Source organism: Tachysurus fulvidraco, chromosome 4 (assembly GCF_022655615.1).
Source record: "Tachysurus fulvidraco isolate hzauxx_2018 chromosome 4, HZAU_PFXX_2.0, whole genome shotgun sequence".
Taxonomy (NCBI): domain Eukaryota; kingdom Metazoa; phylum Chordata; class Actinopteri; order Siluriformes; family Bagridae; genus Tachysurus; species Tachysurus fulvidraco.
In genome coordinates, this window is record NC_062521.1 from 26,071,476 (window position 1) to 26,143,564 (window position 72,089).

The window sequence follows — 72,089 nt, forward strand, 5'->3', positions numbered from 1 at the left end:
TTCTCTGTGATCATTCTCATTGAAGGACTCTACACCTTTTCTGGACATTTCCTCTCGAGAGCCCAACAAGAATGTTGCAAGCATATGAATTGTTTTTTATTATTATTTTCTTCACTAGCACGTGTTAACTATGGGAATAAATAGTAGATGTAAATAAATACCTGGTATTTATGGGGATTTCACACGCATACAGCATATGACACGTAGTGTGTAACTGAAAATTCATGAATACACACGTATTTCCAGAGCGCACAGGAGGGTGTTCCAGTTGTCTCAGTAACATTACAAGTTCTTTTGTGTTACTACAAGAAAGAGTAATTAGACAGAATGTGAGAAAACAACTGATTATAGCTGTGATAGCATAAATGATGGCAGGAACTACGGTGAATCTTAAATGTTTCCTCTAATAAAATGTAACTAGACAGATTAAAAAGTATGTCATTCTGAGGAGAAGGTTATAACACCAGGTTCCCACCTCCACCAAGTGCACACCAAACCTGTGTGTTTTCTTTTCAAGGAAATGTTTGAAGGCATGTTGTAGGCTGATTGGCATCTCTAAATCATCCATAATGTCTGGAAAAAAAATGTCTGAGATTGTCAGTAAAGAAGATGGATGGATGGGTATGTCATTCTTTAAAACAGTCAACATTGGGATGATAAGTTCTTCTTACTATTATTATTCACATATGAACTTGCACATTACTCAAATTAAAATTTCATTACATTGTTATTGTATTTAATATAACATCTGATTTTTATCATGGATAACCACTTACGTCAGGAAAAAGGTCAAACAGAGTTTTGATATATATTTATTTATTTATTTATTGTTACTTTTCAAATATATTTATTGCACTTTTATTTTTGGTTGTAATTCACATCATATCTGCCAACATTGCAAACCAACAAAATAGAATTAAGTTAAACAGTGCGAATAAATAAGATAAGACAAACTTTTCCCACATGACAGGCTGTTTGGAGCTCGGAAGCATTTCCATAACTGTCCACCATTTCACAATCGTAGATTCCTACCGCTTGTGATCTATAATGATAAGCAAGCAGAGCTCTGGTCAGGGTTAGACCCCCAAGGAAGTGCAGGTGTGGCAAGGGAGCTGATTTGAGGTCTGTTCTCGTTTCTTCATTCTCTTCTCTTTTTTTTTTACTGCCGTGGACATTCCCTCATGGATTGGCAATCTGGAGATCTCTCTGAAGACGAGAAGAAAAGAGAACTTGTCCTGCATTTGGCTCTGTCTTATCAGGAGCCTTCTGAAGAACAGAAATACCAGGCATTCTAACATCCCCACTTGTGTAATAGCGTAGCATGTTTTAATCAACGGAGACCATCCCGCTGTGGCCTCCTGATTAGCCCTGGAAAGAGTTTGTTTGCATTTAATGACCAACAAAAGTTAAAGGGGAGATTCCATTATCTCATTCCCTTGGGTATGCTAGATATAGGCCTGGTTCCAACATCTAAATCAGCAAGAAAATGTTTCACTGAGTTTGCAATAAGCACAACTGTCCATGACGCCATAAAACTTGCATCAACTTTTTTTTTCTTTTTTTTCCCCAAGGGGTTTTCGGATTTAATTAAAACATTATTTGTCAATAAAATGTGCAGTATTAGAAAAGCAATTTCAGAAACTGCCTGCCTTTTTCATTATGGATGTATTCAGTGATGCACTTTATCCACAAAACTTAGCTTGGTTGATTCTAGTTTCTTTGTTCATTTATTTATTTATTTGTTTCTCCTGATGATTAATACACAGGACTTTCGTAATGGCACTTTAATTGACCTTATATGCCTTAAATACACTCGGATGTGTGTGTATGTGTGTGTGTGTGTATATATATATATATATATATATATATATATATATATATATATATATATATATATATATATATAATTGGTTCTGTCGTAATTTAACTCATAATCTCATTAAGAAGTTATTTTAAAATTTCGACATTTACATCATTTAACATTTCGACTACAGAACACGACTTAAACCATGCTTAGTTATTTCATACTAAACTCTCTCTGATTATTTTAACACAAAAAAAAAAACTTAAAATGTGCAGAACTTAAGGACCTGGGTGAAGAAACACTGCTCTAACACACCGCGACGTACAATTCTACACCAGCACCCGTTCATTTTACCCTAAGCCCTTTCATGGAGGGGTGTAAATGGGTCTGCTAGAGAAGGGGATAACAGTAACAGCGTGCACGATTGCGACACGAGCTATCAGACCGACCCGTCCCAACAGGTAGCACACTGCGCGTTCGCCTATTGCGCGTTCTCGTCGACGCACGTCATCCGGCTCGCTTCTCGCGCGCTGGTTAAAAAGAAGACGGAGACGGATCGGGACAAGCACGTGAGCGCGCGGAAAGCTTCGCGGGAGAGTGAGAGAGAGAGAGAGAGAGAGAGTGAAAGAGAGAGAGAGAGAGAGACAGACACGCGACTAAACTTGGTGCTACTTTTTACGCACCGCTTTAACGGGATTTAACTTTAACGTGCGTGGAAACCAGCTGAGATTATTTGTCCGGATGCATAAACGTATCTTTAATCGCTTTACATTATGAAAGAAAACGTTGTTGGGTGTTTTGGTATCTCCTTGATATACACTTGATAGAATATTTGATGCGAAGTTACTTTACACATTCAGCAAATATAAAGCAGTAGAGGACAAAATAAATTTTTGAATTGGGGGAAACTTTACTTAGAAATCCGAGGCTGCAGAGCAACTCTTGTTAGATCGGTGATATATTTATTTCTCTGCAATGAGGCATCTGAAGTTCGTGCTCGTGTTGGTGATCGCTGCCGCCGACCTGTGGGAGTGCGCGGACGCCAAGTGGGGCGACAAGAGCGAGCTGAGTCCGCGGAGGCGGAGATGCTACGATGGAAGTCTACCGAGACGCATGAAGAAGAAGGAGCGCAAAGTAGCTGGCGGCGGTGGAGACGTTTGTTCCGCGCTCTACCCGCGCGCCTCGTGCTGCCCGAGCCGCAAAGTCCCGTACCGGACAGACCCCACGGTAACCCACTTACATGCACACGCCACATGCATGCTTGTTTTTACGCTCCTGTCATCCTCGTGCTGTTCAAAGCGAACTCAGGCTCTCACACACCTACCTGGTCATGAATCAGGTTGTGTGTTAAAGCACTGAGATCAACTGACTGCGCGTAATTCTTCTTGATTCAACTAGAAAATATCATATAAGCATAAAATAAGCTTTTGTTGTGTTGCTTCTGGGTGCATTTTAAACTTTGTGTAGACATCTCAATGAGTCATAAGAATAGATATGGATTCATCTCTACACTTTGGAACGTTTCAATCCAATGAAGTTATGAATGCAGTCTGTTTTTGGTAGAGTCTGAATGGTGAATCTTACGGAAAGCATCCTGTAAAGTTTTGGAATTTTTAAATTTATGCATCTGAATTTAAAAACTGAGTGATTCATAAGAAAGTCATGTGAAGGGGGGGGGGTGTCTAAAAATCCCACCTTTTTACTGTCTCAACAAAAAAACTCCTGTAAAGCATTTCTCAGTCATAATTTCGTAATTCTCTTATGGCTCATGGTAGTATAAATTTTATTGCATGTTCCTATCTATCATTTTTGAAATGTTTTTGTGTCATCTGTGGCTTTACACACGTGTCCAGTATCCACGTCCTTGTCCTGTCCGTTTTTTTCAAATGTTCTTCATCATTCTTTATTGTCCTGTGTTAACTGATATTCACCAACTATCACCTGAACAAATCCTGTTTAAACACCTGATGTTTCCAGCACACAGGTTTCTATTTGAATGCAGATTAACTTGTCTAATTGCCAGGTCTTTTGCACCTGCAAACTGGGTCCCATTGGTGCCATAGTTAAATTCAATCATGGAACAAATAAAAACCAACTTTTGTGATTCTAAATCGAATTCACAAAAAAGGTGCCCCTTTTCTCATGTAAAAGGCCTTGGTCGAGCAGCCCATGTGGCTGGGTGGCATTACACTTTAGTAGAATAAAAAGCCATATTGCATCATTTCATTTGCTCAAGTCATGCAAATAAGAGTGGTTCTGAATGGAACAAAAACAGGGAGTGGACATCTCCTCCTCCCCGCTACACTGCCCACACACGGAGCCTTTTGAGCCGATGGCAAAAGAATAACAACAACACCATTGTGTTTGTTAGTTTCACTAATGGCTGGAGCTGGAGAACATCACTCTCCCGAGTGCTCAGCTCTGGCCAAGTGTTAATGCCGTGGGGAGAGCGTTTGCCCTGCTCCCCCACCCCCCTCGCAAACTTACACCTATTCCCCCTGAGGGACCAAAAGTGTTTGGCTTGAGCACTTAAACACCCATCAGAGCTGAGAAGGTTCCTATAGAGAACTTGTGAGTCCTAAAACATGGTCAGGTTAATGTGATTTCCAACCAACAGACTCCAATCAGATCTTGTCTGGTTTTGTTTATAAATAAATGAATAAATGAATAAATAAATAAATAAATAAATAAATAAATAAATAAATAAATAAATAAAAACTCAGCTTAAACACATCCAGCTATCCATGACGTAATGTGACTCCTTGGCCTCCTGGTTGCCTCTTACCGTGTGGCCTTGTGGGACTCCAGCAGCCTCTATTGTGTAAGGGTGAATGACAAGCAATTGTTTTCAAGTGTGTCTTTGTGTGTTTATATGTTTGTTCTGGTAATCTCACTGACAAAGGGAATTGTACAGATCTTAATAAGTAACCCCAGCAGCTGCAATATCACGCTGGAAAATTTTCAATCTTGGTTATTACAAAAAAAAAATAAAAAAAATATGATGTCATTGTTAAAATAAGGCATGAGCAACATGTATTTAGGAAATTGGGTCATAGGATATGCACTGAAAAGAACTTTTCAAAGTGCAAAGGATCAAAGGAAGTTTTGAAACAAGGTTATTCCAGGGATAATGTTTGTTCAGTGGGTCGTTTTTAACTTTGCTATTAGTGTTCACCTTCTTGTATGACTTGGCCTTTATTCATGTTAAGTAATGGAAGCAATTTATTCATGAAGCAACATGACAGAATGATGCCTGACTTAAAAAGGTTGAAATCTGTATTACTTTCACCGATGGTTTTCCACCCCAGTATAGGAAATGCTTCCAAAGTTTAGATCACATATATGTTTTTTTCCCCTCTATCCCAACAAATAAAGGTGCTCTTGTTTGTGGTATGGGTGATGGCATCACTGGAGCATATCCCAACAGCATATGGGCACTGGGCATGCTTGAGAGCGCACAAATGCTCCTCTCCCTGGACCATGTGCCAGTCCATGGCTCACTAAATCAATGGGCAGTTTAGAGCAGGCGAACGGGTATGCACTGCACCGGGGAATTAACCAGTAGAACCAAACTGAGACAGCCTGAGATGCTTGGGGTTATGTAACTAGCATACTGTTTTGGAGAATCTGAATGGGTTTAGCTTCATTTCCTGGCATGTCATCTTCACAGAATGGCTTCGATACACCCCTGGAATTGTACCCTCAGTAGAAATTGAAGCCAGTTTCATCATAGGATCTACTTACTTGAGTAACCACTAACCACTCAAACGTCTTTCAGTGCTCATTTGGCTTAATTATAGACTTAATTATAAAGTTAAAACTCCAACTTTTGTGGCTGAATGTTCCTGTTTAAGAGGCTGGGGGCAGGCCACAGCTTTAATTGACTTGGACAGACTGCTAATTTGTTGATCCCAGCGGTGGAATGATGTGCCTGTCTATCTCTAAATTGGTGTTTACATACAGACCTCACACAGAGCAGGCGAGTGGTACCAGGCGGCCGCTGCTGGGCCACAGGCGCACGCCTGTGGAGGGGAGGCCCATTACACTGTTGTTTTATTACAGCTAATTTGTTACGTAAATAAGCCCGCTAATTTTCTCGGCCCCAATCTATTTGTTTGCATTTGTTTGCTGACTTAAAAGAACGTTTAGAATGCGCTACGATTTTTTTTCTCCATTTCACATCGCCGTGTTTGTTTTGTTTTTAGCATGGCATGCAGCCAAAATGTGATGGGCAATTTTAGATTAACTGATTTAAATTTAACTGTTTGTCAGCCTTTAGAAACTGGATCAGGATTATCAAGTGGCCCAGAATCATTGTGAATATAACACCAAGTACTTCAAAGATTTGTTTAATTCTGCTTGTACTGAGCACAGACAATCAAAAAAACAAAACAAAACAAAACAATGAAATCTCATCTGAATCTCCAAAGCTAACAAGAAAAGCCACTGTGACTCAACACAATGTCAATCATAATCGAATCAGGCTCTTCCCAATGTCAAGAGATTTAAAAAGGCAATAAGATTTATTCCAGTGCCAATCAGACTCACCCTAAAGCCAGTATGACTCAAAAGCCAAAGCCTCATCCCAATGCCAACCAGATACTAATGAGACTCAAATGCAAAGTTTTCCAGAATCACTCAAAACCCAGTGAGACTCATTCAGTGCCAATGAGGCTCAAAAGCTGATGAGATGCCTACCCATGCTAACAAGACTTAAATCTCTATCAAGACACAGACCAGTGGCAGTCAGACACATTTAAAGGCAAATTGGAATCATCCAAAATCTGTAAGACTCCAAAGTCAATCAGACTCCCCACAAATCCAATTATTTAAAAGCCTCAAAGCCAATCAGACTTCCCTCATATTAAGTCATACACAAGTGTTCTGCTTCTATAGCAAATTTAAAATGTTGTGGCTGTAATACCGGTTGCCTGATCTCCTCAGATCTTTTCCACCAATAACACGGAGTGTTCCAGACTTCTGGAGGAGATAAAGTGTGCCCGCTGCTCACCAAATGCCCAGATGCTCTTCCACTTATCCGACCAAGAGCCGGGACGACACCGTGAACCAGACCTGCCACGTCTTTGCCTAGACTACTGCCAAGAGTTCTACTACACCTGTAGAGGACATGTACCAGGTAACGCAAAATAGCACAAAACACTTAACAGTAAACCACATTTGATGTTTCTGCATTGTGGAATTGTTCTTGTTTTACTTTGTTATCAAACAAAAGTGATCCAAATGTTCTAAAAGAAACAGCTTAGCTGATATAATCAACAACATTTCAGCAAACGTTCAGTTTCATGTTTATTCTGAAGGTCTTTTTACTGTATATAAAACAGCTCAGAAGCTCCGATGCTCAGTGAGCACATGCACGTTTACAGCATGCATGCATACTAAGCCTACAGCCAAAGGAAAAGACGTCAGTGCCAAACCCTTTCCAAATGTTTGAATAAAATCCCAGTAAAGGTTAGAATACAAGGATTATCATTCCACAGATGCTACGCAAAGACACTGCGCAAAAGGTATTGCCTTATCCCACAGCAGCGGCCACTGTTTATGGGTCATGCACATACACACAAATACGGTGCTGGAGGCTTCTGCCAAACCCTAACAAAAGCTGACTGATTAGTCCTGGCTTTCGGGATGTACTGCTTGTCTTATTTTCCTCACAATGCCATCCCACATGGTGCATTGGAAAAGGTTCTCTAAGCTCCTCAAGCACTACCATCATGTGCTTTCGTTGTAAGGATTACGCGAATGTCTAAATATTTCTGCTTTTTTGGTACAATCTGAAATACAGCAGAATCCTCTCTGATCCACATCACTCGCATTTCATGGTACTGTTTTATTTTGTTGTTGTTTTTTTGTTTGTGCTACATCATTTTTTTAAATATGCATGAGCTCACATGCAAATCTCATGCCTACTACAAACCAGGAAAAAATATATATATATATATATATATATATATATATATATATATATATATATATATATATATATATATATATATATATATATATATATATATTTAAGTTACACAACATCTACAATGTGACAGTTTACAGAGTTAGCTCAGTAGACTTTTGGGCAAAGTTATATCTCATCAGTGCAGACAGTCATGGACCAAGTGGTGTTCTCACATGCTGTCATGTCGCAGCTGTCTGACACACCTCAGCACCCATGAGTGGACGAAGACACACACACCAAACAAAGCCCAACAATCTAGAATGAATACACATGAATGAACGATTTAGGGATGAGTTTATTTTTTGTTTTCCTGCCAAACCGCTTCATTTACATCAGCGGAGCCCGGGTGCACGTATATGACTAAGGTCTAGACACGACCGACCCTGACACCTTGCCCTACTTCACAACGGGACTAAAATACCAGCTGTTTTATGACAGTCGTTTATGACAGTCGTCCTCTCTGTCGGTTTGTTTATCTTAGTGCTGCGTTCAGGAAAGTCTAAACAGTGCAGGTTTTCTGCGAAGTTTAATTGTATAAGCAGCTATCGCTATCGGATTTATGTTTTCTCCATAGCATGAATGGCATTAGCAACAAACTTCCTGTGTTTCCTGGGTGTGTCACCATGCAGGGCCACAACTGTCACTGCTTGGCGCATTCCATCAGATGGGATGGTATGTAGATTAGGCAGGGGCAGATATGCAACCAGGCCACACACATACACTAACACTAACACTTACATGTACACACACACACACACACACACACACACACACACACACACACACACACACACACATATATATATATATATATATATATATATATATATATATATATATATATATATATATATATATATATACAAACAAATCAATACAAACAAATCAGTCATCCTAAACACACCGTCAGTCAAACATACTGAAAATGATGGAAGCAAAACTGTTGTGGTAAAAGGCAGAAGGACACAGTCCGAGAACAGAAGTCCACAAACCTCAGCTCTCCTCCTCCTTTCCTCCTCCTTCCCTCAGCCTCTCTTTCAAAATCAGCATATGTGGTGACGAATGACACATTTATTTTTCTACAAAGGTTGTGTATATGTAAAACTGCTGAAGTGCATCAAGATGTCAAGTACTTTGGGTGGCCACCCAAGTTGCTCTGGAAGATAACCAGATGTAAGTATAACCATAGAAGCGGCGATGTGGACAGAGTCTCGCTCTCAGAGCAGTACAATAAAAAAACGGGCTGTACTGCGTGGACGCACAGACAGTGTGTGGCCACATAGTAATTTTACCATATGTTTAGGGAAGTTGTTAACCATAAATGGCCCAAATTAGAACAGTTGTTTTTCATGTACATATAATTTATCATCGAGCGAACACTTCTTTAGTCTCTGCCTCTTTTTTTTTTTCTTTCCCAGAACGGATTCTTATACTTATATGACTAAATAAAAACTCTCCTTCTCTGATCTATTTAAAAAGTGCTTCACAACGAACAGCTTACATTAATTAGTTAAGAAATACATTACAGGGTGTGATGTTATAGAAAAACAATGAATGATGGGAAGTTGTGATGTCACTCAACAGGAAGTTGATTAATTTCCAATAACAGCGAGTGTTTCATTCGTATTCTTCGTATTAAAGTAAAGCAATTTTCCTTCTAACCAAATTAAGTTCCAATTGGCCTAAATTAAGTTGTTGTCACTGGTTAAATTACCTCGATGGATTTTGTCGAGGTTGCTAAAAACTCAACTCACCATGACACCAATCCTCAATCCATCACACAAAACACACACAAACACAAACAAATCGTTCTTAGTGTGCACTATTTTATTAATCAGGAGAAAAGCTGACTTAGCACCTTCACGCTTAGCTAGCTACACTTCACTTGATGGATATTATCGCTAGCAAGCTTTTTGTAGCTTATATTTTAAATCCCATCATTACTCATACTCTATATACTGTGTTACAAGAATCCAAAAGCATTAACATGCATCTTTCGAAAGTCCTAAAGATTCTTGCTCGTATGGTTGTCCTTGTTCATGAATGACCTCAAACACTTCAAGGAAAGGTCATGAATTAGCACTTATCTACCTTCCAAGCATAGATTTTACAAGCTACTTATCCATCCTTCAGCACCAGAGACACCCCTGTCCACTTCCAGACTATGTAGTAACCCCATAAAAGCATTTACTGCTTTGCCTCACTCCCTTACGCCGCTATGACTCAGCACTTGCATTCGCAGGCCTGAGATAGCCACATGTGCGTGGGTGGCATGGCTGAGTGGGTATGTGCGTGTGTCTTTGATCTCCTTGTTGTGTTTAGATGTTTAGGGATATCCTATCACCTCAGTTGTTGGTGTGGTCACCCCCAGCACCAGCACACACACAAACACACACTCTTCAGGCGTTGCAAAGGGGCTTGGCGAAGATGAAAGTAAGGAGGGGAGTGTGTTTGTGTTTCAATCGCTGGTGTGTTTTTTCTGCCCTCCCCAGCAGACGCTCCTCTCCGTGAAGGTTTAGTTTAGAGGAAATCACCAGGCTGGTTGTTTTTAGGTCACCGTGGAGTTGTCAACAACCTACATTCTTACAAACATTGCTTTACCGTGTAGGCCACGTACTGTATAGGTTTTATCATTTCCACTTCATAAGCTCTGCCTCATGGGCTTTTCACATCTTTAAGAGATTTATATTGACTGTTAATAGAGAAATAACTGTTTCAGTGTTTCAGCTTATAGCAAGTGACAGAAATCTAATCTGCTAGGCACAATAAATCACATTTGAGTGTTCATTCATCATTTACTTGAATTTGACTGACATGTTCCAGATGAGCCAAGAACTGAATGTTTGACAAGTTGGAGTTTGACATATTCACTTTTGATGTGTTTAACATTCTTCAAATTTTGCACATATGTCTAATTGAGGTTAGTATTTTTCTGCTGTGTGCGCTAATTGTTGGAAGATTCCAAGATTCTGGTTTTGTTGTGGTTGTTTTTTTTATCAGTTTTAAACACTGGATCTACAGAAAGAAGCAATTAAAAGCAGTTAAGATAACATTTTTGTATGGTTTCTTTCCTAAAGCCATCTGCCTCTTGTCACGTAAATGAGTAACAGCGTTGTAAATACTTTAGTGTCTGATTGGCAAATACACATATTGGGGTTAATTAGCATTCATGCTTACGGCAAACAAACATGTTTAATGAAGGATAATTTACTTTTGATTTATCATTTTGGAATTAAAAAACATTTGTACTTTCAAAATGAAGATGAGAGAACATACTATTTAGAATATTTTAGAAAATTTAGAAGACTTCACCTCCTGTTGAAAATGGGATATTTTGTGGAATACTTCACATATGTCATGTACTGAATGTGTTCAGGTGGAGGGTTTGATTAAAAATTAACATTTAATTTTAGAACTAAAATGTTCATTTTATAGAAGATAATCTTGTTTTCTGAGGTATTATATGTAATAAAATTCAAGATAATACTGTAGTAACATTGGAGCCAAAAGTACTGCATAAATGGTTTCTTTTGTTAAATTTATTGATCTAAATTGATTAAATTTATTTAACATTTTTCCTGTTTATAAAATGTCTTTTACATTTATGTTCTATAAATATTTGTAAACATTATATCAGAGGAACACAAAGAACATACCTATTGTAGAGTCCCCAGTGTTTTGCATTACAGGTTTCTGAAAGAAATCGAACAAAGATTTTTAAATGTTAGCATCTGACAAATCTAGCATCCTACAGTGTCCAACCAGTGCACCATAACCACAGATGGGATTTTGCTTCAGCCTGTGGTGAGACGTCTCGATCTGTGTGAGCTTGCCTGGGGAACAGCTTTAACTACAGGGGATTCTGCTGGTCTAAGAGGCAATGACATCATCCTCTAAGACTCGCGTGGTGTCTGTTAAGGGCTGAGCTCAGTTGTCTGTCTGTGTTTGGCAGAGCTCTTCCAAGCCGATGTAGATGAGTTCTGCCAATACTACGGGAGGAGAAATGGGGGCCTGTGCTTTCCTGATTTCCACCGAAAGCTACTGCGTGGGCAGGACTCCAACTACTTGGGAGATGAGCAAATAGAAGCGATCAACAGGTATGTAAACGAAGTACAGTCAGATTTCAGTGATTTTTTTTTAAATGATAGCAATCCCCATTTAAACATTCATAGATTAGGCTGTTTTCTTAACATTTCCGATGCACCGTTCCAGATAATTCCGCACTAATGACTTTGAAAATTGGATTCATCTCATCATTTTTTTTTCCACAGAGGTCATTGCTGTCCCGATATGCATGAATGAGCCTACATGTAAAAATATTCCCGCTTGTGCTTTGAGCCTGGCTCGATTCCCCCTCCTGCCCATGGCTGAGCCATGTCTGTTTGTCCAGTGCTGGTTTAGCCAGCTTTAAAGGCACAAAGAAAGTGCTTATACTGCTCCTGCTCTGATCTGGACCAGTGGGCTTTGAAGCTTATGTGAAAAGACATGATGAGGGACGGTCTCCAATAGCAGCTATCACAGCTGAAAGAATCAGAGGATCAACAAAAACAGGATTTAGCCTAAAGACCTCAAGGGTTCACTCTCATGTTGAGTTTGCACCTCGGGATTCTGAGCTTGGATACTTCAGCTTTGTTTACATTTGCTTCAGAACATTTTAATCCGTCCCTGATTTTTTTGCCAAAATATCTTTCATTTGTTCACTTCTCGGAGCCAGAGCAATGAGGAAACCTTTATGGCATGTGCAGGAATGTAAATATGAATAGATAGCTGTTAAAACATTAATATTGCTCTGATATTTATCAGTGTTATAAAGTATTTGCAAAATCATATTGCGCATTCCTAGATGTATGCCAAATACCTCACAATCTGTGAAACCCATTGCTGCGTGCCTCCCAAGTTTCTGACGCTCTTGGGGGTGTGCTGATATAGGAAAATGGTTGATGCTGTCATGCCATAGTTGATTATTTCCTGTACAATAGCACACCCTATAGTGTTGTATTCTCATACTCAAACTCCAATTGCGTTTCCGCATCTATAATCAGTCATTTCTTCACCAGGATCTGACAAAAATGTGAAAACACAAAATGTGCTGTCCTGACTTTGGAGACTTTACATGTAAAACAAAAACTTCACCATATTAATCTGTTTATTATTAGTCATAGATTATGTGGTGCATCCTCCATAAATGTCATTATAGAAACGCTAACATATTAGAATGAGTAGGTTAGTCAACAAAACAACTGTCAGAGAAGCTTTCATTGAAAATGAATCAACTTCTCACGACCGATCGATCCAAGCATGCTATAGTACTCTGGTGCAAGTCTTATGTATTAGCTGACGTGACCTGTTATTTGATCACATGACTGACCTGACCAATCGGCTCTCTTTAGCAGGAAGCATAAGCACAACTGCTACTGTGCTCAAGAGATCTTGAGTGGACTACGACAGCCCGTGGCTGTGGTGCATTGTGGGGATGGCTCGCAGCGCCTTTTCATTGTGGAGAAGGAAGGCTTTGTCCGCATCCTTACTCATGACATGGAGCTATTGAAGGAGCCATACCTGGACATCCACAAACTAGTGCAAACTGGGATCAAGGTAAGAGGCATCAAATGCATTTCCTCTACAATATTGCAAATGCAGAAATGTATGCAAAATCAAGCAAACTTTTGAAAAGCTTGCAATTTTCTGATACGCTCTTAGGAAAACTTATTGGCAAAGAATGTCCTGTTGTATAAGCATATACAGTAATTAGAGCTTACATGACTCAGCACTGCAAGATACATTTATTTCATTCAGATTTTATTCATAGGTCATTGTTAACTGCTTTAGCTTGTTCAGGGCAATGGGATGTTTAATTTGTTTGTATTCTGACCAAATAAGTCATCAGAAAATGTATAATAAGAGCTGCAAAAGAGCTGTATTTCATTTGGGAGCTGGTGGAAACAAAAAAAAAAAAAAGTGGACACATAATATACAGCGATGGTTGCCACAAGCTGGACCACCAGGGTTATCTTTACCTCAAACAAGATTTACTATCTATGTGGCATCTAGTTTGGTAAAACCAAGAAGCATCACAAGCAAGTTCCTTTGGTCAATCTGGACAGGTGACAATGCCAGCATGCTCAGTATTCAGTATCAGGTACAGTACTGAGTAGTTTTGGGAGGAGAATGGGGATTGTAAGGTGCTTCTTCAAAAACAGGTCACACTTTTCCATGAGTTGCTCCAGACAGGAAGATGTGGAAGGTTGTTTTACAGAAGAACAATTTGTATCTACTAGAGATCCATCCAGCCTGGCCTTTTAGTATCAAACGTATCTGATCTCCAGAATGCAGAAGGCAAAAGCAGTAAGGTTTTTTTCAGTAAACCTTCAATATAGGGAGAGGTTTGTACTATCATTATAAGACATTGTACCTATTACATCACTCTTTTCCTGTTTCCTGCATCTTGAATTTCAAGCTTTTTTTTTGTAGTGTTTAATGAGTAATAAATTGCACAGAGCACAATGTAAGTGATGCAATGTGTATCATGTGTACTTACAATTTATTGTTTAATATTAATATGTTCCTGGCAATATGTTTAATTTCTGAGAATGTTGCTGCATGATTATAGGATATCCTCCCATACGTCTGTAGCAGCTTTGCCGTGTGCCACTACGGATGTTTATCTGTCCCCATCACATATGCAGGCATTTATTTGCAAATGTGTCCCAAGATGGAGGAAGCGGTCAACGTTTTTTCAGGAAGTTTACGTGTCGCATGCTTCTTTTGCTTCCCCAGAGAGAGCGATTATGGGCTTCCGTGGACTTGACATGCGAATGCTTCGCTAGGAAGTCTTTGTGCACCTTATCGTAATTAAACATAATTGGCTGTGGATCCAACACTCATTATGTCAAAAATGAGGGGAGTCTCAAGCCCTGCTAGACCCCAAGAGTCCTATTCTGTGAAGTTTGGCTGCTGTCGTATAGAGCTACACAGAACGGATGGTGTTTACGAAAAGCAACAACAGGATGTTGCTCTCTTTGTGTACGCTGTAGGTCCCCTGATTCCTTCAGAAAAGTAGATAGTGGTTTTTATCACACAACTTTGATTCTAATGTTCTATGTTTCCTTAAACCGTCAATCCTCCGGCTGCCAATTACAGCAGTTCAGACACAATACACTGTCCACTATAGGGAGGTCCCTCAAGCGCTGTGGGTGTTCTCCGATTGCATTTTATCTGCTGTGTCTCAAGCCCCAAGGGCCCAGAACCACATGTATTTGAAATTTCTGTCATCATTACTCTGAATGTCTGAAACTGTTTTTAGACCAAAATAGTTTGCATGGTTGTCGTTTTGTCAAGAGACTTCTTGAATTCTCAGTGAGGACTCAATAGCCTGTATTCGTCTTTCAATTATGAAACTATCCTGTAATGTTGTTTAGCTTTAGCTCAGTGCTTAAATGGGACAATTAAACCCTGTCAGCTGACAACCAAGCCAACTGGCTAATCTGAATTGTTTGCAGTTTCTCAGTTTTTTTATTCCTTTTCAGCTGTGCATTGTGGGATAATGATCTTGCTTGGAATAATCCTCCACACCATCACAGCTGTGCGGTGTTTACCAGGTTAACCAGCTGCTAACGTTGTCTGGATTTGACTGAGCAAGTCTGCGTTTAAGCACCAGTGCTTCGCCAATTAACTTGTTTTGGGTTTGCATTGAGTCAAGCTTTCCCAGATGCCGAAATGAACTCCAGTCCTCATGGTGACACGTAAAGACCCGGAGCATGTGTTGATCTTTTAAAATGTTTGTGTGAGGGAGATGGTGATTAAGAGTTTAGCCTTGATTTGCTGCACGTTGAATTGTTAGCAGCAAAGCCATTGGACTGCGCCGCTGTTGTGTCTGCTAGATCGGGGTGCATGGCGGTGGAGATGAAGACATCTGTATGCAACGTGAGCATGGCTCTATTGCCAGAGCAAGGGCAGCCAGCTGCAATAAAGTATTTCTTGCTGAAGCAAATAGTTCACGGCATGTCATGCTCTCTGTCACACTACACACACAGCTGTTGGTTTTTTCAGTCAGATGAGCAAGAAGGGCTCTCAGACCTGTCTGAGATAAGTACCCCAGCTTTGACAAATGGCCTTTTTCCTCTCCCCTTACCCCCTCCTTTTTAACAGATCACTTCAGGAAATGACCACTGCTGTCATCTTACTTGAGTTAACTTCCCCCAGCACTGTCCTGATCTCCAGAAGAACATTTAGCTCTTGACGATCAACCAGTGTGGCTGAAAACATTGTGATTTGCAGTCTTCCATACAATTTTCCATTGTATTCCATTTCAGGCTCCAGTAATGTATACTAGCAGGTGTAGGAGTGTGTGTTTTGGAGGAAGTGGAACACTAGATTCGTGGAATCCCTAAGTTGGGGTTCTAGATTTAAAGTAGCTTTTGTGGTATGCATGTTTTTTTTTTTTTTTTTAAAGATAAAGATATTTTATGTAGGATTTACCCAAGCACACTGCAACCAAAAGGTGCACTACAGTAATCTGCGAGCTAAGCTATGGCTGTGTATCAAGCCTTGAAAGCTGCAGGCCAGGAAACTGCCAATGGCTACGTGAAAATGTAAGGGGAGTGTTGTGTAGTTTGTGGCTGTAGCACATCTCGTTCTCAATTCCTGGCACCGGTTCCCCTACTGGCAGAGCACTTGTAAAGACAGGCTCTTATGGCCATCTCTTTCTCGCTTTGCTGAATCTGGATATTGTAAAACAGACACATATTGTTAGGAAGTTATTTCTAAGAAGCTGGTGTTTAATGCACTTTAAGACTTAAAAAAGAAAGAACCCCAGAAAGATATCATAGCCTGCCCAACTCCCACTAACTTGAGTAATCTATTATGGTTGGTGTTCCATAAGAAAGATATCTTACAATATGTCCAACTTGTAAATTCTTGAAGAGCTTGCAAATACGTGTTTAGAGTGTCTTGGCTTAAGATGGGGATGCTTGTGCCAGTGATGCAATTAAGAAGACCTGTTCACTCGGTGCAAGTCTGCCAACAACTTGCCCCCGCTGGTATTCTCTTGTAATATACTCTTGTAATGATAAATGGACCACAATGGATTGATTTCAGCTTCATTTTAGTGCACTTCAGCTGTTAATTTTAGACCCAGAGGAGTGGGTCCTTCTTGCCACACAGTATGATCTTTGGGGTCTGCCTTCTTGTGTACACAGTGGTCCCTGGCTGGATATCATACAGTCCCATGGAATTCGTGTTTTGACCTTGCATGTGTTTGTTTTGGTATTTGGGTCATGACATTAGTCCTACATCTGAATCAGGTGGTTCAGCAAAGTAATAGGAAACACACTTACATTTATTCTTTTAGTTGCATTGTACCTGCCAACTCAGGAAAAAGTGTTTAATAAAAACCACAAAAAAATGTCTTGTCAAGCATAGTGAGCCCATAAGTCATTATTTATCTGTCAGATTTCACGGCTTTCCCACTCTTGCGGTCAGATTGAAAAGACTCTGGAGTGTGATTACTCAAGCCTCTGAAGATCTTTTACACTCCCCGCTTGAGCATTCCAGAGATGGTGCAGACTCGCGTCCGCATTTGTGCCACTGGCCTATCCAACTTGGATTAGTTCAGCGCAGCCTAACAGAGCTTCTCTGACCAATTTATGGTCTGTGTGTTTTGGCTCGTTCTGCGGGCTGAACCACAGAGTTAACTCAAGCAGTTCACAGAAGACCTCTCTTTACTCAATTCCTGTGAAATATCGGAAAGGAATGCCACATAACTGACATGACGGCATGCTGTATTTGTTTATTGGACACGCTACATTGGCTCATTGTGGGGCAAAAACACTCCTCCCATGTTACGTCTGATCCCAAAGCGCTAAATCTCGGCAATCCTTGTTCTAAAAACAAGCTTTCTTGAAAATGCTGTTATTCACACATTCGGAATACATACGCCTGGCTTTCTGTTCGTTCTTTTTATTTTCATAACAATGCAAGAAAGGAAAAGCCCAACCTGATCGTTTGGCCAGGGATTGAAATGATACAGCTGCTTATTATAACTGACGATGATGAGTAGACCACCAGAGTTGTGACAACTGATGTAGCTGCCCCCGGGGTGAAACAAAGGTTTACCTATTACACAAGCAATTTCATTGCTTTTCTAAACAAGTTGCCAAGACAGTGGGAGTTGGCAGTTTGCTCCTTGTTTATTTTTATTTTTTTTTCTATCCCCTTTTCCTCCCCTCTCAGTTTTTGCACGGATTAAAAAAGGGGGGGGGCAGGAGGGGAATAGGGCGGGGGTCGGGATGGAATAAGGAGGTGGAGGCCCACAGCTTGGGCTGAAGGACTCCTGGGCTTTTTGTGCTCTCTATGAACTGCCAGTGAGCTAATAAATTCTTTCAGCCTCTCGCCGCTGCATTCGTGGATATCCCCCCAAAGATTACACACACAAATCACTAGTGTGGTGGAGGCTGCAGGGAGGGCCCAAGCATCATGGAGGGGCCTTGCCCTAAAAATGAGCCACACATAACCAAAAGGAGGACCAGAAAGAAGGGGGTTGCTGGGAGTCAAATGTTTTATAATTGTTTGTAATGCAGTAGTCAAGGAGGGAGAAAGGGGTGTGAGAATAAAAGAGAGTTGGAGCAAGAGGGCATGGGGGTAACTGGCTCCCATATGGAGAAAGCGAGATAGAAAAGGAGAGAATAAGAAAGAGAGGGACAGAAAGGGACACAGGGGGCCTGGCTTTAGGCCTGGCCCTACGCTGGCTTTTAAAAAAGGAACATAATTAACTTCTAGATTCTTTGTGCTCCCCATCTGACTTGCAGGGAGGAGATGAAAGGGGCTTGCTAAGCCTGGCATTCCACCCCAATTATAAGAAAAACGGCAAGCTGTACGTCTCCTACACGACGAACCAGGAGCGCTGGGCAATCGGCCCTCATGACCACATTCTTCGTGTGGTCGAGTATACAGTGTCCAGGTAACAGTCAGCCACTTACACACTGCTCACATCTCAGACTGACCAATGTTGTTGGGTAGGAGGGAAATAAAATTGGTTTAATTGTTGCTATTAAATGTTTCAGGATATGTGTGGTTTTGAAACCAGGTTTTTGGCTGCCAAGGGTGTAGTAAAATATTTTATGACAGTGATGGATATTTTTATAGAGATTTAATAGCAGTGCATAATTAAACAATTTCATTGACTGGAATTATTTTCTGCTGCATTGCAAAACACGCAGCAGTTAAGAAAGGAAACTCACTTTCAACGTTCTTTGAGGTTCTGCATGTGTAATATTATTTTATTACAGATCCTGCAAATAAGCATGCAACAGATTTTCAATCATGTATTAAACTTAGGAAATAATGCAAGCTGATCATTAGGCACAAACTGGTACTCGATGATAAAGAGTATATTGAGTGTTCTCGATGTTTTTCTCAGAAAAAACCCCAACAAGGTGGACACTAGGACCTTTCATGTCTTAATGGAGGTGGCCGAGCTCCACAGGAAGCACTTGGGTGGGCAGCTGCTCTTCGGACCAGATGGGCTTTTGCATATATTCCTGGGTGACGGAATGATCACTCTGGATGATATGGAAGAGATGGACGGATTGAGGTGATTGTGCCAACAGTGTCTAGCAGGGGCATCATCTTCTAGTACTGAAGGGTCACAGCAAAACATAGCAAACCATTACATATAATAGAGCATATGAAAATCATTAATCCACACACTTTCTAAAACTCTATAACCTTATAACCATATAATAATTAGCAGTGCACTTGCAGTGTAGGATGTCTTTGACCTTGATATTAGCTATGTTCCTCTGATTTTGTCAACCAACTAAGAGAGCGATTTGCTGCTGCAGTGACTTCACTGGATCAGTTCTGAGGGTAGATGTCGATACGGACCAGTGTTCCACACCCTACATTATTCCAGGGGACAACCCATACTTCAACAGCACCAATCAACCTCCAGAAATCTTCGCCCATGGACTGCATGATCCTGGCAGGTGGGTGACAATATGAGGATGCTTCAGACTACAGAGCAAGTCTTTAATATAATGTGAAGAACTTGTGAGGTTCTCTAGAGCCATCTGAATAAAAGCCATAGTTGTTTTTTGATGTTTGCTTTGCCTACTGTAGCCACCTTTCTTTACATGCATCTGAAAGCATGTAAAGTCTATAGTCTGTAACAATAAATGGCTGACAAATTAAAGGATAATCCAGTGGCTTTATTATGCTTTGGGGGAAAGGGAGGGCATTGTGGTACTGTCTCTCCTTCGTGTAAAATATCACGGTAAATCAATACAAATATCTACTATCTTCCAACCAGTTACCTTCTACGTTAAACACTCGTCTTCTACGTTGACACTCACCAGATCTCAACCCAAATGAAAACCTACAGTATGGGAGATTTTTGAGTGATGTTTTGAGTGACAGTTTTCTCTACCACCATCATCAAAGCACTAATTGCAAGGACTTTTGAAAGAAAATGATTCATATCTCAGAAAAAAATTTCCAGATATGATGACACACTGAAGCTGTTATAGTGGCTTAATCTTTTGTCACTATCAATGAAAAAACAAACAGTTATACATTGGACACCAGCCATGTTTTGGTTACTTGAATGAAATTCAGTGGCTTTATCCAAACACTGCTACAAGCTGCATATTTCACACATGTATTATAAGTAATATACTTTGTCTTCCTGCTATTGTCTAATATCCTGTCTTAGGTGTGCAGTGGATAAACTTCGCATGGACACCAATGGGAGCCTCCTGATCTTGTGCACTGATGCAACAGGAAGAAACACAACAACAGGAAGGATCCTGCAGATCAGCAAAGGGAAAGATTATGGTATGTCTGTCTACACTATGTAGTAATCATTAACGAGTTTTGGCACCAGATTTCATATAAACTCTCTATATTCTCTATAAACACATTAGCCTTATTCAGGAGTCTCTCAAAAACGATCAGTACAAAGTTTGAACTTCTATCTTCTAGGATACATTACTACATTCTTTTAGGATGCAACAACACATCATTTGAGGCATTTCCAACTGTGAAGGAGAAATAAAGAACATAAATACTTTGAATTGAAATCGGTTATACAGTGTTTGCCAGGGGAAGGCAAGTATGTGTTCATGAATATGATACATCATTGTCAGATACAATTATCATTTAAATTATGCTTTGGGATCACAACCCATATTGTGGACAGCCTAATCAATACCAGAAGATCTCAGGATTGTTATTTCCATTCGAAACTAAGAATTAGTTATTTAGATTACATTTCTGGCTCTATGAGCAATATTTATTCTAGCATATGGCCCCATCTTAGTATATACGCCACCATCACATGCCCCATAGAAGCTCTACTAAGTTGGCAATTACAGGTCCTAATACACTATTAAAAAATCACCATGCTGAAAGTGTAGGTTCATTAAACCGCACTGAAGAGTTTTACAACACGCTGACTGCAACATTATAATACTGGCCATTCCCAGAGCTGTCATAACTTATGTTGCTATACACACTGTCTCAAACACACAGTACACAAACTCTTGTTAGAAACTGGTCCCTCTCTCACACAAGCAAGATGTTAACGATCCCATTTTGTGAAAAGGAGCACAGTCAGCTACCCATAAAATAAAGTTGTCTTTAATGTTCCCAAGCCATTAGTCATTAAAACCCTCCTCTATTAGCATTCTAAAAGATTGTTGGAAATATTGGGTATACGTTCCTATTAGGCAAAAAAAGTGCATTTGTTAAAGCTATGCTCTGACATAGTGTGATATAAGAGCAGGATGCAAACGATTTATGATATTTTCATAACATCCGAATCATATCTCATACATTTTATTGGCCATGTTCTTTCTATTGCAATGCAGACGTATTTGTAATCGTGACCAATTATAGACATTTGCAGAGAATTTTCTTAATAATTAACATGAGATTCTTGTGTTTCTTTTGTATAGAAAATGAAGCATCGATTTTTGACGTAGAGACTGCTGGTGGTGCCCTCCCTGTTGGTGGGTTCATCTACAGAGGCTGTCAGTCAAGAAGACTTTATGGAAGTTATGTATTTGGTGACAAAAATGGGTAAGATAATTAAGTTCATTATTAATTGCTATATGTTTGCATGTAGTTACAACAAATTATATCCTTACCCTTTTTCAGAGGTTTACAGAGTTAGATCTAATCTGTATGATTGCAGATGTCAGACATCTTTCCGGTGGTTTTGCATATCCAAGTACACACATTTCCACCCACCCCTTATAGGAAAAGGGCTTATTGTTTCATTGAAATTGAGATTGTCATTGATCATTTGTTCACAACCTCATATCATTAACACTTAATACTAACACAACTGTTCTGTACATTTGGTAAAACTGTGGAGGATAAATTATGGGATTTTGGGGGATTTTGCAACTGTTAAATCAGTTCACAGAGACTTGATGATGTAATTTGCACCGTGTTGGTATTTCAGTAACCTCAGAATACTCCAGAGGCCTGCTGAGGACCGGCTGTGGCAGGAGAAGCCATTCTGCCTTGGAAGTAGCAGTTCATGTGGTTCTACATTGGTAGGCCACATCCTGGGGTTTGGAGAGGATGAAGTAGGTCAGTATAAATCTCTATTTTTTCTTAGCTAATCATTCTGATCACTGTTGAGCATGGGATTTATATACTATTATTATTATTATTATTATTATTATTATTATTATTATTAATTAGGGCAAGTCGTGGCCTAATGGTTAGAGAGTCTGACTCGTAATCCTAAGGTTGTGGGTTCGAGTCTCGGGCCACGACTGAGGTGCCCTAGAGCAAGGCACCAAACCCCGCAACTGTTCCCCGGGCGCCGCAGCATAAATGGCTGCCCACTGCTCCGGGTGTGTGTTCACAGTGTGTGTGTGTTCACTGCTGTGTGTGTGCACTTTGGATGGGTCAAATGCAGAGAACAAATTCTGAGTATGGGTCACCAAACTTAACCGTATGTCACATTCACTTCACTTTCATTAAGTTATTTGTTCATCAGTCCAGATTAGTCCTTTTAAAATAATATTAATAAGACTTTGATACAGGATACAGATGACTTTGAGGCAAAATTGAGTCAAATTTGAAAAAGACATCTCGACGATACAGAACAGGGATAGACGGGGACATTGAGGAAAGCCAACTCCTACTCCAAAATACCTTTCCTCCATGGCACATTCCATTATGACAGAGTACTTTAACTTCCTGACACATAATTTCCTCTCTCTCTTGTTGCTGACAGAAGATATGACCAAGATTCAAAGGTCAGAATGATTTGTCAGTGACTGGGGTTTCCAATTGCAATTAACTTCCCCAACCAAGCCTCAAATTTAACCTCACGCCCAATGATAACAGCCTTTCTACTATGTAGAATGGCCATTTATCAGGACCATGTGCCAAGTTCAGTGATGAAGTTTCTACATGCTAGAACATAGGGATTGGATTGCAGGCCTTGCTGGAAATCCAAGTGACTCACAGCAAGCCTGTGTTCTATCATGCTGTACAATCCCGCTTGACCTCTTATCACAGGAGAACATAAAATATTTGTTCCAAATGCCTAGAACAAGCAGAAGCGATGCAATCAACGCGATGTATACTTGAGAGCGATTCATTCAGAGAGCTGCGTCTCGGGACTCAGGAGTCAATTCTATGTCACCAGATCACATGTGGATCAGGTGTGTTGGGGACAAGAAAATCACTCAAATATGCAGGGCAAGAGGTACTCCAAGAACAGGACTGGGGAGCCTGACATAATAAATGAAGCAAGCCTTGTACTCATCACATCCTCATCACATTTTCCCAAACTTCTTTCTCACCAGGTGAGGTCTACATCTTGGCATCCAGCAAAAGCTTAGCCATGCAGTCACACAGTGGGAGGCTCTACAAGCTGGTGGACCCTAAAAGGTACAGAAAGTTTTCATATTACAAATACTACTTTCCACTTTTGTGTCTAGATTGTAGCTATCCTCTAAGAAGCACTAACCTGCAGAACTTATTTTAAAACTTCTGGGCACACTTCAAGCAGCTTAACAAGGTCTTTATTATTGGTAATAACAGTAATAAAGCAGACGACACAGCTACAAATTCAGCTAGCAATCCTAAGAGAGGTTACTGTTTCTATGTATGGTTCCTCCAGGTTCTTTGGTTTCCTCCTATTTTCCAAAAAAGACCAAACACTGAAATGCTTATTGTTGTCTATTTAGTCAAGTCTATTCTTATATGTGTATATGTGTGGGTATGGTGTATCATAATAGACCGCCATTTTATCTAAAGTGTATGTTCACATATCGTGAGCAGTATTACTGAAAGAGGCACTGTGATCCATTTAAGTAACTGAAACCTGCATAGAATTTGAACAGGAAGTAAGGGACCATCGACAAAAAAAAAAAAAAAAAAAAAAAAAAAACTGCTTTAAAGCCACGTAGTCAGCGATGCTGAGCACTAATTCCTCTGCCTTCATTCCACTAATGTGAGTCTGGAACATTTCAGCATCCCCATGATGTAATGTCAAATTACTGTCTTGTGAAATAAGACTCCTGTTTCACAATGTTTCTGTCCATCACTCACCACTGATCACCTGCATATTAAGCTTACAACAAGAAGAGTAAAACAAGAGCTTGGGGTTATCATAGCTTTTTACATTCTTTAGCTCAGAAGTACATCATTTTCTGTCTCTCTCTCTCTCTCTCTCTCCCTCTCTCTCTCTCGCTCTTGCATACACACACAAGGACTGTGCCCCTTTAAACAAATCATCACACAACTGCCGGCCTCAGCCAACACAAACCTCAGCCATAATTGGAGAGTAAGCATACCATTTCCAAATGTTAGTGTAATGTGTTTCTAACACCAACACTGTCAGGGCAGTTCAGGCGTCACTGGTTAACTGGGGAGCATGTGTGGTCTGCTGGGATATTTTCTGAGCTTTGACAAGACTTGCACACCTGTCATCAACAGGAGGGATGTTTTCCTTATAACGGCAGAGAACCTTCATGTCAGGGAGTGCTGGGAGATGAATCCGCCCAAAATGTGACCATGTATTATTAAGAGAATTCTGTTCTTATTTTGGCATGACCAAGAGAGCAGGCTGCTTTGCTACTGAACGTATCTTTGTTACTGAAAATATACCTTAATTGTCCATGGCGTTTGTATCAAATCTTGCTATAAGGAACATGGCAGTGATAAAATCCTTTCTTTTACAGTTCTTTTTTCAGTTTCTACAATGTATTTTATTCATCGGGAATTTCTCTCAGCATGTATAGTCTAGAATATTCTAGAATGGTTCTAGATAAACATCAAAACTTCTTGAATCCTTGAACCATTTTCTTTTCTTGTCGAGAATGCAGTCAAAACCACGGCTTTTGTAAATATTCCTTTACAATGACAGTGCCACCCAAGTCAAACTTAATTAATTATTCAACAGATGTTTCCTCCTTGCCCAGGCCTCTTGCACTCTCTCTTTCTTTTTTTATTTATGCTTTCTGGCAATGCTACATTTTTTCCAAGGAACATTTCTTTCCATGATTAATTGGGGTTGTTTAGTCTGTAGGAACTACGGTGTTGGGTGTGCTTATTTACACACCCTGTCAGTTTGAGAGAGCTCGTTACCAAACGACGGAGAATGGATCACGCAACTAACCTCGCTTGACAGGTGGTCTTGCTTCGATGTACTGTACCTGCAACTTCGCAACATTGCAGACGTTCCATGTTTTAGTCTGGTGTCTGTCAGAATCCAAGGGCTTCAAAACGAACATGTTTTGATGTTTTGATTTTGATTCACTGTATTGTTTTTATCGAGCAGTGAGAATTCAGGCACATGAGCAGAGAATTCATCTCATCGGATCAAATGATAAACATGTTACTGCAGACGTACTACATCCATCCATGTTATTTTCAGCATGCTCTAATGCCGAATAATAAATAGGCAGTGTTCTGGGGATAGGCTCGGGATGACACTGACCATGATACACTGAAAGATAATTAATGCTTTTTTCTTGCTTTGAACAACACCCAAAGGCACAAATATATCCTTAAGCCAACTTACCATGTGATGACAGAATGGCGGATAATCCTATAGCTGTAACTTGTTTTTTGTTTTTTTTAAGATTTTAGTAAGCAGCAAGAAGGTGAATATGAGCGGATGGTTCTTAGATGTGCTGAGTGCTTTAAGAGAATGTCCACTTGCACTTTTGACGTCAAGGATATCCCCATCGTGCAAGAAAAAACCCTTTAATTCTATTTCTGACATCTCATAAAATGAAAGGTGACTCTCCTCTCTAAGCCCAGTAGGAAGTCTATCAGGTCAAAAGCATTGGAAAGCCTAGACGTTTTGCTCAAGTTTCTTACCACCCCGTGTTGAAATATTTTTCTTAATTTCATTAATCTACAAAACCCCACAATTTCACGAAACCTGCAAGGCATCAAAGTTAAATCCAAGGAAGTAAAACTGAAAATGAATATCTTTTTTTCCCACCTAAGTAATCCTAAACTCCTAATAAGCACTCAGCTGGCTGCGGTGGGTCTTTTTTTGGTCACTTAAGCTTACAATGGAGCTTTAGAGCATACTGTAAAGTAAAACATAGTATATGAAGCATATGTTTCATGCAGATTTTGCCTTTTCAGTGGATTTCAGCGCCGAGATCTTGCGTTCTGAATGGGCTTTTTAGAAGCCTTTTAATGAAGTACTTTCGTTATGAAAGCCACAAATCACTTCAGGCTTTTTCTCGAGGTTAGCAGGCATGCACGTGTGTGTGTGCACAAGTGAGCGAGAAAGCCAGGGATGTGTGAAAGAAGAAGTAGGATACAAATACGTCGAAAAAACTGTTCACATTTTCTGGTTCTATAACCCCCAATTCTTCACCAAAGACCCCTTTATTTGACTTTGTCCTCTAAATCTCACGAACTCTCCACCACGTCCTTCCCTTTGACAAAGCCCCTTTGCAGTGTCACTGAATGGCCTACAGCTACAATACACAGTAAATTTTTCTGACACAATGTACTCACAAAGACTGCCGGACAATAGCGAGAGATGACAAAAAAAGGATAGAGGGTCTGCAGCAAGCAGCGTGACGAAGCTCATTTTGGCATGGACGATGTATGTAACTCCCACAGTACACCCCACTGCTTGGATAACTCTACTGTTTTATTGTCAAATTCAGCAAGTTAAATCCTAGGAAGTAAAACTGTCTTCTGAGAAAAATGCACGCATTGTTGCACTCCTAGGTTTTTTTGTATGTGCATATTGGTTTGCTGTTGGATTCTCAGTTGCAGAGAGAAGTGGGAGAGAAGATCATTCTTTCTTAGGGGCTGTAAAAAGGATTCTGTGTCAATCAAACATCACATAAACAGTTTTGTATAATCTATTCATTTCAAAATGCCAACAAATAAACACTACATGCATTCCATGATCCTATGTTTGCACAAGTAAGCTGACAAGCTGACAGACAGCTAGAGACTGAGTCACATTTTTACAGCAAATTTGAACTGCGATTTTTTTTATTTCAATGCCATTAGGTATGATCCATTACAGAGACCCATACAAACATTGTGACCAGTTCGGTGGTCATAAGACATGCAGGCATGTCTTCTGTTTCTCTGGGAAATCAATACACTATTTGCTGTTACAGTAAACAAGACATTTCTCTTAAAGTGCATTGGGAAATTACGAAAATATATAAAGATCGGACGGAAATAGGACAAATCATCGGGCTCTCTGTTGAGTGTACATAGCTACTGTAGTACAGTTAGCTTGCTTTGCTGGGACACCAATAAAGCTAACATGTAACCTAGCATGTAGTGTATACTGTATGTCAAGCAACCAGTTTTCAGACTAATTATCGCATTATTTATGTTGTTTAGGTTATTTAATGTGTTTGTGTCATTTCTTTGTGTCAACAAGCAAGATAAATTGCTTGTTGCTTAACAGTATGAACAGATAATAAATGGAAATGTGAACAACAGAAAATGGAAAATGCCTAATTTAGGTTACTGAAATAAACCACTCAAGATCACAATGAATTAAAAGCTGAAAAGAAATGTGAGGTACTGAGAGTTTTCTGCACTTAATACCAATCACAGACTTCATCGCCTCCTGGAATCTTGTTGTTGGGGTCTCGTAGTGTACAGGACCCTTATGACTATAGGCACTTTACTGTACGTTTCCAGTCTGAACTAGGATCAGTACACTTGAAGGGCCGGACAAAGAGCATCCTAGCAGCTGATGTGTTCAGCCTCCTATTCAGCGCAGAGGAACGGCAGGCTCCAGGAAGGCCTTAAACTAATAAGCCATGGCCCTCCTTTAATTTATCAGTCTGTGTTTTATGCAAGTGGCCTCCCAGAGTTGATACATTCCCACAGTGCCTGTTGACCCAGCTGCCTTTGTCGAGGGCTGCAGCAGCAGGTGTTGTTTTCACGGCCACCCTGCCAGTAATGCAAACTGTTTAGTAGCTGCGCTGACCCTAGCGTCATTAACGGCGTTAGCCCAATCCTCCGGGGAACCACCTCTTTCTCTCCTTTCTCTTCCTCTCTCGCTCTTTCTTTTCCACCCTCCATCTCAGTTTCTTTCCCCTTATTTCTCTCTCTCCCTCTCTCTCTCTCCCTCTCTTTTTTGTTTTAACAACATACAGCCTGTCACAACAGCACAAAAAAAGAGTGCGGATGAGAGAAAGGGGAGAGTTGATGCGGGTGGTGAAAGCAGCGGTGGGAAGCATGGGAACTACCCCCTGCTACCCCCTTCAGATCCCCTCCACCCCACCCCACCCTTCGAATACAGCCTGCCAGAAGCCCCTTGTTACCACCCTACTCCTGCCATCAGTCACTAATGCTGTCAGGCTGGTTCCAGCATCACACACACACACACACACACACACACACACACACACACAAACACTCATATACTCATAGAAGTAAGTCATAAATTCCCCAACTATTTCCTCTCGCATATATTTAATTTCATCAGTAATCAACACTCTTACTCATGCAAAGGATTCTTAAACATTCTGTCAAATAAGAAGCAGTGGAGCACTAAAGTGTAGAGAAAGACCTAAATGGTGGCTTGCTTTCAGTTTTCCACTTTCCTCACATGCTGGCCACCTCACTTTCCCAGGCACCACTCCCAGTGAAACACACAGGATGTGAACTAACTAAGTGCTCTTCAGTCTGTTCCTCATAGTCACTGTTTTAGCGGAGTCCAATTACAGTGTGCAAGTGTATGTATGTGTGTGTTTGTGTGTGTGTGCCTGTTGGGTATGTCAACAGGTCTGCCTGTTCTGTAATAGACAGCCTTGAAGAGATTCGCCTGGCTCATTAGCTGGTGTGTGAAGGCATTAGGTTGTTTGAAGAGCTACAGCTCTCACAGTTTCATTAGTAGCTACTCAGCATGATGGCGAGGTTTCGCCTTTGAGCCTCATTACACACAAAACGGTACTGTTTCCACTTCCAGATGTTGCCAGGCCAAAAGAAATGTGCCGTCATCCATCATATGAAGTCTTCTTTGCTAGCAATAATAATTTTCTTTCCATACTTGCATGTTTTTGCATCTTGAGACAGTGGGATGTGTATCCACTCTGATCAATATGTGCTTCACGGTGTGTATTTATCACCGCTCGTGTAATAAATAAATCACTTGGCAATGTGTTGTAATAGGAAAATAGTAAATGAAGGGGGTGCAATGCGGCCAACACAAAGCAGAGTTATTCTTACCACCCTGAAATTTATTATTTTCCTGAAGTTAGTTAGTTCCTGTTATTTCTAACATTATATCATCATCACTTATTACTCTCTCTTGATGTTAATAAAACAAAAAAAATTGTACGATCATGTTGCCTATTCATGTTGCCAATAACCACAAAGCTGAAAATCTTAAAAAACTTAGTTACAGCGGTAACTCGGACTGGCTGACACCGGAGACACCTTTTAAAATTGTTGAATAAGCCTCTCCTTACAGAAAATGTCACCATATCAGTGAACAAACATCATATGTTATACAAATTAAAACAAATCCATTTATAGTAACCTGTGATTTGAGGCTGCAATGCTGTCAGAGCTGTCTGTCCAATCAGATGTGAGAACTCAACAATGCTGTGGTATAAAAATTGATAGTAGCTAATCCTATAGCTGCTCATTTTTTGTACCAATCTGGTATTTAATAACAGTGCGGTAAAGTGTGTGTGATGTTCCTACAGGCCTCAGGTGCCTAAGGAATGCCGGCGGCCAGTAGAAGCTCCAGAGATGCTGAGCAGCTCGTGTTCTCGGGAATGCAGAAATGGCCACTGCACTCCCACCGGAAAGTGTTGCTGTAACAACGGCTGGGAGGGTCCGTTCTGCTTAAGAGGTACTCACACATACCTTTACATAATATAATTAATATGGTGTTAGATCAAAGGTGTGGAGAAATTTTGAAAAAACTTCTCCTGCTCATCCTTTACAGCCAAGTGTGAACCCACCTGTCGAAACGGAGGAGTCTGCATCGAACCTAACAAGTGCTTCTGTAAGGAAGACTTCTCTGGGGCACAGTGTGAGAAAGGAGAGCGAGGCGTAGAAGAGGATCGGGACAAAGACGGCATTTTAGATCACATCATTGATATGACGTCATATCTGCTGGACCTCACTAGTTACATTGTCTAGATAGCGCAGGGAGACTGAGCTCTTCTACTCCGGTCTGAAGGCGGAACTTTAAGGAGACTTTTTTCTTGAGGGTTTGCCTTCAGGACACCAACACCTGCAACCTCCAACTGCATCCCATCTTCATTACCACAATCATCACTGACTACCCATGTGGTGGACCATCATCGGTCAATTAATGCTGGTATTTACTCCCAAAGTTGGTTGATGCATTCAAATTCTTGTTTGGGTTAACCTCGTAGACTCATCCTGACATTTAGCAGGTTTAATTTTTTATATATTAAATTATTGACAAAGATCCCACTATGAGATTCAGTGCAAATACCATTGGTTCAAAATTAGATATAGCACTGTCCCATGCATCATTTACACATCCATAAGCTTAGTGATATGAAATAGGAGTCCATGAGAAGCCCTTACACAATGCTAAAGGGTCCAGCACTCTGTGCTTTAGCTATCTCTTTGCTGTGTATTCTTCCGGACTCAGCCCTTATTCTTCTTCTATGATTGGCCAGTGAAAAGGATATGCCTCAAATCGCTGGACTCACAATCTAAGCTCAGTTTGGACAGTCTGTATAAACCCTGCACATGACTATAAACCGACTGCACAACCAATGAAAGACCAATATACAAAATCAAGACGTATAAGGCTACAAAGCTCACTCTGGGAAATCAAATGGACAGTCTACCTGACTGAAGCTCCTCACAGGAAGTCATAGTGGCTCTGGATCCATAACCTCACACCAAAGGCTTAGCCAAATAACATATATATATATATATATATATATATATATATATATATATATATATATATATATATATATATATATATATATATATATATATATAATTTTTTTAAGATGTTGTCTATTTGTTTGATAAACCTGAGTTTATCCCATTCATCATCAAGATAAAAAGGAACTGGTTACAATACATAGTGCCAGTGTAATTCCCGAAATATTCATGGAGTCACCTAGTTGGGACTTGATGCCAGTGTTTAAAGCTTGGTCTAGGCCATTAATAACTCTTGCAGAAAAGATGAAAAGAATCGATTCAAACCTGAAGACGGCTGCAACCATTGTGTACTTGTACAGTATAAAGGAAAAATTTGCAAATCAAGAATGTTTTTTCGACAGTCACTTTGATTCTGATATTTCTACCAATTTTCTGATATTCTTCATGACCATGCACGCTGCTTTTGATATAAATAATGTATCATAGATCTACATACATTTCATTAGATTTGTGTATGTTTTGTTGTTCCTGTTTGAACGTCAGCAAAGAAACAAGCTAGCTTTGTATAAATCTTCTAAGACCAGCATTTTCACAGTATTTTTTTTTTATTGTTGTTGTTGTTGCTAGTTACACTGCCACGAGTATAAAAGAAAATAATAGTATAAAACAAATAATAGATTACCATCATTCACTGGGATCTTTTTTTTTAATTATCAAAGATCCGTGTGTCTTTTTTTCCAATCACTGAACGGTCTTCAGTTCACAGTGTCAAAAGGGAACAAGCATAGTGCTGTACATTTCTGATAGTACTGTACTAAGATAAGTACTACTTAGCTTTGCAAAGTAATATAGTATTACCATTGTTTCAATAGAGGAAGGTTTATTTTTTTAAGCGTAATAATATATGACAGGGGAGAGTATTACTAGAAAGCAGTTTTACATTAAGCCTATGGATTCACATTGTGTATTATTAAAAAAAGATGTTTTTCTGATTTCTTTTACATATCTAGGGAAAAAAAGCTATTGTAAACTCATCACATTGTGTATAGCATTTTGCTCTATTCATGAGATTATTTGAAGTCGTATTCTCTATCTCTATAAAAAGTGAATGATGCAAGTCTGTTTTTTTTTTTTTTGTATTTTATTTAATTTTTTTTTTAAATAATGACCCATTGTACTGAGTATGTGGAAAAAAAGGCCTAAAGGCAAAAACAGAAGAATGTGTAATCATATACTCTAAGCATGAGTCACCAATAAAAATGAATGATACGGCCAATGGAACATTCCACATTGCAAAAGACTGTGTGATTATCCTGACTGATTAGAGGTTCCCCCATCGCAAGCTGACAAACGTAAACAGATCTGACACTTATGTAACACAGAAAAGCTTATTTTTTTGTAATACGTAAAAAGTGATTTATATGCTGAACCTACCACAATTTAAATTGCATGTATTCATCACTTTTAATCTTGCGCCTGAATTTCATACACCATCGCGGCACGCAAAAAAACTGGCCAATTGGACGAATTTTCTTCAAATGCATCCAAAGAGACGGACAATTCCATCCGAGTTTTTTTTTTGTTTGTTTGTTTGTTTGTTTGTTTTTTTAATAGATCACTATAATTTGTGTTATTTAGTCCACTGTATCACTAGTCGCCTTTTCGTCCCTGCTCTCAGCGTCACACAGATCGTTCCTTACTTTTAAGTACACTAATGATGGTATGTTGTCTTCGATGTGAAACTGACTTCATTGCTTTTTTCATAAATGTAAGGAATCTATGCTGTAAGTCTATTTTGTAATATTAGCACTTAATGTGAAAGTTGCATTGGAGCTGCTGGGAAGGTGTCATGTGAATAGAGTAACCCTTTTTTTTTCATTTGTTTTTGTTCATTTTGTTTTAATACGTTATTTAAGTAGTTATGCCATAAAGTTATTTAATTTTAATTGTCTGCAATGTTTGTTCTGTTTCATGTGAAGAATTTGATCATGTATTGTAAATAAAACTAGGGCTATCTTGGTGTCTTCCCAAAAGTATCATTATGTTTATTAAAGTGTATAGCATGTTTTAAGAAAAAAAGAAAAACCAGACTGTTTTTTCTCCAAATTTGAGGAACATATTAGGTATAAAAACACTTTTATTCAGTAGTGTTATTATCAATGAAAGTGTCATAGCCGCTCATTGTACCAAGCACTACTGGATTCTCGATTCTGATTGGTCGGTTTGTGTAGATTCAGTTCCTGTAACGAGGCCAATCAGTTTTTATTAATTCACACATTACTTGTTCCACAGAAAAAACACACATAGAGAAGATCTTAACCGGAATTATTTTAACCTTTATAATATTTTATATGGTGAAGAGGAGGTTTATATAACATGTTTAGAAGGAGTCTCCAGTGTCAGTGCTTTATAACAGTCAAAAGTAAAGCTTTAATTTTTTCTCCATGGGAAAGAAAGTCTTCACTATGGAGATATTTGGTTTAAAAGCTGCTTTCTGGTTTCTCCAAGCTTTCCGATGCTGGTGGGGGAACAACTATTTGATGAACAGTTCCAAATAAAATACTAATTCTGGCCTGAGCAAAAGTTTGGACACCCTCCTAGTTGTAAAGTCTCAGAACTAAGTTTTAGAAATTATTAATGATTTGGCTCATTAGGACTCATTAAGCAGAACAGGAATTAACAATTTCACAGCATTATATTTATTATATTTTCTGACATTTTAAACTTACTATAGGCTCCACTAAACAGCTGACTGAGAACTAGAAAATGAAGCTTATTCATGCCTACAAAGCAGCAGAAAGTTATAAAATGATATCAAAACACTGCCGATTTATTATTTCCACAGTGTTCATTTTCATTAATAAAAGACAGTTAAAGGGAAACAAGGCAAGGCAAGATTAGGAAAAACTCTAACACTATAAATTAAAGGTGGGGTCTTTTGTTTTGTTTTCGGATTTGTTAATATGTTTTCGGATTTGTTAATGTGTTTTGCACTTCCCGGCCATCATAGTAAATGGATAAAAAGCATCTCATTTTATTCATTAATTAAGGGATGACATGACCAGCCCAGAAAAAAATCAATTTCAAGGCATTGTGATGCAAAGATACATAGTTCTAATTGTATTATTGTCATATTACCGCATATCTAGAACGTGTGCTATTCCATTTTCAACACAGCAATTACAATGCTGCATTTATTGCTGAACAAATCATCATGCATTTTTGCATGATTTGAAGTTAGATTTGATGTTAGTTCCTGTTATCACTTATGTTATAGCCGCAATAAACTGTAAATCACTCAGCCTTCTCTCTCTTTCTCTCACCCCCTCTCTCTTTCTCTATATGTCTCCCTTTTTCTCTCTCTGTCTCTTGTTCACAGCCTGATGTTTTACAGAAAAAAAGCAGATAAACTTCTTTGTCCTGAAAACTTTCTCATGCTGGGAAACTTTACAAAGCTCCATGGCTGTCCAAAATGCTGCCACCAGAGACTCCTTTCATAAATGTTAATTAACACTGTTAAATAAAAAATTATCCAGTTTAAACAGTTTACAGCTCTGGTTTGAACCCTAGGTTTCACCTGTAAAGACTGACATGCAGACTAGAGACCTGTCTAGGGGAGAAAAGTGAGCCAAGAAAAGAGGGAAAATCAATCAGAACTATTGTACAAGCAATGGTTTTAGTCGGTACAACAATTTGGAACGTCCTGAAAGAAAAGAAACCACTGGCGTGCTAACAACCAGACATCAAACAGGTCTGCTAAGGAAAACAACAGCAGATGATGACAAAATCATTGTGACAGCTCATATCACAATCCACCATACCAAAAAGACTTCTAGTACAGAAATGTAGAGGCCATGCTATAAGATACAAACCACTCATCAGCAGGAAGAAACAGAAATGCAGATGGATATTTACAAAGAAATACAGAGATAAGAAGCAAAAGTACTGGAACGAAGGAAATGAACCTCTGGCAAAGTGACAAAAGAGGACACAGTGTGGAGAATAAAAGGATCTGCTCATGATCCAGAGGATCCAAGGCTTTGCATAGATGATTCTGGAACAGACTTACTAATTATTATGGATGGTGTAACTAACGATGGTAGCAGCAGAATGGATCCAGTCTTATTCAGAGGAACTTCAGCATGCAACAAGACAATGATCCAATATATACAGCCAATACAACTCTTGTGGATGGGTAACTTACAGTAGAAAGTCCAAGTCAATAAACATCAATCTCTTAACACAATTAAGTAGCATTTCCCCTCCTAAAGAAGAGACTGAAGGGAGAAAAAAACAACAAGTGAAAAAAAGTTGTTCTTATAATCCAATGCAAAATGTTTAAAAGTAAACTAAACACTAAAGAACTAGTACACTAAAGTAAAAATCCCCAGCTTGGTGATGTCGTGGGTTCCCACTTTGGTGCTGTTCTAGCAAGCAGTGATTTTAAGGGATGTGACATACGGTGACCCATTCTCAGAATTTGTTCTCTGCGTTTAACCCATCCAAAGTGCACACACACAGCAGTGAACACACACACACACACACACACACCATGAGCACACACCCGGAGCAGTGGGCAGCCATTTATGCTGTGGCGCACGGGGAGCAGTTAGGGGGGTTCGGTGCCTTGCTCAAGGGCACCTCAGTCGTGGCCGAGACTCGAACCCACAACCTCTCTAACCATTAGGCCACGACTTCCCCCATTTGTGGATACACAAAAAACAAACTAACTGTTTAAATACTTTTGCTCACCTAGATGTTTTTTTACAGGAGGTGGCAATTTTATTAACAAATCTATGTATATCATTTTCATCTTTTCATCTCAAATCCAAATATCTTCATTATGTAGCAAAAATAAAAGAATTGGCCTTTCTGTTTTTATTCTTTTAGCAGTCACTGGCTTTTATTTGAATTCTTGAAATACAGATTTTTGCATTGTTTATTTGGCAAGTTCTTTACAATGTACAATATTTTCCTTTTTGTTATTTTGTTAAAAAATTTTTTTTTTTTGGACTCAGATCTCAGATTTTCCTACCCGACTTTTTTACTTCTATTCATGATTGAACATAGATTATCTGAAACTGAGTCCACAACAGGTACAAGGACACACTGAGAGGCTTCAGTCTGCACACAGTGTCCAGTACATATAAACATTTTATCCGCAAATATATCAGAGAATATTTTGCAGTGCAAACAAACTATTGCTTTACGTAGGTGCCCCTGGTGTCTGTTGTGGCTCAGTGCTGGGAAGTGTCTCATTTCTTGTGCGTCACTGGCCAAATTTCCAGCTCGTTTTTTTTTTTTTTTTATCAACGTACAGTGCACAGAGAAACGTTCAGACTACGCCAAGGATGCCGAGGTGGCTTCTTAGAGCAATATTTTAAAAATGTTAATCCAGAATTAAAACCCTAGATGTTTTGCTCTTCTACTGCTGTTACAATACCTAAAGTAGACAGAAGTGACCTGGATCATCAAAACTTTCCATTTCCACACTTCCACAAGGTGCGGATTTCGGGGAAACAAACACGATCGGATTACAAGGGTGCACGCCAAATATAAACAGCCTTCATATGATTTGAGTTTATAGCACACAGAGATACTCTGGATCTAAATGACCATTTGCGGTTTTCACTGTGCAGACTGACAGTGTTTAATTAAAATCTTCAAATAAATAGAACACATCACCCGGGGAATATCACCAAATATCAATCAGATTGAGTGCTCGTTATCATAACAAATGAGGACCACACACAGCATCGAAGCCACCACAATGTATTCGGAGAGTCGCTTGATGCCTGCTCGTCTGTTGATTGTTTGGAGCCAACTGAAATAGCGAGAGCCAGCGTGATGGGGTACGTTTTAGTTTATGTGTTATCTGTGGCATGAATCATTTCTTTCATTTGGAATGGTTTTCTTTCTGTCCCCCAAAGAGCCCTTGTCTGGCTATCTTTAATAAACAGTGTAACCCAGCACTGGGTAAACACCACGAGCCTGTATACTAAATATTTCTCTGACTTGGATGGTTGGTATGATAGAGGTGTGTTACAATTCTTCGTACATGTACTGTACAGAAGTTATTCTTATGGATAAAAACAATGACCAAAATAAAGATGAATGTGCACTCACACTCTGTTCTCTATTTATTCAGGTTTATCTTCCTGACACGACAAACCCGACACGAAGAGTTATAAGGTATAATCATTGTCTTATAGTACTGATATGCTTTGAAAGAGATTGAGTAAACAGCTGATGTACTTTCCTTTGCATGACAGTCCCCCAGTTCTGTATCTGGTCTTGTCACGGCCTTGATTGCGCAGCGTATTCTGTTACTTCATGTGTTTACATGACTGAGTCATTGAGGACTACTGCTGCAGTGTGTGTGGGCCATGAACGAGGAATTCTGATATCCCTGTCAGTACACACTCACCGACGGATCGAGCCTAAGAGCAAATTTCTGCCTTTGACTTTTTTTACACGAACTTTATGGAAATTCATAAACTAAATATCAAGATAAGAAATGTATTTTTTTACACTGTGCCTAATCAGTAACAGTTTCTACACAGTTCCTATATGAACATATGAACAATATGTCAGCACTGATATTTTTAACCTAATAAAGAATAACACATAACCTTTCAAAGAACACTTTTAAAGTTCTGTTTCATTAACTACTTCATTTGATTGCTTACGTTCAAACAGTTCTTCAGCTTTTTCGTCACTTTGCTCTCTTTTTTCTTTCTGTTAGTTCATTTTAGAAAAATGCAATGACACGTTAGAGATGAAAAAAAAAGTTACAGCTATATCTCTGACCCTGGAGACAAAAATCGCTAAATAAGCAGATCCTCACTGGAGGATATATATATATATATATATATAATATATATATATATATATATATATATATATATATATATATAGAGAGAGAGAGAGAGAGAGAGAGAGAGAGAGAGAGAGAGAGAGAGAGAGAGAGAGATGTTTATTTTAATCCGTTTATCAGAGCATCTTTTATAATCTTTTATACAAGTCCCTTGTGAGATAAACTAGTTCTATAAACGTAAAAGTAATAACAGCTTATAACCTGAACTATTCTGACAGCTGCAGAAATCAAATAAACATCTTCTAACCCATCAGAATCAACGCATTCATCTTAATGCCTCTTATACCATGATCCCACCTCATTCCACCTTTATTCTGGTATGGGTAATACTTAATTCTGTCTCTATCCTGGCAACACTGGGTGCAAGGCAGAAATACACCCTGGACGAAACGCTGTTCCAGCACAGGACTAATAGAAATACTTTTTTTTTTTAAGATAAGTCAGTAAATGCCATTTAAAAATTAATCACTCTAGTCCAAATAAACTTCCTTATACCAACCATGGTTTCTGCACCTTATACCATCTGGTTCATGGCACTTTCCCAATTTACATCCATCATGCTGCCACTTTCACACTCACACTCTGAACAGAGCCAACAGATGATCCAACCCAAGCATGCATGGTTTTTATGTGTTGGCTAAAACATAAGCTCCATCAAATGCCTTGGTCCTCCACTGTTTACTGCCTGTAAGCCGGTACGCTGACTCGCATCCATGAAATGATGCAATTAAGGTTCACACTGGGGCCCAATCTGTCATGTAAACACACACCAAGCCCAATCTGATGGCAGGAGACTGGCAGGAGAAGACAGGTAAGTGTCAGGAAAGGAGGGCCAGGGGGATGGGTGTGGAGGAATGAGATCATGGACTGAGTTCCGTTGCTGCTCTGCTGTTAATTACCCGTCGGTATCGAATGCATCAGTTTGTGTGTGCAGGTACGGCTGTGTGTGTGTGTGTGTGTGTGTGTGTGTGTGAGTGGTTTTAAACAAAAGTGTTTATACATGAACATGTGCGTTAAAAGAGAGAAGGTGTGTCAAGGCCATTGTGTGCGGTTGTGAAACCAGACACTTGTCTTTTTTGTCTGTTTGTCTCAGCTGTGATCCCTTGAAGAGCGAAGTAAACAACTGGATGGGTGGAAAGAGACCACCTAGGTAAAAGTTTCCATGCTGAGGTATCTTCACAAAGCGACTGCGCAATTTTTTCCAAACACATTAAAACAAGTTATGCAAATGTTTTATGGTGGTACTTGTGTAGAGTGGTGTTATATTAACCTGCACATGTCGCCGTTCATCTCCTCTACTCGCCTGGCGTAGGGATAACTTTTGGGATGTTCAGTAATTAGCTTTTAAATGAAGCTAGTATAGCTTCATTTAAAAGCTAATTACTGAACATCCCAAAAGTAAACAGACGTTTTTATGAGCCTAGAATTTAAAATAAAAAACGAAAGACTATTATAATGCTTGAATTTATAAGCGATCCAAAACCACTGTTTAAAATTGTGCACTTATTTTATTTGTAAACAATCATCTTTCTTTATTATTTTCCTTAAATTTCCTCTACTTTTGTTTCATGAATTGAAAATTCTTTGTTTCTACATTCTCAGTTTCTATGTGAGCTTTATTATGTTTTAACACTTGGAGTCTACCCTTATGAAAGGAAAACATTTTTAACCTGAGTTGAAGTTGCCTGTGGGGAAGTCGTGGCCTAATGGTTAGAGAGTCTGTCTCCTAACCCTAAGGTTGTGGGTTCGAGTCTCGGGCCAGCCACGAGTGAGGTGTCCTTGAGCAAGGCACCGAAGCCCCCCAACTTCTCCCCGGGCACCGCAGCATAAATGGCTGCCCACTGCTCCGGGTGTGTGTTCACGGTGTGTGTATGTTCACTGCTGTGTGTGTGCACTTTGGATGGGTTAAATGCTGAGAACAAATTATGAGTATGGGTCACCATACTTAGCGTATGTCATGTCAGCTTTGGCCCCTTGTTTCCATCAGAGTTGTTAGTCACATGACAACAAAGAAGAGAAGCCTTTTTTTGGTTTTGTCCATTTTGATTTTTTTTAAAGTTACAGTTTCTACAGTTTCCGTAAGGTTTATAATTTTTATACAACATGTTCCAGTGTGTTTATTCCCTCTTATACTAAAGCAAAACATTCATGGTTACATTAAACATAATTGCTTCTAGCATTGTACCACCACTATCATGTCCCACTCTGGATACATTTACAAGATCGTACAGACGTCAGACTCTGACTGTCCTCGTCCTCTTTTTTGACTGCTTGTTACTCACTCATTTTCTACTGCTTTATCCGAGCTACCTCGGGTCACAGGGAGCCTGTGCCTATCTCAGGCGTCATCGGGCATCAAGGCAGGATACACCCTGGACAGAGTGCCAACCCATCGCAGGGCACACACACTCTCATTCACTCACACACTCACACACTACGGACAATTTTCCAGAGATGCCAATCAACCTACCATGCATGTCTTTGGACTGGGGAAGGAAACCGGAGTACCCGGAGGAAACCCCCCGAGGCACGGGGAGAACATGCAAACTCCACACACACAAGGCGGAGGCGGGAATCGAACCCCCAACCCTGGAGGTGTGAGGCGATCGTGCTAACCACTAAACCACCCTGCCCGTTTACCTTGTTAAAGAAAATCTAAATATTCCCTTTGTCTAATATCCCCTCACTATGTCACGTTATGACTGCACACATTGTTTACAGTTTAATTTTAATTCACTTGCTTTCTTATTGAAACATTTTGTACAAACAAACAAAAAAAAACACTGAGGCTAGGTAGGAGGGAACAACAAATCGTTATATTATCGTTATATTATCATTTCCTCTTCATCTTGAAGATATATTGAATAAGGCAAAATCCCAGGTCATGTGACTGAGGAAGTGCAAAGCCCTCCATCCTGTAGACCGTCGTTAATAAAGCTCTGACAGTGGAGACTCCTTCCAAAACTGTTAAGATTATGTTCTCCTTGTAGAAAACTTCACCATATCAATATTAATACTTTTATATTTACAGCATTTAGCAGACAAAGGTTAAGGGCCTTGGTTAGGGGCCCAGCAGGGGCAGCTTGGTGGACCTGGGATTCTACACAACCGTCCAGTTGGTAGTCCAACACCTTAACCACTAGGCTCCCACATCCCCAGTACGCAGACCGTCTGCCATACAAATCCCTGTGTAATGTGTTACTGCTATTAGAGAAAATGATTTAACTGTGTTTTTTTTCTACAATACTGGTGTATAAGGAAGCTTAAAGTTTGATCCGGGGCAATCTGACACAGAATGATTAATAGAAAATGAGTCATATACTGTAGGTGCAATGTCAATATAATAATAATGCTCCTTAGTATTATATTATATTATTTGCAAGCACTCCATAAAGAACAGAAAAACACCACACATCAAGAATAACAGACTTTTATCAATGGATGTTTGCTCTATTAGTTTTATCAGTGTTTAGGTGGTTATGTGGGCCGTGAGGCCTGTGCTCCGATGTGCGTGATGATGCCCTGTGCTTGTGTTGGCAGCTGGCACTCCGTCGTTTCTCCAAGCTTGAGGCGGGAGAAAAGAATGTGCTGTTTACAAACTGCATTCACAATGAATCAGAACAGTGAATGTCTGCTCAGTGCAGGCCACACGCACACTCCTGATCCACATGTGCATGTGCACGCACACACACACACACACACACACACACACACACACACACACTTGCTTAATGGAAAACATCCTGATTCACCCATAGCACTGTCACGAGTTCTATTCTAATCTTAGACACGGCTAATTCCCAATGAATTAATCACTGCAAAATATCCCCTAATGAATATCAGCAGAGTGTCATGTTTCTCTCTCATCCTTGATGAAGCCTGGTACTTTGATATCGTTCTTCCTTTTGGATTCACATCATTTGCATTTCCTTGGCACAGGATGCATCTTTTTTCCTTTTCTTTAAAAAAGACCGCCGCCGCTCTGTTTTTCATACACAGGCTTGTGTGGTGCTATGTCGTGATTCACCACACGAGGTGGTGCATAATATTTTCTAAAATCATCCTCAGCCCCCTCAGAGCTTTAATCTAAGCCAAATGATGCCCTTGCATTCCATCTCAAGTGCAGGCTTTAAAAGAGTCCGGCTGTAGGTCAATGCTTTAGGGAAAGTTTTTCACAAAGAATAAAGGCACCCTCTGCTGAAGTTGCTTCAACACGAATTTCTACTTATTCTGGCATGACAAGGCCGGACGACATCTAATCATTTTCATTCGGCTTTTCAGATGCTTTCTCTAAAAATGACAGAAAAGTTGTAGCTACAAAAAATGGTGAAAATCCAAGCAAAGTATTTCAGCAAATCAGATTAAACACTAAAGAAATACTGATCAAATATACAGCCTTAGCTTTTTAGCTTTTAGGAAATACTTTATTGACTGTAGCTTCAACCATTACGATTTCTGTAGTAGTCTCTCTGTTGTGGTTTATTATAACCAATCACAAGCATTTATTTAAGTTATTTAGCTGAAAGTAGCTCACTGTAGTGACCGGTTAGTGGTTAGTGTAGTTTTTGCTAATAACCCCAAGATGTTCTTCACATGTTCTCCTCATGGCCTCCGGGTTTCCTCTGGCAGTAGGATGTTGTTGTTTATTTTTTTAAAAAAAGGAAAAAGGCTACTAAATTGCCCCAGGTGTGAACGAGTGTGTGAATGTGTGAGTTCCCACCTCGCACCCTGTGTTCCTGTGACAGGACAGGCTCCAAACCCTGAGAATAACTACAGAGCAAGAGACATGATGAACATAGTGTTTCAAAACTATTTGACAGAAGAATGCCTTTATGTTGTCATTTTCGAATTTGAACCAGGCGTCTCATCTGCTCAGAAGTCATGGCTCTAGTCAAAACTCATAAAGTGAAACTCCACTACAAAATAAACTAGAACCACTTCAAAGAGGTGTGTTGTATTTAAAGCCACGAACTAATCATTAATACTTATTCACTAAGCAGTAAAAGCTAACAGTTGTCTCTATTCACTTATGTGATTTACTTCAGATTTTGTAGCCGGACCCAAGAATTTTTACGTATTCCATATTTAACAATAATAATAATACCTCAGGATTAAATTCTCTATATCAACAAACCAAGGAACATTCAATGGCATTTTAACTTAGCAGTTGCTATAACATAAATATTTTACAAATACCCAGAAACTGCGCATGCAATGTAATATTCATCCATTGCATTCATCCGTCTCTATGCAGGTGCCCTATCACACCCTCTAGACCCTGTGACCTGACCCCTGTCCTCACACACCTCAGAGTCGGTCATTGCAGCGCGACCTTTGGCTATAGTGTTCCTGTCAGATCCAGGCATCTGTTAAACTTATCACAGTGGCAGGCAATTCTTCTTCGTGGGTTCACAGGACGGCAGGTGATAAAATGCTTCCCATTCTCATATTTCGAGTCAAATAAAAAATCTGAAATGTTTTCTCTTGTTTTAAATATCAAGATGTTCAGCAAAACCAACTGCGAACAGAATAAGGTTTCAGCACATGTTGCCAAAGGCTTGTCATCCAAAATGATAAATGATCCAGAATAATGAGCTACCTTGAGGTTTTTAGACATTGTCTTTTCAGTGCAAAGACAAGCTGGCTGTCAAGTCAAGTCAAGTCAAAAAGCTTTTATTGTCATTTCAACTATATATAGCTTAGTAAGTAGTCCTAGCCACATAAAGTGCATCTGTGTAACCTGGTGCAAACAGTGCAGGACAAGGCAACAAGACAGACAAGACAGTACTGAACAAAAGACAATGCAGACGAAAAGTTACAAGACAATACAAAATATATACAAAAGACAATAACCAAAAACAGCGCCGACCAGTGTAAATACTGTATGTTCAGACAATATTGTGTGCAGTAATACTAGAATGAACACAGTTTCTTAGCAGCAGGTCCCTGAGATAATGTGCAAATTAGATTTGTGCAAAAACAGCAAACGACTGAAATATTGTAAAGTATGTGCAAAGCGACGGAAATGTTAGACAGTGTTTGCAAAGAGCAAAAAAGTAAAAAAAAAAAAAGTGTAAAAAAAAGTGTGCAAAAAGGCATGTAAACAGTTTGATGGATGTAAGCAGCATGTAAACAGGTTGATGGATGTTTATTGGAAGTGTGTGTATTTTGTGTTAGTCTGTGCAGTCCATATAGCTGAACCAAATTAAGGCTGCTTTCCAGGTTAGCATAACCACTGACTTTCACTGGTCTGATCCTGACCCAAAAGACAATCATGAACACTTTCCTGTTGTCAGCATCTTGGATTCACTGTACAATCTACTGTATGTTGCAATTTACAATCCAGTTTTTTTTTCCCCAAACCCCAAAATCGACCGTTTTGACCACACATTATTCTGAGCAGTAGAGCACTGACATCTGCCTAGATGGATGAGCTTCAGAGAGGCTCTCGTCTTACAGACAAAGTGGCTCATATGGGGATTCGAGGAGGTAACCGTTATAATCGGCGAAACAGAGAAACCCTCTCGAGAAGCCCATCAATCTTGATGCCACACACTGAGACAACCAGGGAGCTCTGCCTCAGCTGTCTTCTACCCGATCTCTCTCAGCAGCCAGTACTATATTTAATTGTGTTATCATCATGAGCAGACTCTGAGGCTTGGCGGGGAGTCAGAGGCAGATCATCCACAACTGTTTCTCTGGTTTCTTCCCACTCAGTGATGTGCAGCAGAGCGCTTCGGCAAAACCACGCTGGCTTTACACCGAGGAATCCAGTTCCAAACCACTCTCACCCTTCTCAAGTCACTCTGACACACAGGTGCTGTGGTTTACAGGCCGTGAATATCACACAAATACTCTTATTCTTCATTAGAGGAGCTCATATGTTTTTTGAATAGATTACAATCTTTATATGCCGTTGCCTTAACAGTCAAAAAATAATGACTTGCACGCGAACACGATAAACATCACCTGTTCTAATTAAACCGTTATTATGGCATATAAATGTACCACACAAGGCTAGGAATAGTTTCCATAGACAGAGTAAGCATGGTATTTTACAAAGGATATCACTGTTAACTAGTCAATGTTACATCAATGTCAGCTGGTTGGATAGATAAATGGATGGATGGATGTGTGGGTAGGTTGTTGGGAGGGGTCGTTGGTTCGTTTTGTCTATGTGCATGGATGAATGGGTGGTTGTGTAGATAAGTGGTTGGGTGGGTGGGTGTTTCGGATGGATAAATAGATGGATCAGTAGGAGGGTTTGTGGGTATTTATGTGGATGGATGGTTGCATGCATGGGTGGGTGGGTGCTTGGATAGATGGAGGGATAAATAGATGGGTTAGTGGGATGGATGGATGGATGGATGGATGGATGGAGGCATGGATGGATGCATGGGTGGAAAGGTCTATGGATAAATAAATGGGGTAGTGGGTGGGTTAATGGGAATGCAAATGGATGGAAAGGTCTATGGATAAATAAATGGGGTAGTGGGTGGGTTAATGGGAATGCAAATGGATGGATGGATGGATGGATGGATGGATGGATGGATGGATGGATGGATGGATGGATGGATTTATGGATGGATGGATGGATATTGATAGATAGATGGGTCACTAAGTAGGTTTGTGGGTATTTGTGTGGATGGATGGATGGATGGATGGATGGAAGGATAGATGGACATTTAGATGGGAAAGTAGGTGAATGAATAGGTGGACAGTTGGACTAATTGAAAAACGAGTGGGTGGGTGGATAGACAAATAAATTGTTTTATTAGGTGGGTATGATTGAATGGATGGCTGATTGGAGGAGAAAATACATGGGTGGATGGGATGACTTGGCTGGATAAACAGGTTCAAGCAGATGTGAATAAATTATTTGCTCAGAGCACAAACTCTCTTTGGCACTCTGTAAAGAAGAGGAACAATGATATTTGAACCATCAACATCAATCCAATGTAGAATCAAAAGCAGTGCTGCCTGTTAATTCGTAAACCCCCATCTCTTACAGTAGCATTTCGGATCTAGTCTAGGGCTGTTAGAGCTGGTGTTTTTAAAGGGTGTGGTTTTAAAGAATCTTCTTTGGGAGAGGTTATATTTGTTTAGTTTTAGATGCAGCTTAGTTATAACTTCGTCCAAAGTCTCTGAATTCTCTGATGATATTCTCTGGTATAATTTGCGTATATTTTACGTTGTTTTGTGTATATTTTACGTTTGTACAGTATGGCACAAATTTTAAATACACTCAAGCCCTACTTACTTTAGGCAATTTTACACTTAAGACAGGCAATTACATACAGACTCTTCAAAAAAGTGAACTGCTTCAAAAAAGACACTTTAATAACTTCTGTATTTTTTTTTTAACCCAATGACTACATCTGGCTCTGAAAACCCTTGTTGTTTCATGTTGGTTTTAAAAACTTTTTCACATGAGCGTTGATTTTACTTCAGCATGGTCATGGTGTTTGGTTCAGCATACTGCATCAATCACAGTCAACATACACGTACACATACGCAAATATGCACACATATACCTAGACCTACACATACACAAAAACGTACACTAACATAAACACGTACATATACACAAACATATACAAGTACACGCATAAACATGAGTATGAAAAGTAGCAGCTGTTCTGTGTGATCAGCTGCTGCTATTGTATGTTTACATATGTTTACAATAATCCCTTTATTGTTCTCATTGTGGGGCAGTGGTGACTTGAGAGGTTAAGGCTCTGGGTTGTTGATCAGAAGGTCAGGGTTCAAGCCCCAGCACTGCCAAGCTGCCACTGTTGGGCAATCGAGCAAGGCCCTTAACCCTCACCGTTCTTCGGGTGCTGTATCAAAGCTGCTCCTGTGCTCTGAACCCAACCTTCTCAGTCGGGATATGCAATGAAAAGAATTCCGCTGTGCTTTTATGTATATGTGGTGAAAATATCAGCTTTTTTGCCCCAATTCCATACTTATTCTGCTTATCTGCTTATTTGCAAAATAGTCATTCACAGACTAAACAGTGGTCAGCGCTGTTATATTTCCTGTAGCCTATTGTATTGTCTGTCCACATTGTCTTGTTCTGTTTGCAATAAGATGCTCTCTATGCACTTTATGTGGCTAGAAAAACTTACTTTTCAGTCCTTGGCTCTGACTTGTATTATGTAGCACCAGGGTCCTGGAGAAACTTTGTTTAATTTAATTATGTACTTTGCCAACTATGTATGGTTCTTGACTTGACTTGACTTGACTTGATGAATGATGATGGATTTCAATAACAATAAGTACAATTCAATGACATAAATGAAAAGTGGCTTGTGATATAAATACCAGTAGTACGTATCAGTTGTGCAATAAAGTGCACAATTGCTTATTATCCTGATTATAAGCATAGAAAGTGTCTGTGGGAATCTAAGGAGGGAGAGTACAGAAGCGCAATACGTTACAGGATACAGATATCAGACACGACGTAGAGCGTGGCAGAGCATTTCAGAGACAAAGCTTAAGTAAATTTCTCAGCATAAGAGAGTTAGAAAAATATATAACTCATCAGAAGTATCGAAATTGTTGGCATGTCTGTGGCACCGAGTGATAATTGACAAGATAGGAACCTAAAACTGCACTCTTAATCCTTCATACCACTGCACTTCCATTACGGACATTTTCAGTCAGAATAAACAACGGAATTATTTTACCACCGCAAGTCTGATGTAAAATTTGTCAGGGCGTTGTTAGCTTTGTTTGATTTTTTTTTCTATTAAGACAATAATCAACAAAAGAGTGGTGTGTTTTGTCCAAGCAAAATGACTGTCAAGCAAGATTACTGTAACAAGCCATTATTTTTTCAAAAACAGCAAAGTCTGAAGTGTTTTATTGATCTTACATGAAAATCTATGCAGACATAAACATCTACTAATGTATATTTATTGTATTAAAGAGCAACACATCATAATTTTTTTATATACTTTTGGTTACAACCAGTGTTCCTGTTATTTTCAAAAGTGAAAGATTTTTATCCTCTTCCTACCAGAGGTGGGAGCAAGTTTTCAAGTGTTTCACGAGTCAATGTATTCACGTCCCAAGTCAAGACAAGCCAGTCCCAAGTCAAGTCCCAAATCTTAACTTTATGTTTTGCATCCTAAACAATTCATAATGTTCTCTACCAAATTTAAAGCAGAGTAAAATTGTTGATTATAACTTTATAACTGAATGGATATATAGATAGATTTTGTCCTGGGATAATAAATGGCAAACATAAATCATTAAAGTTGCTGCATTTACAACTGATGCATCTGCTTTGTTACTGCCATTTATTATCCCAGGACAAAATTTATCTATATATCCATTCAGTTATAAAGTTATGAACAACAATTTTACTCTGCTTTAAATTTGGTAAAGAGAACATTATGAATTGGTTGAAGGGTGAATCTTCAGAAACATGATTACTGTGAAATGTCCCTGTCTTCTGGATATAAGCAGTCTTTACACTTTGGCTTGCAAGCTGATAAGTTGTCCTTGGATTTGAAGATTGATGCTGAAAATAAATAGGTTGGTTTTGAGACTGTATCCAGACTTTTCAAACAAAGGGCTCCAGACATAGTGAAGTCATTGATGTCAAAGTCACAAGTCAACAGATTGCAACTGAAGCCCTGGTTAATAACAGATCTCTGTTCTACGGTCTTGTCCTTCTCTCTCTCTCTCTCTCTCTCTCTCTCTCTCTCTCTCCCTTTCTATCTCTCTCTCTCTTGTGTCACGTTATTTTTCAACACCAAAGACACCATCATCCTGTTATCCTGGCTAGTTTTTGAGGCAACATCAAAAGAAATGGATCCTGGAAAACAAACATATTTCCTTTTTGCCAGACTAAGCATGATTTATCCCAACCAAAGCAGTCACATGGTGCCAGCTACGTACAATAAAACTTCAGAAAGGAAAATTTGGAAAATTCTGATAGCTGCGTTTCTTTTCTTCCCATTCTGCATGGGCTCTTCTCCTAACAGGTAATTTCTCTCGTTCTACTGATTTTTGATCTACTTATGAAATCTAAGTTCTACAATTTCATTGGGTGACTGTTATGATGATGAAAACAAAGCTATAGTGTTCAACCCTTTCGTTTTGTATTTTTCTTTGATCTTTGACATTAATAAGGAAACCAAGGACATTGAGTATTAGAGTCTGATATCACTAAAGTACAACATGTAGTGAGGAGACGTGAGTAAATGTATCAGTGATTATTTTCACTGCCAAAAAATGGAATTTATTAATGTTTTGTCATGTTCGCGTTCATCACTGAATGTCTTGGTCATGTCTCTCTCCCCAGTGGTGGATAATATGAAGCTCGTATGAAAGTAGACACTCAGGACTTTAAGAATTTGTAATCTTTCATACGTGTTTATGTTGTATATCTAGCCTATTAGGAACAATATTTTCAAAGAAACGGTCCAAAAAACAAGCATTGTTAGTTGTTTATTTCACACAGTAACTTCTATCAGATAAGATAAGATAAGATAAGATAAGATAAGATAAGATAAGATAAGATAAGATAAGATAATACTTTACTAATCCCGAAGATGATTCTTTCAATAGAGACTGTTTCAGATTACAAATGAAACAAATATAAATGAAATATTAATGAAATATTCCATATATACACAAAATGTATACAAATGTTTAAAAAAAAGGTGCTAAAGAACTAAGAACATACTGCACATTCTATGATATTGCACATGATATGATACATTAACATACATATTGTAATTATTGAGAATGCCCCAAGTGTCTAAAGCATCTAAAGCATCTTTTAAGCATCTAAAGTTTAAAGGTGTTTATCTTCAACCACTAAAAGTCAGTGTAAGGTTATGAACAGAGGGGAAAACACACATCCTGACTCATTTTAGATCAGACTTGTGTGCAGAAAATCATTCATTTGCTTATACTGATTGAAAATGTCTCATCTTTTATTCTGCCAGTGTTAATTGAGTTTAGTGGAATAATGAAATTATGATGAGGCTCATGTTTAAACAGTGTGTGTGACTTTTCATTAATCACAGTGAAAACATTCTTGCTATTTTGCTAAACATTCTTTGTTTTTGTTTTTTTTTACAATTTGCTAGTAATCAGTAGCTAGGTATATTACACTAAGATAGTTTAAGTAGATGAAATAAAATCATTAAATGTCACTTTTCGCATCCGGGTGTTTAAAAATATGCAGTTCGAGTTAGGACTGGATCACAATAACAGTTATTTGTACCCACACAGAGCAGAGACAGAGGTGTTCAAGCAGCAAAGGAAGTTGGGGTTCTGCAACTTCGGAAGAGTTCAGTCCTGTTGCTATGGCTGGAGAAACGTGAACAGTGAATGTCAGCGTAAGTGACGTTGTGAGAAAGTGTATGCTGCGTCAGAGTTTCTAGATTAAAAAAAAAAAAAAAGACAAAACACAACATTGCAACTTAGCTAAAAACACCAGTATTGCAAACTTATAAAGATGTTGTAAGATAAAGAGTAGTTTAAATTTTTTGAATTTTTTTTTTTCAATTGAATTTTTATTTTCATTAAATTTCTTGTCATTTTTTTTCAGCTGTGTGTATAAAGCCGTGTATAAACGGCGTCTGCGTCGGTCCTGACAGATGTTCCTGCACAAAAGGCTACACGGGGGAACAGTGTGATGAGGGTAAAGTCCGCTTACAGTCTAGGTGTCCACTTAGGAACATTTCTAGAGAGAGGCTCCATGTCACACCGTTCTAAAAATCAGAACTTTCAACTACAAAAGTTTTAAGGTGCTAGATATTAGACTTTATTGAAAATGCAACAAAGTTGAGATCGAATCATTTTCAACAAACATCTGCAAATCATCCACATCGATGTAATCAACCGCTACTGTTAATTCATCATTCTCTTGTTTGTCATTCTGGCAAAAGGGCCACTAAACTTTGTTTGTTTAGTTTTTAAGCTCATTCTTGCTAATTATCACTAAAGTTTGTATCAAACACACTATGTTTAAATGCTGATTTCTGTCTCAGTCCTAAGAAAAAAGCCTGAGAAGAATTGATAGAAATTAAGATTCGCTGCAAGGACACGCTTTGTCCATGACAATTAAAAACAATGATTTTTAAACCTATTATGTTAAATATCAGGTTAGATATTCTTATACAAAAAGGATAAATATTCTATAATACCGCTGACACTGACACAGGCCTGAAAAGATGTAGAATAGATTATTTTTTATATAATATATTTTATATATTACAGATATCTGTTCAACTGTCTGATCTGCTGATCTCTCTTTTGAAGTAGAAAAAGTGAAAAATCACTAGCATCACCAATTGGTCAGAAGGTATAAATTAATTCTCTGCAATTAACAGCAGCTCTGACAGTCATTCTGGCTACAAGGCAAATCACAAGTGTATATTTCCACTAACAAGACAAGTTATATTTTTGATATATTTACTCCAGTAACATTGAGGAAAAAAGAAACGGTGGATAAAGTCTTTCACAATGTTGAAAGTAATTAAAAATTGATAAAAAAAAGATGACATTTTGTTTTATAATAATAAAATGTGCAATCATGGGTGAATTTCTGTGCTGAAAGAGCTTTTTTTTTTAAATGCTGTTAGAAGAAAATAATCAAGTCTGATTTCCACTTTCTCCATTTTGCATCTTTCAAAAATAAAATTTTATTATTTTGTCAAAGAGCTCAACATCTCGGCACCATACATAAAGAATATGAATATTTAAATACTACACAGTGTTGTAATTTCTTCAGAGTAATTCAAGTATGTTCAAAAACATAGAGTATCTTAACTCTCCTTTCTGATATTCTGATGGATAGACATAAACGAGTGTGGCCGACCCAGCAGGCCTTGCTCTCACAGCTGTATGAACACACCGGGCAGTTTTCGTTGTTACTGTGATCCTGGATACACGCTGGATGCTGATGGCAAATCCTGCAACCGTAAGTCAATGTGAAGTTTATAGACCACCAGCAACTTTTAGTAGGCATTATAATCTTTTACAGCATGGAGTCTCAGTCATTCTCTGTGAGCTGTGAGTGTTTCAATGCTATAATTTATTACCATACGAGTAATACGAGTGTGTACAGAGAAACATATTTCTGTAACATGCGCTTTAGTAACTGAACTTCTTTAACATTACTTTTTACAGAAGTCCGTTTCATTTTCTTTTTAATAGACAGAAAGCAGTGTTACAGAAACCTGGATGGAGATTTAATATCCTTAAACTGTATAAAAAAAAATAAAAAAAAACATGCTAAACATAAGATAGTGGCATATAAACAAACAAACAAACAAACAAACAAACAAATAAATAAAAAAAATAGATAAATCTCCCTGAAATGACAAGGCTTCCACTTCCCATAAGTATTTTTATTAGTATTTTATTTATTTATTATTTTATTACTTTCTGTATACAATTTATTCACACCTTATGTTCCTGCCATTTCCTTTTTTTCCCTCCTAATTGTTCTTACCCTGTTTACTTCATTCAGATGTTAACGTCTGTAGACACATCTTAATGGCATTAGATAGTGGCTCAAAAATATAATCAGGCAACATGAATATTCTCTTCATAACTCCTGATATCAAAAACTGAATGTAATACACTCAGAAGTTTAGACTTAAAATTAAATTAAATTACAAACTTTAAAAATTTTCTTTTGGTGGCTCATCTTTCCAGGGCTGGAAGTTAAATTCCCCTGCCTGTTGGGACTGTTGACTGTTCTCCCTGTGCTTCAGTGGATTTCTCTCAGTACCCCAGTTTCCACCTACAGTCCAAAGACATGTTAATTACATTGCCTGTAGTGTGTCTTTGTATGTGCGTGTACTTATTTCCTGTGATTTCCCCCGTCTTGTACCTCGAGTCCCCTTCAGGTTCCTTGACACCATCTGTAGGATGGAGGTCTACAAAAGTCATAAGGACTGCATCTTTTTAATTACATTTTTTTTTTCTTTTTTTTTTAGGTGTAGAGAAACCCGATTGCACTCAACTTCATTGTCAGTTGGGTTGCCAGATTGGTAGTAATGGCACACCGATCTGCACCTGCCCACCTGGACTCCAACTGGGACTAGATAAGAGAAGATGTAAAGGTGAATTCAAACTCAACTACATCTCTGTAATATGCTGTGATAACATAATGGATTTCAAGCAGTCAAGCACAGTTTAATGGATAATTATGTATAAGAGCAGCTCTGAAACTAGACTAATCACTTTCCTCTATGGGAAAGACTTCAGGAGAGATTTTTATCTTCATCATATTAATCTCAAGACAGAGGAAAAAACTAAATACACTAATTGGCACAACATGTAACTAAACACTGTCATGTTGTTCTTTAAATACAAAGCAGTGCAATCGTTGGTAAATTACGGTCATATCTAATCAAGTCAAGAGTCAAGAAGCTTTTATTGTCATTTCAACCATATATAGCTGAAGCAGTACACAGTGAAATGAGACAACGTTTCTCCAAGACCATGGTGCTACATAAAACAAAGGCAGGGCTAAGGACTAAGTAAGTGAAAGTGAAAGTGAAAAAAGTGACGTGACATACAGCTAAGTACGGTGACCCATACTCAGAATTCATTCTCTGCATTTAAAGTGCACACACAGCAGTGAACACACACACACACAGTGAACACACACACACATCTCCATCCAAAGTGCACACACAGCAGTGAACACACACACACAGTGAACACACACCCGGAGCAGTGGGCAGCCATTTATGCTGTGGTGCCCGGGGAACAGTCGGGGGGTTCGGTGCCTTGCTCAATTGCACCTCAGTCATGGCTGGCCTGAGACTCGAACACACAACCTTAGGATTACAAGTCAGACTCTCTAACCATTAGGCCACAACTTGCCCAGGTTTTCGCTTATCCCAGGTTATGGGGTCTGAGCGCAGGGTCAAGCCATAGGGACGGTGCCCCTGGAGCAGGTGAGTTTAAGGACCTTGCCCAAGGACCCAACGTTGATGCTCAGCAGCTTGTGGACTCGAACCCCGACCTTCTGATCAAGATCCCAGTGCCTTAACCGCTGAATCATCACGTCCTCACTTTAGTCCTAGTCACATAAAGTGCATCTGTGCAACCTGGTGCAAACAGTGCAAGACAGAAGACAAACAATAAAAGACCTTACACAAAAAAAAGTACAAAAGCAGAGCCGACCAATACTGTACATACTGTACGTTCTATGGTACATGTGCAGAAATACTGGATACTGGGTGGTGCTGTACACATGGATGTATATTGGAAAAGTGTGTATTTGGTGTAGGTCATTGCAGTCCATACAGTTGAGTGTGTGTGTGTGTGTGTGTGTGTGTATGTGTGTGTGTGTGTGTGTGTGTGTGTGTGTGTGTGTGTGTGTGTGTGTGTGTGTGTGTGTGTGTGTGTGTGCGCGCTAGGTACAGTTCAGTTAGTTATGATGGCTTGAGGAGTTATTGATGACTTGTGGAAAGAAACTGTTACACAGTCTTGTTATGAGGGCCCGAATGCTTCGGTACCTTTTCCATATGGCAGTGTGTGAGCGGTGTGTGGAGTCATCTACCTTTTGTCCTCACTTTCCGCTGCAGGGTCCTGCGATCCGAGATGTTCCCAAATCAGACAGTGATGCATCTGCTCAGGATGCTCTCAATGGCCCCTCTGTAAAATGTAGTCAGGGGGGAAGGAGATGGGATTTCCTCAGCCTTCATAAGAAGTAGAGATGCTGCTAGACTTTCTTGGTGATGGAGCTGGTGTTGAGTTACCAGGTGAAGTTCTCTGCTAGATGAACACCAAGAAGTTCGGTGATCTTGTCGATGACTGAGAGTGGTCGCTCTGTGCTCTCCTGAAGTCACTACAGTACCTTCCACTTTAATGGGAACACCTGTAAACTTGCTCTGTTATTAATCTCTCTAATTCCGTGTGTGGAAACGCCTTTTTGTTGGGAGAGATCAGAGGAAAATAATCCGAACCGACAGGAAGAATTATAGAAACGCACTCTTTAGAACCGTGTTAACATAAAATCACAGCACACGCAAAATATCGACTGTATATACAGATACAATAGATGGATGTGTGGATAAGTATAGAATGTAGTAATTAGTATATAACATTATCTTTATTATATAACATGATTTTGTTCATTTAAACATCATACAGTAGATAAGACAAAACTGTGGAAATATATGTACACTCTCCAATTCCTCTTTATTTATTTATTTATTTATTTATTTATTTATTTATTTATTTATTTATTTATACTATTTATTTATACTATTTATTTATTTATTTATTTATCATCTTACATCTTAATCAGAGGATTCTGAACACTCAGTGTGAGGTGAAAAATACACTATGGATGACATTACATCACAGCATTCCTAAACTTATTTACATTATTTGGCAGGTGATCTTATCCAGAGTGACTTACATTTATCCAACTAAACAATTGACGGTTTAGGACCTTGCTCAAGGGCCCATCAGTGGCAGCTTGGTGAACCTCAGAGTGGAACTTACAACCTTTCGATCAGTAGGCCAACATATAAACCACTGAACTTCCACTTTCACAGAAGTAGTAGATCATTCATGCTTTCATAATTTAACGTATATACAAAAATGAATTTGGGGAAGTGGGAAGAAAACCAGGAATCAAGAGGAAACCCACATGGAGATGGGAAGAACACAAACTTCACACACACAGTGACTCGAGCTTATAGGATATATGAGTTGTTTGGTTTCTAGGCAGGATACATAATTACATAATTACATAACATGTTGAATTGCTGCAGCTAGATTACATTAGAAGTTACGTTAGAAGTTCTGCAGCTACAAGATCTTTTACACTGATCCGCAATCTGAGGTAAACTGTTGGATGATGATAAAAGCTCTTGCTCCAAAGTTCTCAGAGAACCCTGTAGAGGAAAGGTTCCCATGCAATAAAATAGCCTAGTGTTTATAATCTAGTCTGTTATTACCCACACAGCCAAGGAGATGATCTTCAGTCCTGGTCATGCTCGACTAGACGGGTTTAACGTCAATTTCCCAAAGCAATGCCAGGAGCGATTGGGAAATATTTCCGAATTTTAATCAGTCAGTGTTAAACATATCGCCGTCAGTAAGGTTTTTGTTCGTGTGTTTTTATTGGACTTCTCGAAACAGAAATGTCCGAATTCTGGAAGAATGTCTAAATATGGAAGGTCTTGATGTTTGTCTGAGGTGGAAAAAAACAGAAGACGCAATATGGGGTGATGGAAACAGATGGAATCACACTTACTACGTCATTGTTTATTTTTGAATAAACAACGATGTAGCTAGTGTGTGTTCCAGTCTGTCCATACACACACAGACACACACACATGTTTGGCTGGTGCTGTTTTGATGACATCATCATGTTGGTCCTCTTTAGAATATTCACCAGACAGTAGCTGAAAGAAATGGAGAACGTCATGTTTTCTTACGTTTTTTATTTATTTATTTATTTATTTATTTATTTATTTTGGAAAATCTGCTTATAGTTGGCAGTACTGTTATATTAAAATGATAACAACACACCATACAGAAAGTCACAGGAAATCCCCCTGTGTTTTTGTTCATGAGCCAACCATTTTATATGTAGTGTACATATTTTTATTTTCTATATTATTCCTTTTTTTACATGATTATTTGCATTTTTGTTCTATATGATTCAGTTTTATAATATGCATTGTTTTACAGTGTTCAATTATTTTCTCGTGTGTTTTTTTTCCCCACACTAGTCATTTATTTTCGCATAATTCACGTAAACGTACCTGTAATTTTTCACTGAATTTATTTTCAAAATTCATAAAATTTTTTGTGTATTTTTTTACACTTCATTTATTTTAACATGATTTTTCTTACAAGATTCATTATTCAATTTTTTGTTTTTTACACAATTTGCTCATTTTCACATGTGTTGTTTTTGAGGGGTTTTCTACACAATTTATCACATGATTCATTTATTTCACAATTTAATTATTTGATCGTTTATTTATCCGATATTTTTTTTGTCACAGATTTTCATATTATTTATTCACTTTGGTTTATGATTTATTTTTAAAATAACCACATGGTTATTTTACAATGTGATTTGATATTAACATGATTCATTTATTTCTTGGTGTAGGTCATGCGTTTTTATTTTCACATGCTATTTTTCTCACACAAATAATTCTTTTTCATTGAAATAGTTCATATATATATATATATATATATATATATATATATATATATATATATATATATATATATATATATATATATATATATATGAGACAGTTCACAGCAATCCTGCATACATACAGCAGCAGAACATATTTGTAATGTTGTTGTAGCTTTAATAATTTAATAATAAAAAATTCTGTATGTACAGTTTGAGAAGTTGTTTTAGACCTAAGCATTATGCTTTCCTAGGAAATTACAAATTGTTTTAAATTTCCATAGTTTATACTGTGATATATTCACAAATTAGTATAAATAGTAGCAAGCATTTTTTAGTTATTCACGCTAGTATTTGACTTACCGTGGGACTGTAATCTATTTGTGGATGGGAGAGAGAGAGAGAGAGAGAGAGAGAGAGAGAGAGAGAGAGAGAGAGAGAGAGAGAGAGAGAGACGTAGAAAGAGAAGGTGTTCCTTCAATCCTTTGTTCTTGCTCTTAACAGCGGTGTAAATTTCAAAGCTGTGTGATGTGGGGACTGTCAAAGCGGTCATTTACTCCAATTCTGGTTGCGTTTGATCGCAACAGGATGGTTGTTTGTGTTTAGGACTTTTTTTGAGCAGGAGTCCAGGTGCACTAAACATGTGTATGAATGTGTGTGGTTTTGATGTTTTGTGAATAAGCTTCTAACGCTGTGAAGTACTGGGTGACGGGTGACAAATTAAAGGAGGAAAAACAACATACAAGGTATTAGTAAGATCAAGTCATAACAAGTCAACAGAACAGTTTCAGTGTTTCTTGGCATTAATTTTACAAGTCTCAGGAACTGTACTGGAGTGATGAACAAGTTTCTTCTGTATGATATTCCTTCAGTTTGTGTTGTGACGATGGTGGGGAATGCTGTCTATCACGTGACTGTAGAATATGTGATCATTTATTTTGACTGGATTGTAACCAGGCACACAGACACTCACACAATCACACACTACGGACAATTTTCCAGAGATGCCAATCAACCTACCATGCATGTCTTTGGACCGGGGGAGGAAACCAGAGTACCCGGAGGAAACCCCCGAGGCACGGGGAGAACATGCAAACTACACACACACAACACGGAGGCAGGAATCGAACCGCGACCCTGGAGGTGTGAGGCGAACGTGCTAACCACTAAGCCACTAAGACACCATGCCCCCCGATTTCAATTCAATTCAATTTAAATCAGAGCACTTAAAACTATATACATTTCTTTATCCCTAATGAGTAAGCCAGGCATAACAGTGGTAAGAAAATAAACTCCCTGAGAAAACGTCCTCATCCTAATGACACAGGATTGTAATTGTGATTGTAAATAATTTCTGAAGCTCATTGGTAAAAGTGTCAGGCTACTGATCGGTAGGTTGTGAGTTTGCATCCCAGGGCCACCAAGATGACACTGCTGGGCCCCTGAGCAAGGCCCTTGACCATCAATTGCTCAACTGTATAAATGAGATATATGTAAGCCTAATAAAGTAGTTATTTGTGTGGCTGCAGCAAAAGGTGTCCATATCATCATATCATTTTTTTTTAAATAACTTAATTATATTAATTTGGCCTTCTAGAAAAATGTAAAACGGTTGTGGTGGCTCAGTGGGTAAGGTTCCTGATCAGAATGTCAGGGGTTCAACCCCAGCACTTCCAAGCTGCCAATGTTGGGTACTTGTGCAAGGCCTTTAACAATCTCTGCTCCATCAGGGCCAAATCTATACTCTGACTTCAATTTCTGGGACATGCTAAGAAGAAAATTTCACTGTGCTGCAACGTATATGTGCCAAATCAAGGCTTTTTTTCATTTAACTTATTAAAATATACCAGTATAGTTCAATATAATTTAACATGAAAAATCATAAACCGTTATAGCTATTAAACTATGTAAAAGGATTGTTTTCTGTTTATGTTGCAGATGTAGATGAGTGTAAAGGAGCTTTCTCTGTGTGCTCAGAGCAGCAGACCTGTAGGAACACTTTCGGAAGTTACGCATGCGAATGCAGGTCCGGATACATTTTGGGAATATTATGGAATTCCATCACATGCAGAGGTAATTTTATAAATCCACATTCTTTCAAGAAAATTTCAAGAAAGAGTCAATGGAAATGTAGATAACAGACAGTCCAGCTTTCTCTGCAGTTTTATTTGTAATTAAAGAATGGGGTTTAGTAGATCTACGGTTCAGAGGATATATTACAGCTCTACAGTTTCAGTAATGACGATGGACAGAGCAGATAGAGCAGCAACACCAATCTGTTCTCACACTCTTCCTTTTTCTTTTTTTTCCCCACCCCTCCACAGAATTATTACTCACTATCCTCTCTATAAGGAGACAAAACCTAAATAAAAGTCCTTAATGAAAAATGCAAAAAATAAAATACAATGAATTACAAAACAAAATCAGCTTCACAGCAGAGGGAAGAGACACTAAATACTGGGTGAATACTAAAAAAAAACACATACATATAGTTAAATGGAAATAATATATGAGTAATGGAGTATATTATGAGTAAGTGTGTAAAATAAATTTTACCTGAACAACTGTTAATTTGTTAGTGAAACAATGGCCACTAATTGATCTTTACTGTCTTTTTTATTATTGGCATAAACGACTTTAGCCAAATAGTTTTTGTATTTCACAGAAGTATTTGTAGTCTTTGTAGGGATTTCTTTCAATAGCAGACATGTCGCCCTCTAGAGGTAACAGAGTGAAAAATATCTTTATGAGACGTTTTTATAGGAAAACAATCAACAATGAGGTGGTGTGGAGCATCCGATGTGATTCATTCCTCTGCATCAATTTTGTCAAATATTGATTATATTTATAGATTAAATACTGAAGCCACACCATTCTGTTTAATCTTCGAATACTTACATTATAACCGCTAATATGATCATTCCCTCACCAGCATAAGAAAGTGCTCACGCTGGAGACTCCTTTCATATATGCTTTCATATAAGTAAATGTCTTCTCACAGAAAACCACACAATCAGTATTCTTTTTATCGTCCTTGTGTACGCAGAAATAGAAACAACAACATATTAGAATTTAAAATGAACCTGCGATTTTCAATCAGAATAAATAATGGAGCAGCGTTGTGGAATAAAGTAGATCTCATTTGCATCATGCTACTAGGGAATTATTTAAACCAGTTTAAACCAGTACTCAGGCATTTCAGTATACCGTCAGAAATCATTTTATTCAGTATTAAAAAAATGAATGATTTTCTGTCTGTGATTCTGATCTAAAATTGAGTCAGGACTTTATAGTGGTTGAAAAAACATTCACATTTTAGATGATTATGAACAAACACTTGGGGAATGTCAGAGAGCAGGAATGGGTTTGATATCAAATTTACTTTCAAGATACAAAGTTGAAAAAACGAACCTTTTTTTTTTCTTTTTAACCTTTCTTTGAATATATTGCCCTTAATAGGCTAGATAAAAACAAATACTTATGAAACACTACACATTCTTAAAGCCCTGAGCATCTAATTTTATTTGAGAGATATGGGACATGACAAAGACATTCAATGCTGATCATGGACTCAAGCAAATTTCATTTTTTTTTGGTAAGGAAGTTTAGATAAGTATGGTGGAAATCAATGTAGACCAAACCTAGTTCCTCTTGAAGATGGTTTAGGACTAGAAATATCAGTAGCAGCTTTGTACTCAAGTTTCCATCAGTGAAAAGTTCATCATGTTAATCCTAGAATGAATTCACACAGTTATAGAAAGGAAATTATTATAATCACACTCAGATGATGATGGGTTCCTACAGTATGTGAGTCTGGTTCCTGTCAAGGATTCTTCTTCTTGTATTCATACAAAAGTCTCCTCATTAATGGCTTGCTCATTAGATAAAAGGATAAATGAGAAATCTCTATCCTGAGTTTATAGATTTCTGTAAAGGTGCTTTGGGACAATGCCTAATGTTAAAAGCGTGATAGAAATAAAATTGAATTCATCACCAAGCTCAGCTGATGAATTGCTGATATTTATTGAACTGCACTAATGCTTTCTACAGACTGGATGCAGGTGAAAACAAGAAAGCCTTCGTTCCGCTTTCGCTAATGTACAGTGCAACTAAATTAAAAGCACTTGTAGTTGGCACAGACATGTGTTTCTGGAGCAGGGTTTAACTCTCCTGTTCACTAGTCAGCAACAGATGTTTCGTTTCATTGGATCAGTGCGACTGTTTAGATTCGTTAGAAATACAGTTAAAAATGACATTTTAGAAAACGGAAAACTTACGGGAGTTGACGCGCTCCCAAACACACCAAGCCGTATTATTATTACTTGTTTCATTCCTGATATCCTGCAAGGGTAGAATGTAAAACTTTTTTTTTTGCTCTCACACAACTATGGATCTCTTACGCTGTGTTGATTTTTTTTTCCAAGTATTACATGTTCACTTCTCTTTCTGTCAGAAAGCTGTTTTTAATATAATATTAAAGCTTGTTTTTGAGTTTCTGAGGTTCTCAGCCACCTCATATCATCTGATCTCATCTCATTTCATGAGAGTGTTTCATAATAATACGTTCATCCATTCATTCATTTTCTACCGCTTTATCCGAACTACCTCGGGTCACGGGGAGCCTGTGCCTATCCCAGGTGTCATCGGGCATCAAGGCAGGATACACCCTGGACGGAATGCCAACCCATCGCAGGGCACACACACACATTCACTCACACATTCACACACTACGGACAATTTTCCAGAGATGCCAATCAACCTACCATGCATGTCTTTGGACTGGGGGAGGAAACCGGAGTACCCAGAGGAACCTCCATAATAATATGCTCTTCATTAATTTTAATGAATAACTAATAACATAATAATGTTTAATAGGATGTTACTATGTTATTGTTTCCCAAAAGACCTCAGTACAAGAAGCTTTATGAACATCCCATAATGCTGCAATTCTGTTGTATTGACAACTTGCGAACTTTGGCATCCGGCAGAGAAAGAATTCTAATTCTAAAAAAATTAGTGTTATGTAAAGGTGTTTAACAAGTTTCGATTTATAACGTAATCCGTTCCATCGATTTCATCCCAATCTTCATCAAAGAATTTGGTGAACGCTTTTGTCCAATTATCACATTTATACAATTGAGCAGTAAAGGGCCGTGCAAAAGGGCCCGGCAGTGGCGGCTTGCTTGTCCTGACATTTGAACTTACGATTATCTGAACATCTTAGCCTCTAAGCTAACACTTCCCACCTGAAATATACTGTATATCATATAAGATAATGTGATCAAATGATAGCGCCAGGTTTAAGAGCAACGATGAACAAGACCTGTAACCTAACTACTTCCTCTTCACCACTCTGTGTCATTCAGTTCAATTCGATTCATTTTATTTGTATAGCGCTTTTAACAGTTCACATTGTTTCAAAGTAGCTTTGCAAATGAATAAAAATAAATAAAAAATGTAAAGTTTAAAATTAAGTTATTATTTATCTCTAACATTTATTCCTAATGAGGGGGGCACGGTGGCTTAGCGGTTAGAACGTTCGCCTCACACCTCCAGGGTTGTGGGTTTGATTCCCACCTCCGCCTTGTGTGTGTGGAGTTTGCATGTTCTCCCCGTGCCTCGGGGGTTTCCTCCGGGTACTCCGGTTTCCTCCCCCGGTCCAAAGACATGCATGGTAGGTTGATTGGCATCTCTGGAAAAATTGTCTGTAGTGTGTGAGTGTGTGAGTGAATGAGTGTGTGTGTGCCCTGAGATGGGTTGGCACTCCGTCCAGGGTGTATCCTGCCTTGATGACCGATGACGCCTGAGATAGGCACAGGCTCCCCGTGACCCGAGGTAGTTCGGATAAGCGGTAGAAAATGAGTGAGTGAATGAGTGATTTATCCCTAATGAGCTAGACTCCCTGAGATTGTATGAGGAAGAAACCAGACTCAGAAGTGAACCTCATCCTCATTTGGGTGACACTGTACGGGAAATAATGTCAATATAAATAATGTCCTTTGTACAACAGTTTGTATTTGAGTGGAATTGTGTAACCAAGAGCTTCTGAGGAAATAACGGGTCAACAAATGTAGAACTTCTTTATTTATGTTAATATACTGTATGTCCAATTCAGAGCACATAAAACACCTGTAGAAATTTGTAGAAATGTGTGACATGTAGGTGATTTTTCTGATAGCACAACATATATTATTATTATTATTATTATTTTTATTGATTAATAAATCCTCCGTCTTATACAACGTCCTGCATAAAACTCTTCATGACCGCAGCCTCTCCCAGTCTCACCTCAATTCTCAACTACCTCATGTGTCCCTCACAGATGAAGATGAGTGTGTGACAGGTTGCCACCGCTGCAGTCGCCACGCATGGTGTGTAAACACATACGGCTCGTACACCTGCCGGTGCGAGACCGGCTACGCTGGAGACGGCTTCAGCTGCTTGAAAAGGAAAAGTGAAAGGTCACGGAACGGCATGTACTTCCAATATAAACTCTCAAAGAGAAGCAGGAAGACAGATACGGGCTGATGAAAGAAGCACGGAGAAAGTCTACAGCTGTGCTCTCTCTGGCAAGAAAGAAGTGTCAAAAGAGTGCACTGTGTGCTCCTGGTGTTTGTTTTCTCATCCGTGTCTTATAACAGTTTAATTCCGTGTGCATGTGTTCATTTGAGCAGCTGGGCTTATTATTAGCATGTCCATTTTTTGTAATGGCTGTATAAAAGGAATCTCATCATGTTTTGAATTATAGACCAAGAAAAATACAGTCTGCTGTCTTTCCACCATTGTTTCAGTGTCAAGCTTTTGCTTATGTAGAATTCCCTGTTCCACCTCACACACTTTAGCCACATTTCCAATGGAGGAAGCCAGACGAATTTCAGTTTCTCGGCCATGGAGGAGTGTAAGAACCGTCTGAGTCAAGCTTGTCGTAGTGAACACGTGCTGATTAGTCATATCCAAAGCTTCACATAGAAATGAAGCGTATAAACAACATTATTAAACTATTTATGGATAATTGCATGATTACTAAAGATGTAGTGAACTTCTCTAAACATGCTGGGTTGCCAGATCAGTGCAACAATCTCAAAAAGCCTGAAATTCTGTTAAAAACGTTACTGATTTAATACAGAATATAGGACTTTGACGATACGATTCGTTCCTTCACTGGGTGAAGATCAGAATTTTTTCATTGTGGGAAAGATCTGGCAACCCCCTGTGCAGGCATAATCCTAGACAGTCTTTTTTGCTGTTTTTTTTTTATTATTTTGGTTTTGTTGTGTTTTTAAAACTGCCTCAAATTTCACAAATTTTAGAATCAGAGACTTCAAATTTCTTTAACAGTAGGATTTTTGTCATAAAATTGAACTTAAAGGTGTGTTTGCAAGGATTATACACATGCATGAAATAGGCATGTAAGAAAAAATTTACATTCAGTATTCCTGAACAATTTAAAGTAATATTGAGAAATGGGGAAAATATTGGACTAAATACAGTCTGTTTTATACAGTGTTTGTTTCTTTTTAAGGCTCTTTTATTTTGGATGGAATTAAAAGTACTGACAATAAAAATTATTGTCGAATAAACCGTCTCTTAATTCAGGTCTTATGGGCGATATCGTTGTCTGATCTATTAGAATTGGATTGTATAACTTAGCGGATGAGTGAAGATTCAAATACATAAAGTTTATTAAAATCAGGAATATAAAATGAGGCCAATAATCCAAAATACAAGTATTTATCATAATCCACACAGCTCTCAGCAAAAAATAACTACACATAAATGATGGCAATACTTCACAAATAATAAAGTGCTCTGTATTTTCATTAAATAGTCGAAGACCCAGACGCCATGGCTAGATTTTTGGGATTGTGACTTTCACTGGTGGGACAAATATCCTGAGATCTTTTTACAGCTAGCATGAAGGGGTTAATATACGATGTAGAGATTAGAGTAATTTAGAGTAAAATGAGCCCAAGTTGACATTTATACATGTATAATTGTTTTTATCAGGAATGGCTGGGGCTATTCTATGCCTGGACACTAGGGGACATGGCCTTGTTTGTCTGTACTATGTGCTTTTGTATTTGTGTTCACGTATGTTAGCCCCGTCCTTTCCTTAATCCATTCCCCACCTCTGCACACCTGTTCATTGTGTCTCTATGATTGTCCTCCCTATTTATAGCAGTTGTCTTGTGTGTGTGTTTAAGTCCTTTTACCATGTTCCTTGTGTTTGTAGCATTTTTTATTTTTTCCTAATAAACCAATTTTCTATGTTATCTCGGCTTCTGTGAAGATGCCTCTGTTTTCTGACAGTTTCAGGCTTCTGACTTACGAATGGATGGCTGAGACACCTGCATGAAGAATTTTGTTCATTTGGCTGGATGGATGGATGGATGGATGGATGGATGGATGGATGGATGGATGGATGGATGGGTGGATGGATGGGTGGATGGATGGATGGGTCTTTATTGATGCTGTGGAAACTGATGCTGGTGGAAACTGATGCTTTATTGATGCTGGAGTGAGAACTGGTTGAATCAGTCAGACATAGTTAAGCATGTTGTGTCGGGTCAGTGGTTAGTTTTGTGACAGATTAGAAGGTTGCATGTTTGAATCCCAGCACCACCAAAGATCCTGGGCTTTATTTTGTTTAAGTAGTTTTATTCATATAACATGACATTGTAACAAACCAGATTTTTGGAAATGAGCGCGTTCTCATCAGACATTATGAGGAAAAAACTTGAATCTTTGGAATGGGGAAAGGATGGAAAGACTGTTCAAGTTGGACCAGCTTTTGATGCATCAGCAGTAGATGAAGCAAAGGTCCATGCAGAAAGGATTTGTTTGTAAAATACTGCTCTCTGGTGGACATGTCAGGAAATGCTTTTTGTGCTTCTATTTTATTATTTATGTTTTTTTTTAAACAATACAAAAAATATCCAAATATCATGTATTATATTATCTGTATTTATTTCATATTTGTATGGCTATGGAAAAAACATGAACATTGTATTTCACTAAAATATCAAAAACAATAATTTAGTGAGCAGAGATTTTATTTCTATTTAAATATTTCAGCCACTTTTTGAGACCAAGTATGAACATGAGTGATGTAGTTAAGGTTGAGGAAATATCATAGCTGCACTTTACACACCATGCTGACATTTCTATTTCTACTTTAAGGATGTTTCCAGTGTTTTCTTTTTTCTCTCTCTCTCTCCAAACTGATACATATATACTCCTAAAGTGTATATAGCCCAGTGTAAGATGTACAGCTTGTGTTGAGACAGCAGTGGGAAGGAGCAGCTGCAGCAAGAGTTCGTCCCTGACCTCATTCATTCACACCACAGCAGGTGTCACACCGGACCCTCATGCTCGCACGCAGGCCAAACAGCCCTGCAACCCTGGAACTACTTACGGAACAGCCAAGAACAAAGGGGTGAAATCAAGGAAAAATGCAGCCTCTTCGAATAACTCGCACCACAATGCCTGGAATAGCGGGGGGAGAAACCTGGTCTCTTTCCTTTCAGAGCCATCAGAAAGTGTCTCCACTAAAGCTCAACTAGAACAACATCTTGGATAAAAGGTTCCAGGCCTCTTTTATGAAATGGACCTCACACTACGCTGTGTGTAATTCCTACCAGAAACTAGTTTATTTACTGAAAAATAATACGATTTAATGCCAAGCAGTGACTGGGATACAAATAAAGAAAACAAGGAGGGAAAAGGAAGGAGGGAGCGATCGAGAGAAGGAAGGAAGGAAGGAAGGAAGGAAGGAAGGAAGGAAGGAAGGAAGGAAGGAGAGCGTTAGCAAGGAGAGCAAAGACAGAGGAGGAGAAAACGTGAGTGACACTCCTCCTCTGTCTTTGCTCTCCAGAATGTGGAAATTTTCTGCATGTCCTTGGTCTTGTTTTCTCCATCCCATGAGGAGTTGATGACACTGAGGAGCCTGTGCCACGGTTCAGGACGGAAAACAATAAATATGTAAATCTAATTTGGGCATCTGCAGTTAAGACGACCCTGATTCTTTAGGAACTCGGCACCCAGCTCGGCTTTCATTATGAAACAATATCGCCGTTTTCCAGGCAGCCGGGGTGAGTGATGACTCGAAGGGGTGCGGAGGGCCAACCACAATACGAAGTCCCACACACACACACATACACAGAGGAGAGAGGAGGGAGAGTGTGATGGTAGTATAACCTGCCACCCACGTTGCTGAAAAGAGCATGCACTGGAAACCCAGGTAGTGAAGTGTAAAACCACAGAAACCCCTGATTTACCCAGACTGCCCCTTTCAGTTACAAGAGGGTGCTAAACACGCCATCAGTCGGCATTTGTTCGTAATGCCAATTCAGAGAATCAAAGAGAGGAGATGATGATGATGATGATGATGATGATGATGATGATGATGATGATAATGATGATGACAACCACTGAATGTTTTAAATCATGATGACTCAGGACTGTGGTTACAGAATGAACTTGCTTCTATATTCAACACCCTCTTAGAGAGCCGGTGCTTTACAGCCAGCATGCAATAATGTTCCCTTTAAAAAAAAAAAAAAACAATAACATCCTATTTTTTTATTAATATTTTTACATTAGCTTAAAGTTATTTAAGTCAGAAATATTATATAATGTCATCTAAGACAAATGCTAAATATGAGATTTAAGAGGTGAATCTGGAAGAGAAGATTCTTAAATTTAGGATTAAATTTAGTCTCAATCATCCATTAATTGCTTTAATGCGACAACAGTGGCGTTTACATCGATAGTGTTCTTAGTCTGAGTCCGAGTAAAACAGTATGGATGTATTCACTGATAAAGACTTTAAAGCACTTCTGTAAGTCGCTCTTGGACGAAGGTGTCGGCTAAATGCCATAAATGTAAACGTACATAGTCACAAGATCTTAATGTTCTTGTAAACAAAAAAGTGCCTGATCTTAGATAGGAAATTAAGGTTCTGTCCATCAAGACCAGAAAGAGCTTTCTATAGCTTAAAATCCATTATGAAGCCAAGGAAGAGATGCCAAATCAGGAGGATTGTTTTGTGATCCCTTTATTAGGGTCCTGTTAAAAATCTAACTGCTGCATTTTGCTTCATTTGTGAATGATAAAGAAAGTACAGAGAAGAAACGAAGAGAAACAGAAAAATACAGAAGTCAAACCATTTTAAATAAAATGCTAAACCGTATATGTAGATCGTATATAACGAGGAAATCTAAAACTGTAACGTATTAATGTGTTTTTTTCCATAACACTGCTAAATGCTTAGTTCTGATCGGTCGACCTCTAAAAGTATTCCAATACGTTATTGATTCTCTTTTAATAACTTAGACAGGAACTTGGTGTCAGTGCTTCTTATCAGTCACGATGCAAAATGTTTTCGGTCTCAAGTTCAAGAAAGAGAAAGTTGATTTGAAGATATCCACAACATTAAAATCACTATAAACAGATTTAAATCATTCCTGACACAAGTGGTGGCTGGAAACCAGTAACCATGAATGATGCTGAGGTGTGTTTTAGAGCGGACATATACCCCTGGTATTATCTCTACAAAACAGGAAAGATTCTCATCCAAATCTATTTTAGATGACACTTTTATCCAGAATTTTTTTTTTACAATTGAGGGCATTGCTCAGGGGCCTAGGATTCAACCTAGGATTCAAACTCGCAACCTTCCGATCAGTAGTCCACCACCTTAACCGCTAGGCTTCCACATCCCTCGTGTTGCTAGAATCTAGAATTCCTCATGGATGGGAATTTCTTAGCGGAAAGGGAAGGAAGTGGCCAGAACAGAGCTGCTGCTTCTGAAAGAGTTTTCTCTGTATACTGATTAGTGCAGACGAGCTTTGCTTTGATACGACTAATTCTGCTCGAGATCGCCTAATGGTAACATAACAGGCGGTCATTCACGGGTCACCAAGGATGGGAAATTTAAATCACAATCCTGAGTATTTGAAATATCTGTGTTGGTGGCCTGTGCATTAGTGAGAGAGAGGGAGAGAGAGAGAGAGAGAGAGAGAGAGAGAGAGAGAGAGAGAGAGAGAGAGAGAGAGAGAGAGAGAGATCTTTCTTTCAGGCTGTGAGTGAGAGAGTGTCACGTTGCTGCCTTGCACACGTCCTGTTTCCAGTGCTGAATGAGGGAAGGGGGTCCCATTGGTAGACTACAAAAAAAGAGAAAAAAGACCATAGTGAAGGAATCAATTATGCCCCGATTAAATGAAAAGAAGGGTAGGGAAAAGGGTGAAAGCAGTAAATTTAGTTTCAAAAAGAGCTGGTCAATAACCCAATTGAAACATGCAATCCCGGGCAGCTGTTGTAAGGCTTGGGGAGCGAGGAGCGGATGGAGGTGGTGGTGGTTTTGGTGGTCGTGGAGGGGGTGGTGATGGAGGGGGATCTGGCAGTAGCACAGATTTAATTAGTGTCGTATTGGAAGTGAAACAGTAGAAGCCTTGTGGAGCAAGACAGAACAGCTGCACTGGACGTCTAGAAGCTTGGCACTCTTCTCTTCCTCGCTGTTCAAGAACTCGGCATTTAAAATCGCACGAACTCCGTCTCGAAGCTCAGGTGTGCCCACTTACTCTAATAGCAGCCACCTCTTGTGGTAAGAGATGAGGATTTACAGGCATGGTTTCCAAAATGAGGACTATGCAGCATTTTTTAGATGAGGCGAAAAGACCAAATAAAATCATACCATAAGTCATAGTTCCCGTTATGCCTTACGTTATAGCAGCTGTATAACATTGTAACAGTCATCAGCCTCTTTTTTTTTTAGTTTATTAGACAAAAGATATTTATTTACAGAGAATAATATCTGAAGCACTGAAGCTGGAGGCTCCTCCCATACATTTTAAATAAACTAAATATTTTTACATAAAACGTCACCATAATCGGGATCATGTACGATTCTCCTAACAGCAGATTCTTTTTTTATTTTTTAATGATTTGTCTTAGATTGTGTAATGTATACACACCATACAAGATAAGCAAAAGAAAAAACTGTGAATTTTGAATTACAGCTAGCATTTTTGTCAAAGCTGCTTTTATTTAAAATCAAATAAACCAACAACAATTACGTATATTCATTAAGTTTACATGTAAGTCAAAATGAAAGGTCACTAGTGTTTAAATGTGATATGTGATGAAAAGTCATTGAAAGTACCCTAAAAAAAATAAATAAATAAATAAATAATCGAATAATAGATTTATGAATTATTTATTTATCAGTTATTAATTTATTATTGAATCTATTATTGCAAATTGTCCGTAGTGTGTGATTGCGTGAGTGAATGAGAGTGTGTGTGTGCCCTGCGATGGGTTGGCACTCCGTCCAGGGTGTATCCTGCCTTGATGCCCGATGACGCCTGAGATAGGCACAGGCTCCCCGTGACCCGAGAAGTTAGAAAATTAGTGAGTGAATTTATTATTGCATTTAATAAACTCTTAACTTTATTATTTATTACTTGCTAATACAGTATTTATTACAATACGGTAAAGTAACCTTAAATAATAAAGTGTTAACCAAAATTGACCGTCTACCAAACGCTGTGAATAAAATAAAACCTGAACCCTGTTTTGTCATAAACCTGAGGAAAACTGCTGCAACCAGATCACGCTCATATATTATTAGAATTTAACGCATCTCGGTTTACAGATGTCTTCAATATGCAATAAATGTCTGCAAGAATCATATGCAGATTGCTTTATGAGTCAATGTGCTTTCTAATTCCATTAAACTCCACTTTTTATGGGGCAAACATTATAAATCATTTTGAGGATGTAGAACGTTTGAGTGCAAACAAAAACCATCAAAGAAAGTTTTCTGATAGTCAACAAGATTGAAATGAATAAATGCTGATGACTGGCTTGGTTCTCTTCTTCTTCTTCTTCTTCTTCTTCTTCTTCTTCTTCTTCTTCTTCTTCTTCTTCTTTTGGCTATTCCTGTTAGGTCACCACAGCGAATCATCTGTTTCCACCTAACTCTATCCTCGTCATCCTCTACTCTCATACCAGTTACCTTCATGTCCTTTTTTCAACACATCCATATGTCTTTAACCTTCCTCTTGACCTCTTACCTGGCAGCTCCATCTCCAACATCCTTCTACCAATATAACCATCTCCCTCCTCTGTACATGTCCAAACCATCTCAATCTATCCTCTCTGACCTTGTCCCCAAAACAGCCATCCTGAGCTGTCCCTCTGATGTGCTCGTTCCTAATCCTGTCCATCCTCGTCACTCCTAAAGAGAACCTCAACGTCCTTTGGCTTGGTTATGTCTCATGTGTGTATATATACTGACATCTAGTGGAACATGAAACAATGGCAAACCAAATCAGAGCAAAAAGTCCTTTCTGATAAAAAAAATAAAATAAAAAAATAAAATAAAAAATAATCATGTCTTAGTTTACATATTGCTTTTTAAAGACTCCTTATATTTGCATTCTGTAACTTTAAACTAGGTAAGTTTTACAAATTTGACTTGCATTCCTCTTGATTCCTGTTTAAACAAAAGAAATCCTGAAAATCTTGCATAATCATCTCTATTTATTTTTACTGAAACGATTTGAATGTCACTATAATTGCTGTGTGGGAAAAGAAGCTCTCGAGCTAACATTGACCCCTGTGCATGATCATGTGTATGTGATCACTGGATTTTATTTTTCCTATTAAACATCAGTTTAGGGGGCACGGTGGCTTAGTGGTTAGCACGTTTGCCTCACAAGTTTGCATGTTCCCCCCGTGCCTCTTGGGTTTCCTCCGGGTACTCCGGTTTCCTCCCCCAATCCAAAGACATGCATGGTAGGTTGATTGGCATCTCTAGAAAATTGTCCATAGTGTGTGATTGCGTGAGTGAATGAGAGAGAGTGTGTGTGTGTGTGTGTGCCCTGTGATGGGTTGGCACTCTGTCCAGGGTGTATCC

General features: G+C 38.8%; 2 protein-coding genes across 3 annotated transcripts; both read left to right on the plus strand.

Annotated features, from left to right (window-relative positions):
- Positions 1-2,223: 2,223 nt before the first annotated feature.
- Positions 2,224-31,177, plus strand: LOC113656508 (hedgehog interacting protein). Of its 2 annotated transcripts, none has more exons than XM_027167804.2 (13): positions 2,224-3,031; positions 6,749-6,941; positions 11,728-11,872; positions 13,169-13,370; positions 18,581-18,732; positions 19,192-19,365; positions 19,616-19,759; positions 20,485-20,606; positions 21,728-21,851; positions 22,240-22,370; positions 23,603-23,687; positions 29,963-30,111; positions 30,208-31,177. In XM_027167804.2, exons 1-13 carry the CDS (start codon positions 2,780-2,782, stop codon positions 30,402-30,404), a joined length of 2,070 nt encoding a protein of 689 aa, XP_027023605.2. In that variant the 5' UTR covers positions 2,224-2,779; the 3' UTR covers positions 30,405-31,177. The 2 variants fall into 2 exon arrangements, with proteins under 2 accessions (XP_027023605.2, XP_027023604.2); XM_027167803.2 differs by having other exon boundaries at positions 2,226-3,031; positions 13,166-13,370; positions 30,208-31,176.
- A 13,261-nt stretch (positions 31,178-44,438) lies between these two features.
- LOC113656450 (nephronectin) lies at positions 44,439-63,697 on the plus strand. The gene is made up of 6 exons (XM_047812591.1): positions 44,439-44,502; positions 50,585-50,677; positions 51,836-51,958; positions 52,983-53,108; positions 59,108-59,242; positions 63,492-63,697. The coding sequence occupies exons 1-6, from the start codon at positions 44,439-44,441 to the stop codon at positions 63,695-63,697; spliced, it is 747 nt and encodes a 248-aa protein (XP_047668547.1).
- Positions 63,698-72,089: the final 8,392 nt, after the last annotated feature.

Bases quoted from the DNA above. Each gene is read 5' to 3' on its own strand.
- LOC113656450 (XM_047812591.1), top strand. From the start codon at position 44,439: ATGGATGAGCTTCAGAGAGGCTCTCGTCTTACAGACAAAGTGGCTCAT. The intron at 53,109-59,107 runs GTGAATTCAAAC...TTTATGTTGCAG, and splicing joins AGATAAGAGAAGATGTAAAG to ATGTAGATGAGTGTAAAGGA. The intron at 59,243-63,491 runs GTAATTTTATAA...TGTCCCTCACAG, and splicing joins GAATTCCATCACATGCAGAG to ATGAAGATGAGTGTGTGACA.
- LOC113656508 (XM_027167803.2), top strand. From the start codon at position 2,780: ATGAGGCATCTGAAGTTCGTGCTCGTGTTGGTGATCGCTGCCGCCGAC. The intron at 19,366-19,615 runs GTGATTGTGCCA...TTGCTGCTGCAG, and splicing joins GAAGAGATGGACGGATTGAG to TGACTTCACTGGATCAGTTC. The intron at 20,607-21,727 runs GTATGTCTGTCT...TCTTTTGTATAG, and splicing joins CAGCAAAGGGAAAGATTATG to AAAATGAAGCATCGATTTTT.